Consider the following 72089-nt stretch of genomic DNA (forward strand, 5'->3'; position numbering starts at 1 on the left):
TAATAATGGAAATCAATGAAACAGAAATAGTAGATAATGTCAACAAAAATCCAGCTTTCATCTGAGCTTTCATATCAACTTGCATAGATATGGGGCAGAAAGCAAAGTGAGAGGGTTGAGTTTTATAAGCTATTAGACGAAATTAGTGTTAGCCTCTCTATTACAAATGGACAACTTCCTTGAAAGAAAGAAATTACCCAAAGTGACTCAAGAAGAAATAGGAAGTCTGATTACCATTATGGCCCTAATATAATTTAATTCCTAATTAAATCTTTCCCACAATGAAAACTCTTGGCCAGATGGTTTACCTTGTCCACATAAACATCTGTTTTCCACACACTGATTTATTGAGAAAAGCAAAGGATTTTATGATTTCCTTTAAGTAATACCAAAAAGAAAACAATAGGAAAGCAGCCATTTAACTGATCTCCTATGTCTCAAGTACTGTTCAGAATAATTTGCTCTCCAATCCTTTTAAACTATACAGATTTGCCAAAATTGAAACCCAGCAGTCTAGATATTGTAAATGAAATTTCTGCTGAGATCAGTGTAAGCCTTTGGTCTGATTAAAAGCACTGTGGTTTTAGTCCACTTTATTTGCTATCAACAGACATAGTTATCAATTATGGACTGCATCTGCTTGCTTCTTTATCAGTCACTACATGGTGAAAACCTTGGCTTCTTATACTCCACAGTAACTGAGGTGGGTTCTAGGCCTCACCATATCAAACTTTGACCTCTTTTGATCAAGAAAATATAAATCAAGACAACAGAAATAGTGCAATAATCAAAATATTGATATCAGATTGCATCTTGGATACCATTAACTCCAAAGCTTTCAATGTTGGGCTTTCAGTTAAACTTAGGTCCAGATGTTTTTGCTCTGATAATAACAAAAACAAAACAAAACTTGGAACAATTCTAGTTAAAGTAAGTTGAAGGGGTGTTTGTATTTCATTAAATTCTTCATGAAAAAAATGTGAAGTTTTAAATGCTAGTCTCAAGTTTTAAAAGTAACAGAAATAGTGAAAAAGATTTCCTGGAGGGTAAGACATTGATATGATATTTGATTTAGTCATGGATCTAGGAGAAGTTCTATGTTCTATTACCAAGAAGTGAAATTCACCTTTGTGAACTGGAAGCAAGAAAAACAGATAAAGAAGCCATCATTAGAGGATTTTCCAGGAATCCAAGATTCATAGTATAACCCCACTAAATACGTATCTCACAAGAGATTATTAAATCTGCAGCGATTTTCTTACATAGTAGTGGAGTAATAAGGAAAGACTAAATTAAGTTCCACACACTCTGTTTAAGAAACAGAGAAGTTATTCAACATAGTTTTGGAAGTTTTAACCACAGCAATCAGAGAAGAAAAAGAAATAAAAGGAATCCAAATCAGAAAAGAAGAAGTAAAGCTGTCACTGTTTGCAGATGACATGATACTATACATAGAGAATCCTAAAGATGCTACCAGAAAACTACTAGAGCTAATGAATGAATCTGGTAAAGTAGCAGGATACAAAATTAATACACAGAAATCTCTTGCATTCCTATACACTACTGATGAAAAATCTGAAAGTGAAATTAAGGAAACAATCCCATTTACGATTACAAGAAAAAGAATAAAATACCTAGGAATAAACCTACCTAAGGAGACAAAAGACCTGTATGCAGAAAATTATAAGACACTGATGAAAGAAATTAAAGATGATAGAAACAGATGGAGAGATATACCATGTCCTTGGATTGGAGGAATCAACATTGTGAAAATGACTAGACTACCCAAAGCAATCTACAAATTGAGTGCAATCCCTGTCAAACTACCAATGGCACTTTTCACAGAACTAGAAATAATTTTTTCACAATTTGTATGGAAACACAAAAGACCCCAAATAGCCAAAGCAATCTTGAAAAAGAAAAATGGAGCTGGAGGAATCAGGCTCCCTGACTTCAGACTATACTATAAAGCTACAGTAATCAAGAGAGTATGGTACTGGCACAAAAACAGAAATATAGATTAATGGAACAGGATAGAAAGCCCAGAGATAAACCCACGCACATATGGTCACCTTATCTTTGATAAAGGAGGCAAGAACATACAATGGAGAAAAGACAGCCTCCTCAATAAGTGGTGCTGGGAAAACTGGACAGTTACATGTAAAAGAATGAAATTAGAACACCCCTAATGCCATACACAAAAATAAACTCTAAATGGATTAAAGACCTAAATGTAAGGCCAGACACTATAAAACTCTTAGAGGAAAACATAGGCAGAACTCTTTATGGCATTAATCACAGCAAGATCCTTTTTGACCCACCTCCTAGAGAAATGGAAAAAAGAACAAAAATAACCAAATGGGACCTAATGAAACTTAAAAGCTTTTGCACAGCAAAAGAAACCATAAACAAGACGAATAGACAACCCTCAGAATGGGAGAAAATATTTGCAAATGAAGCAACTGACAAAGGATTAATCTCCAAAACTTACAAGCAGCTCATGCAGCTCAATATCAAAAAACAAACAACCCAATCCAAAAATGGCCAGAAGACCTAAATAGACATTTCTCCAAAGAAGATATACAGATCGCCAACAAACACATGAAAGGATGCTCAACATCACTAATCCTTAGAGACATGCAAATCAAAACTACAATGAGGTATCATCTCACACCAGTCAGAATAGCCATCATCAAAAAATCTAGAAACAATAAATGCTGGAGAGGGTGTGGGGAAAAGGGAACCCTCTTGCACTGTTGGTGGGAATGTAAATTGATACAGCCACTATGGAGAACAGCATGGAGCTTCCTTAAAAAACTAAAATTAGAACTACCATATGACCCAGCAATCCCACTACTGTGCATATACCCCGAGAAAACCATCATTCAAAAAGAGTCATGTACCACAATGTTCATTTCAGCTCTATTTACAATAGCCAGAACATGGAAGCAACCTAAATGTCCACTGACAGATGAATGGATAAAGAAGATGTGGCACATATATACAATGGAATATTACTCAGCCATAAAAAGAAACGAAATTGAGCTATTTGTAATGAGGTTGATGGACCTAGAGTCTGTCATACAGAATAAAGTAAGTCAGAAAGAGAAAAACAAATATTGTATACTAACACATATATATGGAATCTAAAACGAAAAAAAAAAAAGGTTCTGAAGAACCTAGGGGCAGAACAGGAATAAAGACGCAGACATAGAGAATGGACTTGAGGATACGGGGATGGGGAAGGGTAAGCTGGGACAAAGTGAGAGAGTGGCATGGACATATATACACGACCAAATGTAAAATAGATAGCTAGTGGGAAGCATCCGCCTAACACAGGGAGATCAGATTGGTGCTTTGTGACCACCTAGAGGGGTGGGGTAGGGAGGGTGGGAGGGAGATGCAAGAAGGAGGAGCTATGGGGATATATGTATAGCTTATTCACTTTGTTATAAAGCAGAAACTAACACACCATTGTAAAGCATAATTGTAAAGCAATTATACTCCAATAAAGATATTAAAAAAAAATGAAAATGAACACAGAATCCAAAAAAAAAAAGAACCAGAGAAATCTAATAATTTAAATATATTTCCCTTAAAATGTTTATATTTAAGAAGTGGCGTTTAAACAGTTAAACTTTAGTTGTCAAGCAATGAAGTTTTCTTAGAGACCCAGGCCATGACAAAAATAGTAATAAAAAAAAACACTAGTGAATGATTATGTGCATAGAGTATTTATAATTTATATGTGATATATACCCCAAATAAAGTAGGTTCCAGAGATGGCAAGGCAGAGTTAAGAGTGAGAAAGGTCAGAAATGTGTTTCTCAATTGGCATGCCCTATAGGAATGAATATGGAGCCTCTGTCTAGGAGAAGCTGTAGTTTTTCCTTTCTGTCATTGAACAAAGCACACTCTGCATAAAGCCTATAGGACTCCTCTGCTGCTAATTGTGCTCCTCTTATTTGCAGTATGACTGGTTATTGGCTTCTGCGGAAATGGCTGAAGTCTCTACTTTTAATGAAAGCAATCTTATTATTTCTCTAGAGTTTTATTAACGTTCAGACATAGATAAATGTAAAGATTTAATCACACAGTGTATCATGTTTAGTACATGCTTTTGATTTCAACAATTTCTCAGGGAGGATAAATTATTTTAAGAAAGGCAGCCTATAAGAAATGATTATCAAAAACCTATCTTTAATCATTTGTTACATGATATTTAATATAGTAATAATTCATGTCAAATTGTATATGACCCCAATTGACAGTTAATGATAATGTGATATATAAATATATTAAATAATATTGAAACAAATACCTGAGACTGGATTTTTTTCTTATCAATTAAAAATTCCACGAGGACACATGAATTATGCAGCTTTGAATCTAGTACATTCGAGTGTTTCCTGGGGCTAGATCAGCCTTTAGTATGACCCTGATTTAATAACCATATTGACAAAAAGCTAAATTATTTTACAGAACTGTTGAAAGTAGAAGCAAAGATGACTATGATAGAGCTTTTAACTCAGGTGTGTGCTCAAAATTTGAAATGTAGCAGGAAGAGTTGAAGGAGCAGTTTAAACGTAACGTTAGGCAACTGTATCTAATTAGGGCATTACTAAAATGTAAGTTCAAATTTGGACAGAAATAATTTTCTAAATGCTTCTTTCAAAAATATAATTTTTTTTTCTGTGAAAGAAATATTTGTGGCAACATGTTTTTGAGTACTGATTTTAATTGCTTTGTAGAAACAGCAGTATTTGTTCTTGCTAGAAAGTGTGCTATGCTGATGTATTTAAAACATTATTAAAATGTCAAGATTTTGAAAGTGAATGTACCAACACTAATGTAGCACACTAAATAATGTTTTTTCCCAAAGAAGGGATATTTAGAATTGATTTACTAGAAGTTGTTAAAACCAGTGTGAAAATTAAAATATGATAAATACGCAACAATGATTATTATGATTATTAGTGCAGAGGATGGCAATGCTTTAAATGGATAGATAATGTACAGGCAACAACCTGCAAAAATGATGATGCTTACTTCTTTTTATTTATGAAAAAAATTGATTAGGTGAAAAGAACAGATTCCATATTAGGTAATGATTTATGTAAAATGGATATAAGTATGTTATACAATCTTGTATTATATAATGGATTCCATTAATATTTCACATTCACTTAACACATACTATATATGTCAGACATTTTACTAAGTACTAAAACAAGATGAATAGGAGAGTTTTTTCCCTTAAGATGATTACTTTTTGATAGGAAAGGTAAACCTAAATCATATAAATAAATATGTATCTATTCACTCATGATAAGTGTAGAATTAAATATTTGGATTATTATAAATATTTACATCATGGAAAAGTATACCAAAATAAAGGACCTCTGAATCAACAAAATTCAAAATTTTCTGTACATTCATAAAGAATAATATAGACCTACATTTAATCAAATTGCTACATATATAGCCATTATAACTACAATTGTTTTTTAGTGTTGATTATCAGTCTCTTTTTTACTCCTCCTAGACAGAGGTTACTGCGGACTGTTTGGGATGATGTTGGTGTTTTGCTCCTTCTTTTCTCATGTCTGTTCATGTGTTTTAAGTCTGTGCACTGCCAATATTGATTTCTGAATATCCGTTGGTGTGTAAATGACTTGAATCATAGCAGATATAATTCTTAATTATGTTTAGAGTTGCTTAACTTTCAATCTTTGCAGTGCAAAGTTTGTATCACACACTCACACACAGACACACTCATATTTCTTTCCTTCTATTTTGCTGATTTTAGGATGGAAAACTGGCCCATCCTCTTTTGGCCATAATGGCTGGATTGAAAGTAGATATTACAGTGTTGTGCTTTGCTTTGTTCTGTTTTTTGTTTTTTTAAAATTGAATTATTAGATGTTGCTCTTGAGGATTTATATACTGGGTATATGGTTCTGAGGAGATCTCTGTAGGAAACAGATTTCTGCTAGGATTAATTTTAAGCCCACCAAATTTCATCATAGAATAAAAGGCTTTCAACTAATACTGCTTTTCCATGAACAATTCAACCAAATTTTTTTTTTCTACTTAACATCCCTTACATGTATCTCTTTACTACCTGACTTTAGGTTTACTAATTGAATTAGCTGTAATGATAGAATCAAGAACATTCAATTTAGAAAAAGAGGAATAAACTTGAAATAATACATCAGAATCAAATGGAGCCAAACTTCATTTTAAATTATTGCTTAATATTTAATTTTTAGTATAGGCCTCCCAGAGGGCTTCAATTTGGTTCAAGATCATCGCCTACTTGTGGAGTGCCTTTTATTTTTCTCTATTTTCTTACTTGTTTTAGGTGTTTCAGTAGCCTATGTGGATTTGGAGTCTCATGGGAATATGTTGTGATCTCCTGTAAAACTTGCTTTCTATTTTATTTTATGTTCATTTTAAAGATGACATAGTAAAGTGCTATTGAAAGTGAAGAAATTCACATCAGGGTAGAACGTTATTAAAGTACCAGACTTACGTATTTGCCATATATTTCAGATGTAATAACAAAAGAACAGTTTCCCTTCCTTCTTTTTAAAAACTAATCATTGTTGATTTCTTTTGTACCACTTAACTAAATAATTGTCTTTTAAACTTAATATGAATTTATCAAAGCCAAATTCAAAATAAGTATACCAATGTCAGACCAAGTCTAAAATATTTGAACACTTTTAACACTTTAAGAAGTTTTATTGACTTTGTTGACTCTTGGAAGATTGGCATGTATGTCAGGGTCCAGCATCATGACCATAGCAATTTAGGATCAGGATCATTTCCTTATTTTTAGCATTAAAATGAGGGGATTGGAGGATGTAGGCTATATGTTCTTCTGAAAATCTAAGCTTTCTCTCTCTTAGTCTTCAAAGTTGATTCTGACTCTGCTTCTGGTTTTCCAAAATATGTCATAAAATACTGCAGCAGGAGTGCTCTATAATTCTTTTTTGTTTCCAGTTAGTGCTTTATTTTTTCATTCTCCATAGAATGCTGATTTTGTAACATTGATTACAGTCTGATATGTACCATTACAACAAAAGTTTCACTTTATGAAAGATCAGATACGGATACACACATCCCGTCCCATTGGCAGGACCGCCTAGGTCCGGGGAAGGAATTTGCCGACGTACTCGGAACTGTTTCCAAGGTTTTCTCGGGCTCGGGTTTGTGTCGCGGCTGCTGGTCCTGGGAGTCAAGGCAACGGAGATCCTCCCAGCTCGCGAGAGCGCCCCCTTCTCCCACAGCTTCGGGGACCCAGCAACAGCTATGGATCCGGTGTCTGGCTCCCGCAGCCCGGAGTGGGAGGTCTCGGGCTCCGGGGGGAAGCGTCGCAGTTCGTCGAAGAGCCCTAAGCCCAGCAAAACCTCTCGCTCCCCGCGGGGCCGCCGCTCTCGCTCGCACTCTTGCTTTCGGTCCGGGGACCGGAATGGCCTTAGCCATCAACTGAGTGGCCCCAGCCAAGGCTCCCAAAACCAGTCCTACCGCTCCCGCTCGCGGTCACGCTCTCGAGAGCGGCCCTCCGCGCCGCGGGGCGCCCCTTTCGCTTCTGCCTTCTCGTCCGCCTATTATGGTGGCTACTCACGCCCCTGCGGGAGCGACAAGCCATGGCCTAGCCTCCTGGACAAGGAGAGGGAAGAGAGCCTGCGGCAGAAGAGATTAAGTGAGAGAGAGAGGATTGGAGAATTAGGAGCTCCTGAAGTATGGGGACTTTCTCCAAAGAATCCAGAATCAGACTCTGATGAACATACACCAGCAGAGGACGAAGAGCCAAAGAAAAGCACCACTTCAGCTTCTACTTCAGAAGAAGAAAAGAAGTCTAGTCATTCAAAAGAAAGGTCTAAGAAAAGGAGGAAGAAAAAGTCATCTAAAAGAAAACACACGAAGTATTCTGATGATAGTGACAGTGACTCTGATTCTGAAACAGCCTCCAGTGATGAAGATACAAAAAGGAGAGCAAAGAAAGCCAAGAAAAAGGAAAAGAAGAAGAAACGCAGATCGAAGAAATATAAGAAAAATAAGTCTAAGAAGAGCAGAAAAGATTCCAGTGATTCATGTTCTAAAGAGTCCCAAGAAGAGTTTCTGGAAAATCCCTGGAAGGATCGATCAAAGCCTGAAGAACCCTCAGATTTGATTGGTCCAGAGGCTCCCAAAACACTTGCCTCTCAAGATGATAAACCTTTGAACTATGGCCATGCTCTGTTACCTGGTGAAGGTGCAGCTATGGCTGAATATGTAAAAGCTGGAAAACGTATCCCACGAAGAGGTGAAATTGGCTTGACAAGTGAAGAAATTGCATCATTTGAATGCTCGGGTTACGTAATGAGTGGTAGCAGGCATCGCCGAATGGAGGCTGTGCGACTGCGAAAAGAAAACCAGATCTATAGTGCTGATGAGAAGAGAGCCCTTGCATCCTTTAACCAAGAAGAGAGACGAAAGAGAGAAAACAAGATTCTGGCCAGTTTTCGAGAGATGGTATACAGAAAAACCAAAGGGAAAGAGGACAAATAAGGATTTTCTGATTGTTCATCAGACATTTTTAACAACAAAAAAGAAAGTTTGGGTTCCATATATACACACAAAAAGATTACCATGATCTGAAAAAGCTTTACAGTGCTACTGTGCCTTCTATTTAATTCTTTCAGTCCTTCTATAAAAAGCTGCTTATTGATGCCTCCACCCCAAAACCAACAAACAAACCAAAAAGCAAACTAACCCACAGACTTGTTGAATTGAAAATGTGAACATTAGTTTTAAAATTCTTAATAAGCTTATTAAAAATGGTTATTTCAAATATAAAATATTGGGACGTCTCCTGTTGTGCCAATGTAAGTACATTATTTCTATCTGAGCTGTGTTTAGATCATTATTTGAATACTAGAAATGGATGGGAGTCAACAATGATCAGGAGTTTAATAAGGAAAAATATAATGTCATTGTTTTCATTGTTTTAACTTGGTTGCTTCATAAGGATGAAGCTAAAATGATGATAAACGTTTTTAAAGTCTGTCCTTTGTAATAAGCAGATTTCATTTTAAGCATTGTTAAACTTTTCAGTTTATTTTTTACATCTGTCATTCAGTTTAATCTGTAACTTCATATAGAACCCCTCACTTTCTCACTTTTTTATGGCTACTGTTGGCTTTTAAGTTTGGGGGAAATGGAAAATTCTGGGACTGTGAGATCGTGATCTTTTTCCTTCCCTCCTTTTGTTAAAGTTTAGTTGTTAGGACATACGAGTGAAGGGGGAGGGGATAGTAGAAGTTTTGGCTGTTTTTGTTAAGGTTGTTTTGAGCTGCATTATTATGTGCCTAGGATAAATTTAAATTATCTGAGTGATGGGGAATTTCTGACTTTGCTGTTATAAAATGCCCTCTCTCCTTATAATAGTTTTAAAGTTTTTTTTTAACTGTTTTTTTGAAGAGTACACTGCATTTATTTAACCCTATAAATTATAACATCTTAACACATGTAAAATTTTTGTATTTTTAAAGTACTTTGAAAGATATATTTTTTTTAACAAGTGGAAAATAATGTTCTTTAAAAGACATCAAACTTTTAGTGGAAAATGATATTACCAGAGGCATGTAAGGATTTGTTCATCCTCTTCAAGAAATGGGATTTTTATGTAAAATATATATGTAGCACTGAATGCCAAAATGATGGGTATGTGTGATTGGAATTAAAAATGAGATTTGCTAATAAAAAAAAAAGAAAGATCAGCAAAAATACATCAGCAAGGATATAACTAGTGCATTTACTAAAACACATCATAATCATAAAACCAAGTGGTCACACACAATAATCTTTACATTTGACATACCAGTTACATCCTAGCAGAGCCAGTGTGTTTGGCAGGTGATTAAAATATGTAAGTAATGACACTGATCAATCTTAACACTTCTGAAGTGTTAATTTTTTATCAGTTAAACTTAAAATAAATCAATAAGAGTATTGAGACATAACAAGGAGGAAATCCAAAATTTGTTGAACAGAGACAGTAGTAAACAGTAGGAAGAGCACTGAATTGGGAGCTAGTACATTTGGATCCTTGTCTTATCTTTGGCCCTGGATGGATGACCTTGGGCAAGTATTCTGGGCTATATGAATCATTCACTCTTAAAATGAGAGAGTTGGCTGGATGGTTCTCTAAACTCTTTATAGATTTAGCTTTCCATAATTCTAAAATCTTTGACACCGATTCATTTTTGTGTTGTAAAGTGAAATGTCTAACAATACTAACTTGGCAGTTGGGTTGAGTCCAGCTCTACCACACAAATACAACTTGTTGCTTGTGTTCAAGTCTCTTCCTTCTGAGCCCCATGACAGCCCTATCCTCAAATTAACAAACAGTAATGACAAGCTTCAGGAGGTAAACAAGCTTGTCCTCCACTAGACACAAACTCAAGACCCCCAAAGTCATGGTTATTAAGAAAAGCTATAATGGAAGAACTATGTGGGAAACCCACAACATCCTCTTTGGTAAATGGTACAATAACACAATTCACTAATAGAAGAAGGCAGGTACAGATATTAACTACAATACATAGTTTTCAACTGTTATTTGTGAACCTGCACAAAAAATATACACACAATTAGAGCTGTATCAATATGAACTATAAATTCACAGTCTAGATGTACACGGGAGCCTCTCTCATGCTGCTAATCTGAAGGAGGCTTATTGTAGTTTCACGTGTTTGTAACTCTACAGGAGGAAGCTGGGATTCTTTTTACTAACATTGGCTTCTATTCCATTATCTGAAAAGCCCAGCTCTCTCATATAATCACAGAAATTAAAGATGTCCAAGCCCCCCTTTAGGGCATTTCCTCCATCTCCTACTTTCCTTATCAGATCACTGTCTTTTTATTCTAAAACACTGAATGACTGGCTTCCATCAGCTCCCTATCTGAAAATCAAGTAGACTTTATCTTTTTTAATCTAAGGAATAAATTTGTCCATATTTCTTCCTAATATTTTAATGTAATTCCTATCTCAATTGTATTTACACAGTTCTGAATATTTAACTACAGTATCCATTATAGAAATTAATCCAATTCGATGAACATGAGTGTGCAAAGCAAAATTACTTTGAAAATGTCGTTTTCTTAATAAACATTATTCTTTCATTAAAGTGCTTCCCCTTTGACAGCAGTGATTACTTTAAGCAACTCTATGAGCCTTGAAACATTTTCCAACATCTCTAACCCGTGCCCCCTTCCAGAAAATATAAAACACCCTTCAGTGTCCTCCTCCCTCCTGAGGGGACTGAGGATTTTTACCCTACAAGGTCTCTTCTCCTGATTGAGAATCCCTGATACTGAAGAAATGGCATCACCAGCCGTATATTTGCTGAACTTTGCCTTTCCATAATTTGACTGTAAAACAACAGATTTATTTTTGCCTTCCCAGAAACGTCATTTTTTATATTACCAAATATGCTTTTTGAACTCTACAGCTCCCTTCTATTCCTCATTCCTTACGAGATTTTAATACACTCCTTTATGGGGAAAAGACATCCCCTCCTGAGAATCACTGAACCAAAATATTATTTCTGAATTACTATTCATGATAAGGCTCAATAACTAAGTTTGAGAAAACAGTATTCAATTTAAAGACGGAAAAATACTGTATCATTGATGAAATGAATATTATAATATTGAGTATATTCTAATTATTAAACCAAATTATTTAAACTTCATTCTTGAAAACTAACGTAGAGACTTGTTTTTAAAATGATCTACTGAAATCATAATGAAATGCACCTTTCATACTGGTAAATTATAGTAACAAATTATATGGCTTTCCTTTGTTGAAATGTTTTCTTCGATTATATAATCCACTCATTTTCAGATATTCAGAACTAAAACTTTTAGATTTTTCTAAATAAATTTTTATCAGTTTCACCTAGTTTAGTAACTTAGAATTGAATCTGTTTCTTCTATAGAATTGCCAACTAGCACAAACATCTCTCTGACTGATGCACAATGACAAGAATATAAAATAGCCATGTCTGCAAGAAACACTTATATTGTCTTTACTTTTCCAAATTCTAACAGAGTGAAATTCTGTATACCCTGAAGCTAGAATGATAATGCATATAGAGTTTTAAAAGTAGTTTTGGAGAAAATATGGATGCATTTCTTTCCAAATTTTAAAAATGATCTTCTGCGTCTAAGTTAAGCAGATTGGAAAGAGGAAAGAGGAAAGGTCTACCTCCAGATCCAAGGTGAAGGGCCTAAATAAAATCATTCAACACAGCCCCCAACAAGGCACAATAGTTTAAAATTTTACACCAGTGACACCAGGGAGGGGTCCCACTCCCATGGCTGTCAGTATTCTGAATCAATGCGCTTTGGGATGGTGTTCGGCTAGATGTTTGAAGTTCCTTCATATATTGTACCAATCTTCACATCTCGGAAGTATTTTTCCACAGGGTAATTTTTGGTGTAGCCTACTCCTCCCATCCACTTGATACATTTGCCAGTTATTAGGCCCTCAATCTCTGATGCATAGTACTTGGCCATAGATTCTTTAATGAATGGCCTTCCAGCTTCTAAAAGCCTTGCAGCGTTGTATGTGAGTAATCTTGCAGCTTCTAGCTGGGTGGCCATGTGAGCCACTTGGTGTTGGCATCCCTGAAAATCAAATATTCTTTTGCCAAACTGTTCCCTTTCTTTAATATATGGAATAGTGTAGTCAAAACATCCTTGAGCCAGTCCCAGCATCTGTGCAGCCATTCCTATTCTACTTTCATTAAGACCCCCAATGGTTTACTTATAGCCCTGTCCAATTTGTCCCAGGATACTGGCTTCTGGAACCTTGACATTTTCAAATGTTAATGGGCAAGTAAAAGAAGCTCTGCTTCCCATTTTGTTCTATGGTTTTCCTATATGAAGGCCCTCAGTATGACAATCTACCAAGAAGCAGGTAATTCCTGTATACCCAAGAGTAAGGTCTACATTTTCCATCACCATGAAGAGCTTGGCATCCTTGCCATTGCTAATCCACATCTTTGACCCATTGATGACATAATAATTTCCCTTTTTATCAGGTTTGGTCTTCAAAGCAAATGAATTGCTACCTGCTCCAGCCTCTGAAAGGCAGAAACTTCCCATTTGTTCCGTAGCTAGCTTGGGCAAATAGCCTTCTGTTCTTCTGTTCCATATTTTCCTAATTACTGTGTTCTGAATGTCACATACCAGACCACAGATGCATCAACTTTGGCTAATTACTGTGTTCTGGATGTCACATACCAGAGCCAAAGACGCATCAACTTTGGCTAATTCCTCTATCACTAGGATAGAGGAAAAAATGAAGCTCCTGTTCCTCCATATTTTGTGTCAATTTCAATACCCATCAACCCTTGTTGAAATAATCCTCGTATTACTGATTTTTCCATTTTTGAATTTTCATCCATTTTTGAAACCAAAGGAGCAATTTGTTCCTGGACAATTTTTTAACCGTGCTCTTTATCATCCTCTCTTCATCTGTAAATGTTTGCAGAGGGGCATAGGGTAGGCCATTATTTGTTGCTTTGAGTCCAGCTTCTCAAAGCTGGGAAGATTTTAAGACATCAGGAGGATTTTTCCAGGAAGACAGGCAAATTGGGAAGTTTCTTCTTAACAGTGGGCTGCCACACAGCAGCCGAACCGTGGCTCCCTCCATCTGTGCCCCAGGACAATCGCCCTATAACTCTTTTCGTTTTAAGCATATTTATGTTTTTAAGGTTCTGCAATTTCTTTAGCATAAGATATATTTTTAAAGATATATACTATTTTAAAATCTAAAAATCACACACATTTTCAATAGTGACAAAACATATTTTCCTATTATATCTCCTGTTAAGGTTTTGTGACGCAGAATTAAGTTGGGACCAGGGTAATATTGCTACTTGATACACAAATTATTCCTTTGACTTACTGAATGCAAACCCACAGTCAACACATTTATCAGGAGAGGAATAGTTAAGAGCATTTGTTAGGTTTGTATATGTACACAGTAAATAGAAAAATATTAGGTTTATGGGACAGAACAAGATAAGCGAAATGAAAATTAAATGTCTGATAGTGTATTTCTAGTCTGTTTCAGCTGCTCTAACAAAAATATCATAGATTGGGTAACTTTTAAACAAAATAAATTTATTTCTTATACTTCTGGAGACTGGCAAGTCCAAGATCAAGGTACCAGCAAATATGCCTGGTGAGAGCCAGCTTCTTGGTTCATACACAGTCTTTTCATTGTGTCCTCACATGGTAACAGGGGAGTGGGAACTCTCTGGAATCTCTTTTGTAAGAGTCTCTTCAGAGTGTCTTTTGATCTCATTCAATGTGATGGTATTTTGACATGGGACCTAATGACCTAATCAAAGGTCCCATCTCTAAATACCATCACATTGGGTATCAGGTTTCAACATATGAACTTGGGCAGTGGGGAGGGGGCATACATATTCAGTCTTTAGCATAGTGACTAAAGAATAACATAATATATCTTCCATACCATTCCACAGAAAAGGATGTAATGCAGAGGAAAAGAAATAGTGGAAAGTTTGAAAGTCTGGGTTCTAGTCTTTGGCCTGCACATGCCGCTTTCCTTTTGTTGTAGACAAGCTGTGTAGCCTCTATTAACCACAAAGTCCTCATCTAGGAAATATACTTGTTAGCCCCTATTAAAATCCTTAAGGTCTCTTCAAGCCTTAAGATTTTTTTTGTTAAATTAACAATAGATCAAAGTAACAAGAACCATGAATAGTTAAAATAACATGAAAAGTTATGATGTATATAAAGATCTGTGGATTGTTCTCATCATAAATAAATTGTAAATTTTGCATTTTAATTATCCTTCCTAGACCCCCATCTAAAAATATATCTATACTGTTATTTATTTTGTAGTGTTGGGAGAAATGAACAAAGCTTGAGTGCTACACATGGTGATAAATTTAAAATATGTTAAAAAAACCACGTTCTGATTTGGCAATCATTCTTTTGTGTATATAATGAACCTGTAGTATTTTTCTTTCAAATTTTACTTCTGAGCTATAGTTATCTACAAATACATGTGCATACATGCCTAATCTTTGGGTTTCCAAGAATGATTGTAAAGAAATATAAAAATAAATCACTTTACAATCTCTCATGCAGTAAGTATGTGCTAGAGCAACTTATTATGGTGAGCGAAAGGATGTATCACATTGAGGTTTCATTAATTCCATATTGTGCTAAAGCACTGATACAAAAGAAGGACGTGAATTAACAAACAGCACATCTTACTATTGAGGTATGTTAGATAATACAGTCAGATATTATAACCTAATTTCCAACTTAGAAAAGTTTTAATGAAAACTGTGGATAGTTGCTCAGATAAGCCAGAGGAGGAATGAAGAGCACAATTGTCCACCATTAATCCATTTCATTAAATTCAAGAATTTGAGCATATTAAGATAAATCAGAATAAAGATGAACGCTGAAAGCCATATACCTTTCAATCAAAAACAGGATTAGGAGCTGACATTGAACTGAGAGAGAGCCTAATTTAAACATGCTAGCCTCTGAACTTTTGGAGCCCCCCTGAGAATGAAGTTTTATTCATATGAAGCACTTGTTCTGAATAATAGCCATGTTCCTTTGGCACTTATACCTAAAGAGTTTAACTTAGTCAATCATCACTTCTTTCCATTGTCTTCTTACAGATAATTGTGTCTTGGGGCTGCAAATAATATCATTATTAACTCTTTGAGATAGCCACTGTGTCTTCTGAATAGTGGCAAAATCCATAAAGCAGTTGAGTGGATTTTTACATCACTGGAAACTCATCAGTCAAGAGATGGTAGTCCTGTTAAGCAGGTGACAGACATTAAAGAGATTCATTACATCTGAAAATGCCAACTCCTTGTAACAGCTTACTGAATATCCCTGCCACTACAAAGGTCAGTGTGTAAGATGTGACTAATGCTGTTGTCAGAAAGCTCATACACTTCAATGCCAGTTTTCATTGCACCTTTTGTTTGGCACATATTGGGTGAAAGTTGTATTAGTTTTCACCCACTTGAAGAGGTAGATAATAGCTAGAGTTTATGATCACAGTGCTTCATTAGATGCATTCTGCATTGAATGAATCAAACTTATTGGCTTTATTTCTGTAACTTTCTGTTGAAGTGTTTAAGGTTACACTATGAGTGATCAAAAAATACTTCTTGAGTAAGATGCTATGTTGACAGCTTTGACAGAACTAAGAATGACTTTTAATGAGTCTGTATCTAGGTAAGTGTCGATGCTTCAAATATGAAGGTTCCAATACCCTGTTTGGATTAGAAGGGGAAAAATGGTATTTTGCCTATAGCTAGCATTTCCTAAAGATCCTTTCATAGGCAATTGTATTAACACAAGAACAGTTCTCTATATAAATGTCTGTGGTATTGGCACAATTCCTGGAATATTATGGTTGTATATATACATACATATATATATATATATATATATATACGTGTGTGTATGTGTGTGCATGTGTGTATAAAATACTGACCAAAAGTAGCACCAAATAAAAGTTATGGGCTCCATTCTTCCTCTAAATTCTGGGGAATATAGGCTCAAAAATACTAAATCAATATACCCTATTTAATTTTCTCAGCTTCAAAGTCTCCAATTCACATTAACCAAAGAGTGTGATTATTGATGCTATATGATCCCGACATCACTTACAGTGCCTGGAAGTGTTGCCTTGGTAGGGAATAGACAATGATCTTATAATGTTTCTCTGAAGTTGGGTTATATATTTGATTCATATTTAAGTATGCTTATTCTTGAGAGAAAGTATAACATTCTCTGAAGAAAATTTTTTCTAACATTCGTACCTGAAATGTCTTTCCTATACTCTACGCTGGCCGTTTTCCTATCTGAATGTAACTTTAAAACTTTTAGAAATATGAATGGATCACCCTACCTTAAAGTCCAGTACACTGGCTTCCTATGAATAAATTGTTCCCATCCACTTTAAGGAAGTCATCTGACCCAGAAATCTGACAGATTAAAGTATGCCAGAATATGGCATTGTTTTTTTCTTTAGAAGAGGTAAATCATATATCCTAGGAATAAAGTGTCTGCTACATTAATGCAGTTGACTTCTGGTCATAGTCTGTCCTTACATAGTGACTACTATATCATTTATATCAAACAAAGAAACATTTTAAAGGAGGTAAGGGAGGTGAGTGGCATTTGTCACACAGCTGTGCAGAGATATCTCAGGTAATTTCTTGAGCCTCTGATGTATTGTGCTATCAGTCTTAATTTTCTCCTGCCATTTCTTCATGAACCAAAGAAAAGGAAAAATTATTTTCTTAAGATCTCAAGGGAATGTGAAAATAAGATCAAATAACCTATATTTAGCAAAGGAAGTTTTAAAAATAAAGGAAAAATGAAGTGGCTTAAATTTTAGAAGATAGGCCTGACATATTATGTCCCCTTTAAATGTTTCCTCATCAGGTTACATGTTCTGCTAATTTTTAAAGAAATCTGAGCTAGAGATTTTATATTACTTAGGTTAAAATAAACTATTTTATGTGAAGTAAAATGTACATAATATGGAGCTTTAAGTAATGTTTTATTATGTCACTGTATCCCTGCCGGTGAGAGGCAGTATTATTTAATTCTGAAAGGATGGTATGGTAAACTCTGTACATATTATTAGCTCTTCTAATGCACACAATATGAAGAAAGAACTGAGATTTAAAGCATGAGACTTTAGTTCTAGACCAATCTGCCACTATCCAGTTATGAAATATTAGGGAGTGAACAAGTGTCTCTGGACATTGATAAATCTTCTTTTAACTGAATACATGCAATGAACAATATCTGAAATTCTATAATCAGTAATGTCTTTAACTTTAATCTCTTGAGAATAAGACCAAAATATAGGCTAAAATCACATTTGGGAATGATTTTTCATTATATGTATACATGTATATATGTTTTATATGTATACGTATATATGTTTTTCCTATTTCTAATCTCACGTCCCCACTAATATAAACATATATTTTGGGGAAGAAATTTAGAAAGGCATACGTGCACAGATTTTATTGGTTAGTGAGGTACCTGAACCTGCCAAAATAAGAATTTTATTAAAATATTTGGTTGAAATCAAGTAAACACAGGTTTCTTCTTTCAACCTAATAGATTGTCATCATATGTTTTGGTATTGAAATGATGCTAGCATGCCTCCAGATTACTTTAAATGAGGAACATAAAAGGTACAATAAATGGCAAAGTAAATGGTAGAATAAAGCACTGATCTAGATTCCCTCTCCGGTAAGCTCTAGGGATAATAAGTTCAATTTTTTTAAGGCAAGGTGTTCAGTGATAAAAGATTGGGCCCGCTATCATTTATAGTCTCTCCGCTCCAAACCCAACCTTCTTTTTCCCAGTTTTGTGGACCCTGTACGTATTTCTATTTCTCTAGCTGGTACATTGTTGGGCTTTTGTTCCAATAACGAGTGCTGGAGTAACATAGTGAGGTGATAGTGACAAGAAGCCCTCAGGTTGGGTGCTGCCTCCATATTTTATCCAGTACAGGAGGTGAGGCTTGGTGGCTCTCACTTCATGAGACTTTAGAGACAGTTTCTAGCCTCACTGTCTTTCACAGGAGCTGTGCCCCTACTTTTAAGCCATGCTCTTCCTACCTGGCTGGCTGCTTTTACAGATGAACTTCATCCATCATCAAGCAACTGACTATCCTTTATGAGGTTGCTTCTAAAGAAGGTCCAGCTGAGACCTCAGGCAACTGCCTCACCAACACGTAACTTACTTCTACAGACCAGCTCACATCTGCCCACTTCCTCTGGCAATGGCAGACCGTTTCTGTAGATCAGCACTGGCCTGCATCCCCTCTAGAAAGCTTTGTTGCCACTGGAAGACTGCTTGTCTCTCTCTAGCCATGCCTTCTGCAAAGAGTTTGAAATCTCAGCCTTGGGTGGAGGAACCTCTCCTAAGTCCTTTCACTTTCTAAGTTTCTTTCACTGTCCAGTATCCTTCAACTTAGTAATAGTATAACGTGTTTATTTGCACTTGCAAATTCTGGACTCCATAGAGTTCCTTATATCTCTTTTAGTAGTTAAAGGCTTTGTATAAGTTAATGATTCTTTATACTAAAGATTCCTTGTTTAAATTACTAGTGTATTTTTTGTCTCCTAACTGGACCCTCATTGATATAAAAGTATAATGGAACTCATTGCTTTTGTTTAGCAATTCAACTTTCATATTTTTTGGAAGTAAAACAAAAAAAAATGCAGTGAGTATATGAATGTTAGGAAAATAATTTGAACTAAAGTTCACAACATTATTGTCAGAGGAAATATTTGTCAGAGGAAGAAAATTAATATTCCTAGGCACTAGACACTCTTATGGCTTCCTGAGATATAAACACCCCTTTCACCTGCCAAGATCCAGGATGCCTATATAGGGCTTAGGTATTGGACAAATGAATTATCTGTAATTCATGTCATCTGTATCAACAACTAATTTCATCTTTCTTAAAATGTCCAGGTAATTTTAAATTTTTTGACCATTCCACTTAGCAACATTTTAATCTTTTCTTCTGTCAGTATAGTTTGCTTCCTTTTAGAGAGGGGAAGAAAAGAGGGTGGAATATTAGATTGAGCTATGGTATATAAAAGAGAGACAGAGAGACTTGAGAGAAAAGAGGGGGAAAACTATTAAAATAAAGCTTGGTCTTTATGTTTCATTAACGGCCATATTTGCCAGCAAAATACAACAGAAAAGAAATTGAACTGAAACAAACTACCATGTGATTATTCTGGAAGTTTTAATTGCCCTTACCTTTTCTTGTTCTCAGCTTGCTTTTGTTAACACGCCTACCCACTTTTCCTTTTCCTTTACCTCTGCTCCGTGTTAAAAGCTAGAATGTCCCCAGTAGATGTTTAAGCTGAACCTCTGAGCCAACTGAGGCAACAAGTTGTGGTTAATAAAGTATAAGAGTTTAGAACTAGAAGCGGCCTTAAAGATTGTCTACTCAAACCCTTAATTTCACAGAAAAGGGGGATAAAGCTAAGGGAGTTAAGAACTCAAAAATAAAAAAGGATGGTCTGACATAAGAATGGGTAGTTTGGGTTCCTGGGTTCAAACTTGGTTCCATGAACTTGGTTCTCTATCTATCATATACTCTTGAGGTTAACATCAGGCCTAACTTTCAAAGTACATCAAGATTTTGCTCAGAAAACAAAACATTATCCAGATAAAATAAATTTTTGTTGATATTAGTAATTATATTCTTAACTCTGGCATTCCTGGAAGATGCTAGTATAATGTTTTTAGGTCAAAAGGATACTCTCACAGTTTTCTAGGCAATTCTCAAATATTCATTCTTTCTTTCATTTAACAAGCAATTATTGAAAGTCCTTAATGTGTTCTTGGTGTTGGCTAGGCATTCGGGGGGAAGAAAGGAAATTAACAGAAAAAAGCAGAAATGTTGATCCTTGATTTCAAAAATCCTAAAACCTATATTTTAAACAACATAAGCACATTTGATTGGCATTAGTACATTTAAAATACTATAATTCTAAGTAATAAATTATATGGGTCATACATTCTAAACAGAAAGAAAAAAAAGGCATAATCATGGTAAGGCACATTTAATCTAGAAGTTTTTTGAGAAGGCTCAATAATGTAATGAATACAAAGGTGAAGAGGAGAAAAAGTAGGGAAAGGCTTTTTAAATGGTAAAACTCGCACAAAGTCAGGAAAGTAGCAGATGAACTAATGTGGATGAAATAGTAACTAGTTTGAGAAAGTAATTTTAAATGGTAATATTTATCTGCAGTATAAGAAAAGAAACTTGATTAAAAGTAGATATTCATAACATGGACAGCAATTCTATTAGATAGGTAGGTAGATAGATAGATAGATAGGGAAACAGAACTACATCAGAAATATAAAATCATTAATATAGAAAACAGTACAATGATGACATACTTGTATTAAAACGAGGAAAAAAAGAAGTGTTTACCTGTGTCTGTGTTTCTGGAAACTCTTTATTAAATGGTTAATATGTATTCTTGTTCACTTTTACTAGTTGTGTTCAAAGAAAGAATAAATTATATGAAGATTTGACCAAAAGCAAAGAAAAACCCAGCAGGCTTCATTGAGATTAACTGTTTCTCAGAAGCTCATAAGTGAACAAGTCAGATCATTGTGGTCATTTATCTGTAGTTGATTGCATCCATTTATCAAACCTCTTTTGTTTCCCCCACTTTTTTTTTTTTTAGTAGAAGTCCACTTCAGTGATAAAGTAACTTTACATGATGCTACTTTTCTTTAAATAATTTTCTTCTCTGACCATTATTGCTTTCTTCATTTCTTATATCATTGCTTCTGATCATTCATTAAGCAGTTAGCAGTTTTAATGATAAAAAAAAAAAAGAAAACTAAAACTAGAGAAGATGGAAGAAAGGAAGGAAAGATATACATTGTAGTAAACTCATCATCTTTATACCACGTTTGTCATACTAAGAAAGGAGAATTTCTTAAAACATGTTTGGATGTCACCAATAAGATTACTTGTAGGTTTTTCTAGGAATGATGATAGTCTTACCTGTATATTCATATACAGAGTTGAACTATGACTATATGAAGATTCATCACTCAATTTTTATTGTAAGAAGGGATTTAGAATTTATATTTAAGTCAATATAGATATTTGAGATTATAGATGAATTTTCTATTATAATTATTGTATATTGACGAAAACTGACTACAGATTGAATGTGAAATTATAGGGATTATTATAGTGTAGTTATGGAAAAATATGAACCATTTATGGGATAGTCTTCATTTAAAAATAAAATTTCATATCTGAGAGTTTAGACACTGGAGATAGGCTTACTCATACCATAGAATATCAAACTATGCACTTTCATAATAGTAAATGCTACCAAGAATAAGCCTTTACTGAATTAAGAAGACATAATATTTCTAAGTTGCTAAGTAATATAAAAGAAATTAAAGCACATGCAATAATTGATACTGGTTTTATAATTCTGTTTAACTGTTTGTAAAATGTCTAATGTATACAGTGAGTTAACTATAAAAATAAAAATATGTGCCGTAATTGAGTAAAAGTCAGTACATATCATAAAAATAATTTGAAATATGGTGACTCGAATGTAAATTTTTGCTGAAGATGTCTAGCCTTAAATCTGATACAATTTTTCAATATACCTATACTCTTTTCCAGAGTTTTCACAGCATAGTCATAACATTAGCCTGATGTACATGTTAAAAGCATATTTGAGTAAACATTTCAACTTGTACAATAAGTCAAAATAAACACAGAAATTGATACTTTATAAACAGATCAGGATTGAACATGAGATAATTCTATGTATCTAATAGATTGAATGATTTTACATTTTCATGTACAAAATTACAAATATGCTACAAAAAATACTGAATTTGAAGTCAGAATTTTGGGGTTTCCATTTTCATATGTCCAATCATTAGATTTTTACCTACTTAAGCTCTCTGAGAAACTTTCTACGCTGTGACTGCTTTCCCTACTGGTCCATTTCTCTCATTCTAAACATGTCATTATATTTCCCATCCTTAGGAAAACAAAACAAAACAGTAACAATTATATCTACACTCCAAAAATAAAACCGTTCTCAGATTCACCATCTACACTTTGGAATAGACTATCCTATTGTTCTCTTCCTCTTCCTCCCTAAATTTATTTTTAGACCACAGGAATAAAAGATTGAGTAACCATTTTCATTAGTGTAAAGCACTTTATCACCATCAGTAGAATGCCCCTCTTGTTATGATATTTAATATTAATTGTATTCCTTTTATATCCATGGATACTCTGATCCCCATTGGCATTTACTTAAACACATATGTATATATTTGAAAAACGATGTGCCCTTGCAAAATGCATACTGCTGTTTTATGTGTATACTACACATGTTAAGTATATGTGAATGGCATTTTGCTATTCAGCCCTTGTTATTCATTCAACACTATGTTGTTAATGTGTTTTTTTTTCCTTTTAATGACATCTTGGGAAGATTCCAGAGCTTTCCAGTTGAGAAACTAAAATAGCTTATCTGAATGTCATTCATTCTGTTAAACAGGGGGAGCACCTCCAGAGGAAAAAATACATAAAACAGGTCAACCAGACTAGTTTCCTTGTACATGTATTCTCAAGTAAATAGAAAAAAAAAAAAAAAAGATATCTGCTGAGGGGAAGAGAACTTATCATTAAAATGCACTTCATAGGATGACTCTGCCTAAGAATAACCTGTACTAAGTAGAACTTAGGTTCTCTGAGACTTGATACCCTGGAGAATTCTGTGTAAGCTATGCAATCTCTGATATAAAATGGAGATGTGTCATAATTGAAATTCTTGCTGTGTGAAGCAAGCAAGCACTCTATAAACTCATTAGGAACCTCATCTCTCCTGTGCCAGAGATGCATATCTGACATGGAAAGGTGAGGGCCTGGGGAACTGCCTCATTTTCCCTGACCTCTTTTTGCTTCACTGCACCTCTTGCTTGCCTATGTCCTTGAATTTATTTAGTAAAGCTTGACACCCAGTGAGATCTCTGATTTTAGCTGACTGAACAGTCTGATCCTGTATTTAGCCCATTAGTCACTTTCTGTTATTAAATGTCTCATTTGATAATTTAAGTACATTCTCAAGCATTAAAGCTTTCAGTCTAGTTCAATTTAAGATATCAATCTCACATCCAATTCAAAGCTTCCAAATCCAGTTTGAAACTTGATCTTAAGCTCAAGAACCTGCAGCAGGAAGAGAAGCACAAGCTGCTTTCTGGTTATTCCTTCTCTCTCACCGCCTCCATCCATTCCCGCACTAGTGGCTCTTCTATAAGTTGGGATGAAAGGTTAAGGGATGATGTTAACAGGTAAAGTCCTTATAAGACTGCCGCTACTTTAATTTAGACTTCAATGAGAGCTCTATCACAGGCATTTAAATGTTGCTGTTTCTAGGATCCCCTTCTTCAATTTACATTTTTGGGAGGCCTTATTAAGGCATAGAAAGACAGATTCCTTATATGGGAAGTGCATTTTCATGAAAGTTGACTTCTTGTGATCCTACCCCTCAGGGTTCTTGCTACTGGCAACTCAAGCAAGCCTCGCACAGGGTCTGCGAGACAGATCCTTGGTGAAGTCTGCCATGACTATGAAGAGAGGAGACTTAGCTGATTATCTGCTGAACCTTATAGGCTTATCTGAATGAGCCCTCAAATTGTATCACACAGGAAATTGTATTTCCTGTTCACAAAGAGCATCAATATCCACAGAAAGAACTACTACTTACACCACGTAAATGAAATGCTTTTTCCCATTTTCTATTAACTACACCCATCATACAACTCTGTAAGAAACACAAGCTTCAGGGTAGGGAAGGGAAGATGACTGAAAGAGTATAAAGAAGAAGAATAAATCATGCTTCCATACTTTCTCTTGGGAAGGATGCTAAGCCACAGTTCTACTGTGAGCCCAGAATAAAGTAAGTTGTTGTATTTGCTGTGAGATTAAAGTTTGACAGAGTATTGGACAGGACTTTATAATATCTTAAGATAAATAGCAATCACCAAAATTAGACCAATTGCAAAACAAAAATAAAAGGAAATCTCCGGGATTCACTGAGATCATCAAAGAGTAGATGTGACAGAACTGGCAGAGCCTAACTGAACACAGGAGTAGAATAAAAATAAAGCCATTGCTTATTTGTGCCCCATTAAAGTCAACTCATTCAGTGCATCCATTACATACATGAGTCATTTGGGGTTCTTGTCTAAATTGTCTCTTTATAGCCTCCCTACATTTTTCTTTTAGGTTTTCTGAGATTTTTGACTTCTCTCTCAGCCAAGTATTATAAAAATTATCCAGTCACTCATTGCTTTACTATACATTTCCCACCCTCAAATATATTAACACAGCTTCTATTTCTTCCACTCTATTAAAGCTGTTTTTCTAACATGGATCCCTGCATGCATATTTTACTGAGACTCTCTAATGCTGTTTAATGGTCAGTTTTTAAACTCTTTGTTCCTTCTAGTTTAATGACACTATTTTGTCTGATTTTTCATCCCCAGTCCTTTGTATCCACTTTTATACTTGACCCTTAAACACTGAATCTCCGAAGGAGTTGTAAACTAGTCCACTGTACTTCTTTTTCTTTCTCTTTGTTTGTTTTAATTTACTCTCCTGACTGAATATTCCATCAATATGCTAATGATTCCCAATGCCTCTCTTTAGCCCTCAACCTGCATTTCTGACTCATCCATTTACCTGCTTATAAGTCAGGTTTGTATGTCTCAAAGATGTCTTAAGCTTATACAGTTCAAATTATAACTGAATACTTATTATGATGTCACTTAAACTTCATATATATATTTAATGGCATATATCTGTTAATTTAATGGCAAAAATTTATCCCAGGTACATGAATCTGTAACCCAGGGTCTATCCTGTAATTCTTCATCTCCTCCCACTTCCATTCAATTATCGACACCTCTAGAAAATTTCTCTAAAATGCCCTTCCCCTCTTTGTCATCATATCACACTATACATGCTTTTATTTTAATGCCTATATTGGAGTGGACCCATTTATTCATTTGTCTCTCTCATTAAAGTATATGCTTATCCCGGACAGGAATTCTTAGGCACCTCTGTAGTATATTACCTAGCATAGAGTCTGCAATCAAAAAGTATATGTTCCATATGTATTTTCTGCCCTGAACTGACTTCCAGTTTGCAAAATAGTTTTCTTTTACTTGCTTCTAACATTGATAACCTTTCACTAGAAATATCATTCATGTAAAATATTTTATAAAGAGAAATATGATGTGTCCTTATTAGCTGTGGCTGACCATCTGAATTGCTTTGTGAAATGATGCATAATAAACAAACAACAAAAAAATTGATCACTAAATTTAATTTATAAATGTTTTTTCCTTCCTTTTTAAACATATGCAGTGCCAATTTTTATAAAATTATTGATTCAATTAGGAGAATGCCACTTTATAAAGAACATAATTAAAGTATAAGAATACTTCACAGAATTGCCATAAAATTAAATTTAACAAGTTCTTTCTATTTATTTCCATGCTGACTGCATATGTACTATTTCCTTCCTTTTGCATTAAACTAAGTCCCTCTCTCACAAACAAACTTATTTGCCCTTGCTGTGCACTGTATCTATAACCAGTGTTTTACTTCTATTTTCGACAAGATATATTATTTTGCTTTTTACGCCTACTACTGCTCTCTCTTTACCTTGCTTTCACACTCTTTCTCATTATAATCTGGCAGCTATATCCTCTTGGTCTTTGTTCTCCTTAATCATTTTTGTAGGATTTAGCAATGTTGACCATTTCCTTTTGGACACCTTCTTATCCAAATACTGTCTACTCAATTGCTCATTCTGTCTCATTTTCTCTTCATAATAGAGAAGGTAATAAATTTCCATTGATTTATTCAGTCAGCCAACAAGCATGTATTAAATGTCTCCTGTGTGTCAGCACTTTCCAAATGATAATAAAACACTTATTCCCAAAGAACTTACTATTTGGATGGGAAGACAGATATATAATGAATTCAAACATAGAGAGGAAGGCATTCTAAATAACATATAAACATCTAGAGGGTTAAATTTAATTTTGACCCAAAAAGCATTAAAGGAAAAATTAGATACCATATACCAAGAAATATGGTGATAATTTCCTATCTAATATTTATTCCTTTGTAAGGAATACATTCAACTATGAATCACTGATAGAAAAATCGGAAAATATAAGTCAAGAAAGACTAGCTTTGCATTCTCAAAAGATATTGCTTTAGAAATTCCTATGCTAATTTTCCACTTTTGTAATGAATTTATGTTTTAAAAATAATCTATTTAGTCAAGAATTATATAATATTTAAATAATATTTCCCCCTCTGATACACTGTGTACGTAATTCAAGTGCAGTAGTCTGCTGTAGCACAAAGTTATTATCATAGCTTTTGTGATATTTCGTACTGATAGGATGTCTGATAGGATGTCTCCTGTCACTCAGAATGATCTTGCACAGCCTTTTGAGGACTCATGCATGTGAAAAATAATCCTTCATGACAGTTTCCTCCAATTTAAGACAGCAATTTCTTCCACATCTGCCTGTTTTATTGATAAGCATCATTGGTGAAAGGGAATTGTCTGCAACCCAGTATAGATGAAAATGAATAGTACTGGAGATTATAAATGTAACCTTGCTAGAGAAATTATATCAATTTGAGACATATTGTCTCTTGAAGGCAGACAGATACTAAAGAGCTGAACCATACAGTTTATGAAACAATTTATTTTTGTCATCTCTTTCAGCAAAATCAAAACCAACTTTTTCTTCCTTCCTTCCTTTCTCTTTTCTTTCTTTCTTTCTTTTTTCTTTCTTTCTTTCTTTTTTCTTTTTATTTCTTTCTCTTTCTCTCTTTTTCTCCCTTCCTCCCTCCCTTCCTTTCTTTCTCCCTTCCTTTCTTCCTTCTTTCCTTCCTTCCTTCCTTCTCTCTCTTTCTTCCTTTTTTGTGCTGTATATGTTAACACTCTGTGCCTCAGTTTACTCATGTATAAAACTGGGACAACAATCATACTTCACACAATTATAATTTTTAAAAATGAAATGTTTTCAACAGTGTATTTCACAGTAGTGTTATTTAAGTGTTGTAATATTATTTTTTCATATCCTTATCAACTTCTTATGAAACATTCAAGTATAAACTTCTGTACCTTATATTGTGAGTCAAGAGCTATGATTCCCTCTCTTATGCTATGTGCAGTGGGCAGAATTCCCCTTAGAACTGTCAATGCCCTAATCACTGGAAGCTGTGAATATGTTACCTTACATGGCAAAAAAAAATTTGCAGTTGAGATTAAGGTTAAGGCTCTTAAAATAGGTAGAAGATCATAGATTATCAAGATGAGTCCAATGTAATTACATGAGCTCTTAAAACACAGTAAACTCTCTTGGTGTGGAGTCGAGTGAGGTGAAGTAGGAAGAAAAAAAGAGAGATCCCAATCACAAGAATATTGCCACCAAGACAATTTGCCCACCATCACTACACTATTGAATCTCAGAGGCAATAAGGTGAGAGAAAGACAGAGGGGGAGAGAGATAGTGCAAGGATAAGAAGGAAGAAAAGGATGGGAGAAGGAAGTAGTAATACAAGAAAAACAATAATAACTTATTCCAAAATAAAGTAAGACTGTAGAGACATCACTTAAAATAGCAACAAAATTAAAAGATATTTAAGAATGAATCTAACAAAAATTACACGAAACACAATTGAAAGAAAATTGAAAAGCATGATTGAAAGACATAGTAGATTTTCATTTGAAGCAAAACAAAACACAATAGTGTTATAACAAATGGTATTCAAAGCTAAGTCTCTTATGAGAAACACAGAATGGAAGGCAGTTTTTCACATTGTCTAGAAATCAAGACATATTATAAAATATACTAATTAAAATCTAGTAGTTTTATACAAAATAATGGAAATAGATTAGTGGACAAGACTACAGAGTCGGAGGACAAAATATACATATATTTTGCTCTAATTTGAGAGAGGAAGCCTTATAAATAATCAAGAAAAGATTACTTAGTAAATTTTCCAAAAGTTAGAAAAACCAAATATATGAAAAGAACACATTAGATTTCAAATCACTCAAAATTATATAAACATGATAACAGTTAAAACTTAGAGAAAAATTTCTTATCTTGGTATATGGATATATATCTTAAAAAGCAAAAAGCAAGTATATTAAAGAACTGATAAATTTTACCATATTAAAAATAAATATTTTGTGAAACAAAAGACATTCTAAATGTTCAAATAAGCAAAAGATGTATGAGTATAAAAATGGGTATAAAATTAATCAGTGTAAAATTATGACAAGCAATTTATAAAAAAAAAAACAATGATCAAAGGAAGAGTTCCTCATAATCATATAATGAGATTCTGTGGAGCAAAAAGAGAAAAATTCCTTGATCTACAAGTATCAACATCGATGTGTTTTCATTATGTTAAATGAAAACAGCAAATTTCTATGAGGCAGGATAATAGGACAGAACTCATGTGAATTACAAATGTTCATAAAAAGTATCATCATAAAGTTTATGGCTATACATATATTCAATATATAGAAATATGCACTGGAACAATACATACTTTTTTTTTTCCTGGAACTATCTGATGGGGGCTGGAGCAGTGGAAAAATACACATTAATTTTGAGTGCTGTGTACAACTTGTGTCTATAATATTAGTTTCTGTGCTTTTAATGTTTTGAAAAAAAACAAAGTAAAACACGTGGGGAATAATCAATCAGGCTTTTTGGCTATTTTTGCAACATTATATTTGTTACCAAACTCAAAGCTTCCATCACTTTCTGTATCCATATTATTTTGTCCCAAAAGCTCTTATCTCATTTTCATTCAATTTACTTATAAGAATTTCATCATACCAAATTATTTTTCTTGCTGACAAATTTGTAACAGAAATAAAAAGATCTTATTTGACTTCTACTAAACCTAAGTACAATAAAAGCATTATATTTAATAGTGATGTCTCTAAAGACATGTCTGTATTAATTAGATCAAGAAACTAACTTTAATACCAGGTATTAACTTAATATTGAATATTTCCCAGTTCACATAAACCTGAAACTCATTCTGTCTAGTTCCCCCTATATTTTTTAGAGTTTAATTTGTAAGTGCTTATTTTTAAGTCAATTAAATAGGGCTCTTTTATAAGTTCAATTTTGATAATGTTTTCCAGGGGTAGAGACATGGCATATGTATAATGTGTACACTGACATATAAACAGACAAAACTAGAGGTCTCATAGCTTCACTTTAAAAACTTAGTCACAACACAGAACACAAAGTACACATGCACAGCCATCACAGGTTGACCAGTAGAGGCCCTAATCAGACACTCCCTTAAATACAAGTGTCTCTCAATGGCATATGCACGTCAGGACCAACTGGCCCAAAAGAGCACCCCTTACCCAAATGGTGCCTGGTGCCCACAAATGATTCTCAATGGCAGATGCACATCAGAATCAACTGGCCATAGAAGGAGGCTGCCTGGGCATGCTCCAATGGGAAAACCTGGTCTTGGAGCTTGTCAGTTCATCCAAATGCACGTTCCCATCTCCACCAACTGAAAGTGAAAATGGGCAGCTGGTGCTGAGCAGGGGAGAGACAGGGAGCATCCCAGGAACGAATAGTTTCAGCAGCTGCTGGGACTTCCCTGATAATACCCCACTCTGCCCCAACTAGCCATAAGCAGCTCTCAACCACTGCGCCACCAGGGAAGCCCCCTGCTCAAATTTTTTTGATTGATCTTAACAATGAAGCCCTAATGCATAATTTAGTTATTTAAAATGTGTCAATTTTAAAAGCTGAATTGAACAGAAACGTTATTTAGAAATCAAACAAATCTCTCTCACTTAAAGTTGATGCAAAATAAATTTCTCTTAAAAATGCCCTTGGGCTTCCCTGGTGGCGCAGTGGTTGAGAGTCTGCCTGCCAATGCAGGGGACATGGGTTCGAGCCCTGGTCTGGGAGGATCCCACATGCTGCGGAGCAACTGGGCCCACCGTGAGCCACAACTACTGAGCCTGCGCGTCTGGAGCTTGTGCTCCGCAACAAGAGAGGCCGCAATAGTGAAAGGCCCGCGCGCCATGATGAAGAGTGGCCCCCACTCGCCGTAGCTAGAGAAAGCCCTCGCACAGAAACGAAGACCCAACACAGCCAAAAATAAATAAATTAATTAATAAAAAAAATGCCCTTATATTTTTTACTATATGTTAATGCATGTAGTTTTATTTGCTATGATTTTTTCTTTTATAGAATTATATTTCTAATAAACATAAAAGTATTAATTATAGGCTTAATTAAATTATCTAGTGATATTGATTAATTACATATTTTAATATCCCGGTAAACTTTAATTGTCAATTAAGCTTTCTAAAAAATTTGAATTTTTTATTGGCTAAGAAAGGGAGATCTTTTATGGGCAGTGGACAACGAGGGGACCATTGAATTACTATAATGCTTTTAAGCTATATAATTGTAAAATTTTGTCTATGTTCTGAATAATCTTACAGATATTTGTTTTGCTATTTTTCATATGTAGAGCTAGCTGTGATTAATCAGTTTTTTCAAAGTAAATTCTTATTGTTTCCATTAAATTAAGTACATTCTAAATCAATGAATACTTAGAGCATAAACGGTATCATGCGGTTGTCTGAAAATACTTAGACATAAAAAGTGTTCCTCACATTGGATCATTTAGAAAATAGTTCTGCCATTGTTTGCTCATTTTAAGAATTATTAATGTTAATTTTTTCAATGCATTCTATTTTTTAATGAGATATTTTATTGTGATGTCTCCATTAAAATTATTCTCCTGCTAAAGAACTAGAAAAATGATTATTGTAATATTCTCTCAAGACAGCAAACATCTAATGAGAAAAATTTATTTTTACTGGCAATGATAAATTACATTTTAAAAAGAGTTTCTGAGGGAGATAGGATATGTAGATTGACTTAATTATATATTTAGTCAATCTAAACAACTGTTGTTTTCATGTATAGCAAATATATCTCACATTTAGAGCAGACAGAAATGAGTATTAAATTACTGTTATCTACTACTGCCATTATCGTATTTTGCCAGATTACATTATGAACAATATATGATGTTAAGACTTAGCTGAGCAGAGTTCTGAAGTCTAGCAGTGTGATTCATTCTGTTACATGCCTTGCTCTGTATATACATCTGAAGTTCATGAATAGAATTAAAAAGAAACAAAATTCTAAAATAAAATATGTTCTTAATATTTAGTCAACTTTATAACAATTAACATGTGGCTGTTCCTTCACAGGGTGCATTCCTATGTCAGGTGTAATAAACATTGTGTGGTGAGGCAAGATAGTAGTCACTGATGTATTTTTTAGTGTTCTAAATTTGGTAAGAATGGCTTTCCTGATTTAATACTTCCAGATTTTTTCCATTATATCCATGACATATGATAGTCGGGTCTGATAATCTGATATTTTGCTAGCATTCTTCTTGTTTTTAACGATTAAGCCTCTTATAGTATTTTATCATTAATACAATCTATAACCAATCATGATGTCTCAATATAATTATCTCCCTGCTATTAGGCTAAAATCTATTTAACTGGGAAAACCTTTCCTAATTAATAGGGCAATACTTATTCTTATACAAATGAGGAACTGCTTCTCATGAAAAGAAATTCACATAATATGTGTGTGTGTGTGTGTGTGTGTGTGTGTGTGTGTGTGTGTGTGTATGCCGTGGTATACTTTGTAAATTTGCAATCTTTTCAATCGTGTGACATACAGCTACCCCATAAACGATTCACATGGTGCCCAGAGGTACACTTAAAAAGGGCAAACTGATGTCATGAATGCTTGTTTGTATAAAGCTCTATTAATAATAAATTAGTTCTCTCTTCTAGAGTCAGGATATAGTGCCTGTGTCTAGTAAATGGTAAGCATAAAATCGGGCAATTCTTTACAAAGAAAATGTAAACTTCCAGAAATATATATGTATCCTTTGGCTCTTTGTAATGACTGTCTCAGAATAATAACAGTGAAAATATAACAACACATTTAAAATAAGTTTTCTACTGTATATTGTTGGAAAATAAATAGGGAACCTCCATTTTATATTTCAGCACATTGTTCTTTTTTTTTTTTTTTTTTTGCAGTACGCGGGCCTCTCACTGCTGTGGCCTCTCCCGCTGTGGAGCACAGGCTCCAGACGCGCAGGCCCAGCCGCTCCGCAGTATGTGGGATCTTCCCGGACCGGGGCACGAACCCGTGTCCCCTGCATCGGCAGGCGGACTCTAAACCACTGCACCACCAGGGAAGCCCTGCACATTGTTCTTTTTATTTTTAAATCTATGCTGGTAAGATACTACTACAAATTGACCCACTGTGCTAAAAATATGCTATGAAAAGAATAACAAAAAAAATTTATATTTAACCTTCCATTTAGCGGACTTCTTATAGCTGGATGAGCTTATAGTGTGTCTGAGAGTCATTTTCATAATGTATTCCTTTATATGCATATGTGTAGTAGTTATGCTATAGCTATAAAGTGTTACACTTCTCTTTTTTTAACCACATTTGAATTATTTTTACTTAGTGTAACATGAAAATCAAAAGTACTTAAGAAAAGTAAAACTTCTGATTAAAATCAGTGAATTGAACATTAAGTTCCACTATGTCTGCAAATCCCCAAATGACCATAATGGAGTTTTTAAAGGTATTTCCCACAAGGACATAACAAAGGAAAGAACAGCAGTATATATCTTGAGATCTGGTTTGACGTTAGATGAATGGAAACTGGGCTTACCTGAACCAAAATCTCTAATCTAAACAAAACAAACGAACAAAAAAAGAAAACCAATTCATATCATAAATACGTCAGAAGATTGAAGAATATATGAGTGGGGAGATGTGATGGAGGAATAAGCATGATAGGGTTATGTGGCAGTCTTTTAAGAAAAAGACCAATGTATCTACCAGGTTAATTCTACAGCCCTGTGTTGAACCCTAATGTTCCTCTACCCTTTGGGAGAAGTCTGGAGATTTAATCTCTGCAGAAGGTGAGAGAAAATATTTCTGGACATCAGGCACAATGAAGGACCCAGACTGGACATTAAAGGAATATTTACAGAATGTATAGACCACTACTTACTTTCCCCATGTGCTAAGCACAAAATTGGTAACCAGGTGGTTTACAATCCATATATGATATTGGAATAGTCTCCTCTCTGAAATGTGATGAACCCAAAAGAAAATTCACAAAGATATTCTAATGGAGTGGTTGAATTGATGGGGAATGGTCTTTTTCAATCAGATTCTTAGTTTTCTATCACAAATACAAAGTGACCCGTAAGGATCACCACACATTTACGAAAAAAATAATCTAAGGAAAATATCTTAAGAAAATTATCTAAAATGAAATGCAGAAACAAAAGAAAAACAAGAAACAAATGTAAATTGAAGGAAACAGCTTAGATAAAGCTGGAGTAATCAAACTTAAAAGATCACCAGTAATATTTTTAGCCTTTTGAGTATCCCTAATAAAAGAAAAAAATGCTGTAATAATTATTTACCAAAAAAAAAGGAAGTTAAAAGTATGATGGCAGTAACTAATACTTAGTAGAAATATTAGAAGAAAGATGTGAAACAACCTCCCAGAAGGAGAAAAAACAAAAGAAAATTAGAACACTGGTCTGGAGAGCCAATAAATGTTGTTTGTCAGAAGAGGAAATTCAGAGGCAATGCAGTCTATTTTCACTAATTTTTGAACGATTCCTGCATGTTTCAGAGAGAGACAAGGCCCACGACTCTTGTGAATTGCTGATCCCTGGAAGGTGATAGTGAAGCCCTTGATTTACTCTTTATTTAGAGCAAGTGAAATCACTGATTCCTTAGAAGCTGAAACGTGTATCTTAAACACATCCCCAGTGTCTCTGATGTTTGGCGTTCAATTCTGTGATAATCCATAGAAACTAAGGGAGTCTTCCAGAGCTTTCACTTCAAGATGCTGAAGGAACAAAAGGCATCCCTGCCTGGGTAGTCAGGACTTTCCAAACAGCTCAGAAACAAAGGTAAAAGGGGAACCTTCCAGGCTACCTGGGGAGGCACTATTCATTCCATCTATTTCCAGTGGTAGATGAATATGTTATAAACTTTTTTCTGACTTTTTCCCTTCTAATCTATTTCACTTTGAGGGCTGAGAAAATATGTTAAAATTTAGGTATCCCCTAGGCATCAAGAATATCACTGGACTCATTTTTGGCAGGTTATTATATATATAGTTTTGTAATTTAACCTGACAGTCTTCCATCCAATGGTCCCAGTTTCATATATGCTTGTACTCTGTAAATTCTTGTCCATAACCTCAGCAAGGTCATTTGGAAGGGAATTAGAGATAAATTTTCATGCTACACAATAACCACTTGTTGATTTGTTTGGCTCCAGTAAAAAGAATATAAAAGTGTTACTTAGGAAATGATCCCAAACTAGTTTCCAAAAAGTAAAAAGTTCATTATTTTAACAAAACTCTGAAATAAAAGAATAAAAAGAATCACTTTACTTTTGATCTTGTAAAAGTATGCATCTTCTTTGCTTACATGATATAAACTCTCCTGGTATGTGTATAATATGTTGAATGTAGTTTTAAAATAACCTATAACATAGGTGGAGAATATTATGAAATTTACTCAAAAACTTCCTAAAACTCTTTCTTACGCAATGTTAAAGGCATAATGTGGAGGACTGCCACTTCCAGCCACAATGAAGTAACAATTCTTGCCTGAAATAACTAAAAATCCAGGAAAAATATATGGAAAAATTGTTTTTAGAAACAAGGTAACAAGCAGCACAAGGCAGTGATCACTGAGAGAGCGAAAATAAGCAAGTGGAGCCCAGTGTCTGTCTCAGTTTATTGCCTGGAAGAATCCCAGATCAAAGCACAGGGAGTGGGACCTCAGCTGTTCTACCCTGGGCTCACTGGAGTATCCTGTGCACATGCACATCCAGCCAAGGATGTGAGGGGGTTTATACTCAGAGCTTTTGTATTCACATTATATGACACCTTCCTTTCCAGGTTTCTCCCCCTGGTGACAGCTCTGAATCCCTCTGACACCTTAAGCCAGTGACAGTGAAGATTTCCCAGAGAGCTCTTACCACCCCTTGCTAATCAACTGGAGAGTGGTGTTAGGGGCCAAGCCACATAAATGTGGACTTCACCCTCTGTAGTTCACTTCTTTCAAGGACTGAACTCTTCCAGATTCTGTGTGATTTAGGTCATTCCAATTCCATCAAATAACCATTTTATTTTTTGGTCCAGTATGTAATGGTCATCAAAGTTAGAGTCGAATCCAAAACCAGTCATGTGAAATTATTATTCTCATAACTGTTTACACACGTTTCTCAACTTGAATTGGAGCATATATATAAAAATATAGGTATCTACTTATATTCATTATAAAACATGGCAATGCTTAGCAGTCTACCATCTAGTACTCATACTGGAAACATACAAACTCATTTAGTATACTGGAATCTCAAATATTTCATTTTCTGATCATATTTTTTCACCCAGGTACATTATTGATGAATAAGTTCATAGTTATGGTCTCATTTTATAATCTTTCATAATTTTAGGCATAAAAGGTAGCAAGCAGAATAGGTGACATTTCCTTCTGTAAACAATCTTTGACCAAGCTATTCCCTATCTTGTTCATTTATTTGAATCTAAACATATTATTACCAGTCAACAGTTAGTATTCCAGTTTGAGACACAGACAAATAAATACAAAAGACATGAACGTATAAAGTAAGCGCTATATTTATTTTGGGACTCATCCATGTTGCTGTGTGAATCCCTAGCTCTGGCTCTTTGTTGCTGAGCCAGACTGGAAAAAAATATATATATACTATAAAATTCCAGTTGCACAAAATTCTATAAAACACAAACTGATGGAGTCACAGACAGCAGGCCATAGTTGCCCGGAGGTGGCGGATGCAGGAGGGAGGGATTGCAAGGGGGTGTGGTGGAACTCTTGAGGGAGATGTGCATGTTTACTGTCTTGACTGTGGTAATGGTTTCACTGGCATGTACATATGTCAAACATTTATCAAATTGTGCACTTTAAATATACATGGTTTATTGCATGCCAACTATAACTCAATTGAAAAATTTAAATTAGAGTCATTAAAACATTAACGATCCCCTAAAAAAGAAAGTTAAGTACATATTGAGATGAATGCCATTGGGGAAATACACAAATATTATGAAAGGTATGCCCCTCCTTCATGCAATGTTCAGAGACAGCCTCCAGGAGAGCGTAACATTTAAGTACAGATGTGACGATGAGACAAAGTCACTTTGCTACACTTTGATGGAATGTTTTCCATGCAGAATGAACAAACTATGCAAAGACGGACTATAGAGACCAGTGTGACCAGATTATGATGAGAAACTAGCATGAGATGAAGGGGAAAGCTCAACAGGGATCAGATCATAAATATCCTTATCTCTATGGTATGGAATTTAGACTTTTAAGTATGAGAAAGAAAAATCTACTGGATTTTTTGTAAGGAAATATGATTTAAAATTTTAAAAATAAAGTCATTCTGTGCTAAATGGAGAAGGGAGTATGAAACTAGCAGAAGATAAGCAGGGAAAAGTTGCTTTCATGGGTGGTTGATTGGAATTTTGCTGATTGGGGAGGTGAAGAGAAAGTGAATTAGATTAAAAACATAGATTAAAAATACAATCTGAGAGTACAACAGAGAGATTTAAAATGATAGATTGAATGTATGTGGCTGATGAACAAGGTAATTCTTTGATCCCTTTGCAATTCATGATTATTACTATAATGATGGGGGGGTTTGATTAGGAAATTGGTTATTTCATAATCCATCTGATTATAAGAAGTCATATTTGTCATGCATCTTAAAATAACTTGATGAGTTTCTATACGTTTTAGCAAATTCCTCCTGTGCATTTTAGATATGGCACCAAAACCACAGTCAGGGCTGGTATATAGCTATTGTCTTGTACATCTAAACCACTTGTGTAAATGTTGAATTTCAATACTTCTATACTGGTTGGTCACTACTCCAAGTCCTGATATGCTCCCTTTTCCTCTCTCAGGACCTCTAGATTTTCTTGTGATCCAAAAATTAGAGGACTGAAACTTAGCATGGTAGGAAGTGTCCAGAACTCTGCTCTAGTTTTATGGTTTAGTTCCTGTGTCTACTCAGAACACTAAAGCCCAAGCCATGTATTTTGGATAGTACACGAGACCAATTCTTTACAATTATTCAATTTTTCTCTAGATAAAATTTCCTACCTATATTCATTACACCTTTTAGAGCATTTTTCCATCTCTAAAAAATATTGTTCTAATATTTGTATTGTGATTACACTACATATATGGATACATTTAGAGACATTAAAATTCTTCACAAAATTGAAAATAAACCAATTTTATCCGAGGTCTTAAAATAGAATTTTATAATTTTATTTATATAAGTTCTATACATTTCTAAAGAAGTTTATATTTCTAGATTTTATGTTTTAAAAATGTAAGTGGGAATTTAAAAATAATTATACTTGCTATGTGCTATTAAAATTTAAGAAAAATATTTCTTCTCTCACATTTATTGGTGCAACTGACCACCTTACTAAATCTCAGAATTTTCCAGTGGTTTTCATCTTCTTATGCTTTGTGCTTAGTAAATCAAATAATTTTTTTGATGAGTAATGATCATTTTTTTCCTTCTTACCTATATTTATATTTCTTGTGTATATGTTATATACATCAGAGTTTCAATTAAATAATTATGGCTTCTTTCTCTGCAATTGTAGAATTACACTCCTTTACTCCCCTCAAATCAGATATGACTATGAGGCTTGCTTTGAACAATATTTATGCATGTCAGAATGGTTAGAAATATTTCATTATGCCCCACCTAAAGAAGACTATACAATCCTGCATCCTGCATGTATTCAATATGCATTATGTCTAGAAGAAATTCTACAAAAATATGCTAAATGATTAGTATCAATCCCTATTTTCAGCTCAAAGGGATTTTCCTTCTTATAATTTTTCTATGAAGAAATGTACTTAAATTATCTGATTCAGAAAATAAAATTCGATGCCATTTTTGCATATATAATTGTGTGTATACATACATATATATTTCTATTTAAGAAAATAATAGTGCTTAAAATTAAGCAGAGTTGAATCTAACAAGTATATCATCATATACATATGCTTTATGTATGATATACACCCCCACACACACACTTTCTGTTGTATAATAAACTCCTTGAGAGAAAAGGATTACTTATTTTAAAATTTTTCTTTATATATCACATGCCTAGTATAATATCTAGTTTAAGAAATATTTCTTGACTGAAGCTCTAACTGTAAATGCTACTGTATATCTTATAGTTTCTGCACTATTGATGTGGTCAAATAATTTGTGCACTTAAAATATGAAAGGCTGTAAAACTTGCCACGTTTAAAAATTAAAAAAAAAAAATTTAGTTTTCTCTCCAGCCATAATAAAACAACGATATAAGCAAAGCTTTAAATGACTATATAAATGTGTGTAATTCTCTGTTTATAGTTTAATAAGTACTATTATTATTTCATGAGGCACCGTTAACTTTTATGGTGGTTTTTCTATACATATAAAGTCACTGCCCATTTGATGTACTGGGAATTCTTATTTTAAGATTAATAGAAATAATTGCATGCACAGGGCTCTGGTTATTTTTTTGTAAGAGCATATTTTAATTGAGTTTGAATGCCTAGGCAAGGAAATAATAATTAGAATACCAAACATAAAATCAATCATCCTTATCCAGGACTGTTCATTTGTGCTAATCTTTAGGATTGGAATCATTAACAAATAAAATATATATCCTGAGCATGAAAACCTGAAGGCAACGGATTTATCCCAAGTCCAGTGGTCTTACCTCCTTTTATTTAAATTTTCTTGTATAAAGCATTGCATAAAACCTGGGAACTTGCCTGCTGTGTAACTATTCTAACTCCAAAGCTAACTTTGCTCTATCTCTAGATATTTAGAAACAAAATGTTCTTTACAAAAGTTGTCAGCTTAAGGTACAAAATTAATTTCTTCTTACTCTACGAAATAAGTTTAAGGAGTGTAGCTAATGATTTTTAAAAATGTGATGTGATACAAGAATGATGTAAAAGAAATGAGATGAGTTATAAGGTAATAATAGATGAAAAGTAGTGATAAATATAATTTGTATGGCAAAATAGCCAATACCTGAATCATAAGCACTCTAAAAATTATAGTTAAATTATAAGAAGAGTAAAAGTAATGCTATTAATTTACATAAATATATCATATCTAGAAGACATCCATTCCATATGTCTGGAAGTTACCAGAAAAGAATCTTAAGGGGGATAATATACTTATTCTCAGATGCCTTATGGATTATTATAATCTCATTTAAAAATATAACTGGAAACTATCTTGATATTTTCAGTGTGAGGGCTTTGGGAGGGAAATTAATTATCATGTTATTTCCTCCTAACTTCCTTTTAATGCCTAAAATCCAAAAATCATACTTCCACCTGTTCCAGGGTTCTCAGCTGAAGAGGCTCATGGAATGGATGCCATTGATGATATGGCTCAGCTCTCTGTGATGCCCAGATGTTGTGCACTGTATTTTTAATCTTAATCCCTAGAAAGGTAAATATGAATGTTCAAGGTGAACCCATCAATTGGTTCTGGGAGACCAGGTCCAAAATCAGGAATATGAGAGGAAGCCATTATTGTGAATACGGCAGACTTTTCCAGCAATTACATACTGGTTTCTTCTAATACATATCCTTGAGTCTTTTTCTGACTACTATCTCACCTTGTATCATAGTTTCCAAGTCGCACCATTCTGCAGATATTCTGGTCTCCCAGTTTCTTAACCATATGCAACTATTTTCTCAGCTGTGGGCTTTTCACTTGTTTCTTCTAACTGGTATATGTCCCTCTATGCTTATTGCCACACTTAACCTAGGGGATCAGGGGGGATCTTTTTCTGCATGCTGAAATTTCACAGGTAAATTACTCTGTTGAAATTAGCATCCTCCCCCTGTGTGGTCTTTCATATCACCCTTTAATCATCCTGCAAAGACTCTACTAAAATCTGTAGTTTTCTTCTTTGTAGAAGAAACATGTAGGTTTACATATTTTATTCTGATTTTGCCATCAGAATTTAAGATTCATAAAGGCAACATTTTTTAATCCTCATTACTGTTGTATCTCCAGTGACTAGCACAATCAATACATTTGCAAATGAATAAATTTAAATAATTCAATAGTGAAAAGTGAGCTTGAATGTATGATTCCTGAATGTCCTCCTCCCATTTCACAATTTTAAAACAGAATTATCAACTACATTAAACAATTAAATATAATTGGTGAATACATGTAAGTTGTTGATATTAAAAATGAAAAATCATATACATTATTAGCATTAACAAGAGTTAATGTTGTTGTGAAGACATCTTCATGCTCATATTACAATTAATTTTCAAAATTCTTGTATACTAAAGCAGAGAGGCCTGAGAGTGTAGGGTCTGGAAACAAGCTGAGTTTAAATCCTAGCTTGACACCTTCTCTTTATGTCACTTAATTTCTCTGTGACTCAGTATTTGTATCATGAAGGTATGATAATAATAAATATGAAATAGATTTTTATGGACTTTAAATAAATACATAAAATGATTATAATATAAAAATTATAATTATGTTCTGTCTTTAACACTGGAATATTCACTAATCATTTGTTTACATATCTAAAAATGAACTACACAGAGAACTAACTGATTTCTTAGTAAATTGCTCAGAAAAGTTGCGATCCAATGACAGAATTTATTATATCTTCATGATATCAAGTCCCATGGCAAATATAAACACAATATTTTTATTTAAATTTGAGCCACATTTATTAACCTAAATCAGTCATTACATTGATGTCTTTACTTTATAAATCATGGATTTTTTCCCCACGATATAATTCTAACTCCCTTTTCATCTATTTTACAATAAACTGTCCTTCAATTTGAACACAGGAAAAATTTACTGCTTTTTAATAGTGTGTGATTATCTTGTTTATTTATGCCTATAGCCAAAAGGATGAATTTGCTGTTTAAACTACATGACTCATCCTAGACAATAATTGTCATTCTACAGCAAAAGCTTCACTTTCATTTTTACTCTAGGCAAAATATGTCTTTATTTGTTTCGAATAGAGAGAATGGAAAGAGATGGTAAGCCTAACTATTTGAATCCTGGGGTAAATATTAAGAACTATGTTTAGGAATCCAATGTCTCATTTTTTTAAATGTAAGTTTTATCCTTATTTCATTTTTAAAGCAAAGAAAAAAAGTTTATCATAATTGTGGAAGTATGATTGAAAAGATTTGCTCACATAGAGAAAATCATTTATGGTTATCCATAGTTTAAAAAGTTTATTTTAAAAGAGAAATGTAGCCAATTTCACAATTTAAATAGATAATAAGGATCAGAAGGAATGTTAAAATGAATCCAGATGACAACAATAAGCATAAAGATTCATGAGAAAAGATCTGCATAAATAATGGCTATAAGTTTCTCAAATCTGAGAAAAAACATTAACTTATACCTCCAAGAAGTCCATTCAACTCCAAATAAAATCAAACCAAAGGAAATCACATGGAGACACATTATAACAACACTGCATAAAGCCAAAGCTAAAGAGAAAAGATTGAATGCTGCAAGAGAAAAATGATACATCACATACACAAAACAATGAATCAAATAATGGTTGAGCTTTCATCAGAAACAACAGAAGCCAGAAAACAATGGAATGACATATTCAAATGTTGAAAGACAAAATCTGTCAAGCAAAAATTCTTCATACATTGTAACTATTCTTCAAAAATTAAGTGAAATAAAGACATTTCTAGACAAACCAACAGTGAAAGAGAATTTGCAAGCAGACCTACATACAAGAAATTCTTAAGGAAAAATTGTTGAAATGATGTCAGATGGTAACTTGAATCCACAGAAAGGAAAGAAAAACACCAGAAGTTATGTTATCTAAATTTATTTTATAGTCTTAGAACCATTTAAAGTAAATAGGAGAAATAAATACACCTAATGATATTGTAATATATAAAGTAAAATAGTTTTCAAAATGTAAGAGAAATAAATGTGCCTAATAGCATTGTATTAATATATAATTTTATATGAAAATATAGTGCTCTCTGCTTAAATCAAGTTATTTATAATTTCAATATCTTTCATTTAGACAAGTGGTCTCCAACCTTTTTGGCACCAGGGACCGGTTTCATGGAAGACAATTTTTCCATGGACCGGAGGTGACTGATGATTCACCTCCTGCTGTGCGGCCTGGTTCCTAACAGGCTGCAGACTGGTACTGGTCCACAGCCCGGAGGCTGGGGACCCCTGATTTAGATTATGCTTTTTATATGCATTCATTGAAAACTCATTTCTTTTAAAAGACAAAACAGGGATAAATTTAAGTATACACTAATAAGGAAATCAGCTATGTTTCTTCATTTTATCTAACAGCTTTAACTTTTTTCTAAAGTCCATTTGTTTCAAGTATTTGAGTTAATTTTAACTTAATAAACAAGCACAGTTCCTTTCATAAACACAATTTTATTAACCTTTGTGGGAAAGCAGAAGAATTCTAGAAATTGCGTTTTTGAGAAAAACACCTATTTACATCATGGACTGAACAGTGTTCCCCCCAAATTCATATGAAGAAGTTCTAACCCCCAGTACCTCAGAATGTGACTGTATTTGGAGATGGGGCCTTTAAAGAGATAATTAAGGTAAAATGAGGTCATTTGGGTGGGCCCTAATCCAATAGGACTGGTGTCCTTATCAGAAAAAGTATATCAGGACACAAATAACAGAGACCGACCATATGAAGACACAGCAAGAAGTCAGCCATCTGTAAGTCAAGGAAAGAGGGCTCAGAAGAAACCAAACACCTTGACTACTAGCCTCTACAACTGTGAGAAAAATTTTTTTTCTATTCACCACCCAGTCTGTGGTATTTGTTAGGGCATCCATTTCAAACTAATAGAACTCAATACCTCAATATTCTTACAATAATAACATAGAAACACAATATGATCTCAATCCTACTGATTATTTTCTGACTTAGTATTACTTTCTCAGTTAACTATGTCTGTTTTTAAGTTATTATAAGTTTATAGGTACTGTACACATTGTACACACATGTATACATACACATATAGACACATATATATATAATTTTGCTTTTTAATATTTTGATTTTTAGAGATAAAACTAAAAAATATCTAAAGACAACTGAAGATTTATTAATTACTATTCTTATATAATCCAAACAGTAACCAAAAATCATGTAATACAGAGATACCATGAAGCCAGTTGATATTGTATCAATAAGAATAAAATATGACATTTTACCCTCCTTTTCCTTTATATGTTATTTTTCAAAGATTATTTTAATTGAAACAGTTTTTATAATGTTTTTTGTTTCATTTGGTTTTATTGTTCATTCATCTGTCATTATGAGTTATATGTCTTTCCAAAAGTATATACTTTTTGAAGAGAATGTAATTAATAATGTGGTTAATAATTAACTAATATTTAATTTAGATAAGAACATAATGTCAGAACCTGAATAGCCCATGACTCTTATTAAAGTTCCTTAAAAATTCATAAAGTGTCTAGGGGTTTATATTTGCTCAAAATCATGACTCACCAAGATGTATGTCACAGTTAATAGAGTTTACATATATTATTTTCTATTTTTGTAATATATTCCATATTATTTATGCTTAGTAATGTATATAAGTAGGAAGGTAGGCAGGTAGATAAATAGGTAGATAAATGGATATTGCCAAATTCCTCTTTCTAGAGTTTGTATCATTCTGTCTCTTCACAAGCAAGATATAAGAGTTCTAGTTTCTCCAAACTTACTAACAGAATATGTTTTAAATTTTAATCAATCTGATAGGTGAGAAATGGTATCTCAGTATATGCTGATTTTTTATTTATTTTATTAGCAGCAAGGGGTTGAGCATCTTTTATACATTTAAGGCTATTGGTATTTCTTTTAATCAAACTGTGCATTCATATTTTGACCATTATTCTATTCAAATTTGGGGTTTCACCTCTCAATTTATAAGAGGGAGGAAACAGAGAGAAGTAGACAGGTTCTATTTCTATATTTAGAGAATCTAGATTTCTCTGAATGTAAATTATTATAAACTTGAAACTATATGGTAAATAAATAAAACTAAACTTAGTAAAGGGGGAAAGCATTCCCTAATTTGGAATACAAACTCTAAATGTCTTTGGAAAACAACTGTAGAGGAAAAATAATTTTCCCCCTACCCTTCTAGGTTCTTGGATAAGACTCTCCTGTAATAAAAGAGAGATTAACAGGAGAAAAACAAATAGAAGTTTAATAACTTGTATACCTCCTGGTTATATGGAAAATACCCAGGAAAACTGAGTAACTCCCCCAAATGGCCCAAGCCTCCACCTTAATTCCATCTCCAGGTAAAGATAATAAGAGGATGTTGGGAGGGGGGAAGGATTTCAGGAGGTTACAGGAAAAACACAGTAAACAAGGATATATTTGCTATGCAGATTTAAGTCAGTACCATCTTCTTTGATAAGAGTTTCTAGAGATTTGGTCATCCTCCTCTTCCTGGTACAGAGATGGAGACACCCTCACAAATGGAGATTTTCCTTGTAAATGTAAATGTCTCTTAGAAAAGAGTAATTTCTACTCTGTTTTCAAAGCTTCTCCTATGTCTGCTGTTTCTCGAAATAATCTTTATGCCAAAGAAGCATATTTTGTGGTGGCATATTCTGCTACCCTTCAGCTGCTTTGTGCTTCTGCCACGATCATAAAAAGACATACCTAGACTAGTCCAGTGTTCTCAAAAGAGGATAATAAATAGTCAGAGCAGAGCCCTTATGCCCAGGTGCCCCCGAAGAGTAGCCCACTCCTAGCCTAAAGCATGAGCAAATTTAGCTATGATCATCACAATCCACAGATGTCCCAATCCTGGATCAGCTGACTTTCAGTCCATCCATGGTAACAAGAGCCAAATAAATACTTATATTGGGTTGGCCAAAAGGTTCGTTTGGTTTTTTCCATAAGATGGCTCTAGTAGCGCTCATTTGTTTTAACTTCATTCAAAACAATTTTGTTAGATTGTATTGTGACAGCTGTCATATCAGCGTGCATTAAAAAAAAAAAACTTATCAAAATTGGTGAATATTTGTGTAGCCATTTTAATATTGAAGATGAAAAAAAGCAACATTTTTGGCATACTATACTTACATATTTCAAGAAAGGTAAAAACACAACTGAAACGCAAAAGAAGATTTGTGCAGTGTATGGAGATGGTGCTTTGACTGATTGAACATGTCCAAAATGATTTGTGAAGTTTCGTGCTGGAGATTTCTCGCTGGATAATGCTCCACTGTTGGGTAGACCAGTTGAAGTTGACAGTGATCTTAATTGAGAACAATCAACATTATACCACGCGGGAGATACTCAAAATATCCAAATCAAGCACTGAAAATCATTTGCACCAGCTTGGTTATGTTCATTGCTTTGATGTTTGGGTTCCACATAAGTTAGCAAAAAAAATCTTCTTGACTGTATCTCCTCATGTGATTTTCTACTTAAACGTAATAAAAACGTTCCGTTTTTAAAACAAATTGTGACAGGCGATGAAACATGGATACTGTACAATAATGTGGAACGGAAGAGATTGTGGGGCAAGCAAAACGAACTACCACCAACCACACCAAAGGCTGGTCTTTATCCAAAGAAGGTGATGTTGTGTATATGGTGAGATTGGAAGGAAGTCCTCTATTACGAGCTCCTCCTGGAAAACGAAACGATTAATTACAACAAGTACTGCTCCCAATTAGACCAACTGAAAGCAGCACTCTATAAAAAGTGTCCGGAATTAGTCAACAGAAAACACATAAACTTCCATTAGGAGGATGCAAGGCCGCATGTTTCTTTGATGACCAGGCACAAACTGTTACAGCTTGGCTGGGAAGTTCTGATTCATCTGCCATATTCACCAAACATTGCACCTTTGATTTCCATTTATTTAGGTCTTTACAAAATTCTCTTAGTGGAAAAAATTTCAATTCCCTAGAAGACTGTAAAATGCAGTTCTTTGTTCAAAAAGACTAAAAGTTTTGGGAAGATGGAATTATGAAGTTGCCTGAAAGATGGCAGAAGGCAGTGGAACAAAACGGTGAATAAGTTCTTCAATAAAGTTCGTGAAAATGAAAAATGTGTCTTTTATTTTTACTTAAAAGCTGAAGGAACTTTTTGGCCAATCCAATATTTGTATAACCACGAGTTTTGTTCTTGTTGTTTCTTTCACATTGTGGCAATAAATAACTGACAGAAATAATAGGAGACTCAGAAAATATGTATAAGCTAAAAACCAAAACACCCCAAATTTCATGTGCACAGAGACAGTCCAAATTAAGCATTTGGTGTACATTCTTCCAAATCTGCAGATGTAATTGTGATCTTTTAAATAGAATTTGTTCATATCATACACTTTTCTAACCTTTTTTCACTATATATTGTGACTATCTTTTCATGTCAGTCAGCACATTTCAGTGATTGCATATGAAGTCAGTCCTCCATTTTTGGTCATTGAGAGATTTTCTAATTATTTGCCAGTAGTTATTTCCTTTGGCTAGGTTCCCATAGTGGAAGAGCTGAATCAAGGGTATGCTTATATTGAGAGTTTATTAGTAAAACTATCAGATATGAGGTCCAGCTGAACCAAGTCTACCAAGCTGACAGATCTGAAAGCAAGCTAAAGGTACACAGCAGGAGCAGTGTTCACATATGGCCCCCCTGGGTGGACAAGCCAGCATCCAGATAATGTACGGTGCCCCTGAGGTTAGTGTTCACCCTGTGGTGGCACAAGCTTTGTCTGTGTTCAAATGCCATCTTTCTTTCACATATTGGCTATTTAATGTTCTGGAAGGTTCTTAAACTCTGAGTTTCCTCATACATGTGATGTGGATAATACTACTTAATTCAAGAGCATTAAATGACAGGGGCATGTGATTGTTTCATAGTAGGGACATATTTCGTGTCAAATACAGCAGTAATAAAAGTATTAAAATATTTCAGGTATTACTCATTTTTCAAAGAATCTTTCTTACAATTTTTAATTAATCATATGTTTTTGATTACCTACTATGTATCAGGCTCTGTGCTAAGCACTGGGAATAAAATGATAAGGATGATAAAACCAGTGTCTGTTCTCATGTAGCTCAAAGTTTAGAAAAAGAAATAAACAACAGACAAATAATATAAACATGCATATACAATTGCAGCAAGCATTACGAAAGTGCTATGTGATGATATCAAATTTAAAGCAGTGAGAACTGCTCTGACATCGAGGTTTAGAGAAGATATTCCTAAGGAACACCGTTTGAACTGAACTATGAGTAGATAATTTCAAATAGATCTCTTCATAACCCAGATGAGTGTTGTGTATGTGTTCGTGTGTGTATGTGTTGTACCTTACTATTTGGAAAAGTTTGGACTATCTGAATCTTTTAATAGGTATCATTGATTAATTCTGGAAATGTATTTGTTATTATTTTGTGAATGATTACATTTTCTTTGTTCTTCAAAGTATTTTTCCTGGAACTCTAATTAGGCCAATGTTGGGCTTTACACTCTTCTCCATTTTTCCTAAAGTTACTTCTATATTTTCTAGTTCTATGATATTCTTTGTTGAATTTAGGATAATATCTTCAGCTCTATCCTCCAATTTACTAAGTCTTTCCTCACTGTTCATTGAGGTGCTAATTTTTATTGTCATATATCATATTTCAAGTTCCAATTGATTATTTTCCAACATTGCTTTATTTGTTAGTTTCTTTTACCTGTGTTATACTTCACTCATTTCCTTTTATTCCGTAGAACATATGAAATGTGTCATTTATATTTTTATTTAATAATTTCAATATGTAGATACAATATAGAGGTTATATTTCAAATAATTTTAAACCATCAATGTTTCTGTTTGTGTTTAGTAATATTTTTAAATTATTTGCTCATACTATTTCTAATATTACATGTGGCAGATTTTCGAGTACTAACTTTAAACTGTTTTCTCCAGAGAGATTTGCTTTCTGTTTCTGCCAGGCACTAAGGCTTCACATTAAACTTTAAGTCAAATTTCTAGGTTCCTTGGTTGTTGACAATTTTATTATTGTTTTTATGGTTGTTGATATTTTTTATTATTGTTTTTATTTTAACTGCAAAGATATCATTAAATATAGCTTAAACTCATGAAAAAGTGTCCTTTATTTAGGAATGGCCAGAGGGAAATTTTGTTTTTTGTTGAACTTATACTTCTTGCCTTCTACCTAGAGCCAAGTTTAAAACAGTCAATTAAGTATACCCTGTTAATTCTGAAAAACAAATGTTTTCTAGTTCACTCACTGAAGAGAATCTGTATTATCTGGGTAAATCTGAGTTATCTCCTGTATTATGAAAGTATAGTTCTTGCCTCCTCTGCTGTAGATTAATTGACGATAAGTGTGTGGGTTTATTTCTGGGCTCTCTATTCTGTTCCATTGATTTATGTGTCTGTTTTTGTGCCAATACCATACTGCTTTGATTACTGTAGTTTTGTAATATAGTCTGAAGTCAAGGAGTGTGATTCCTCTAGTCTGTTCTTATTACTCAAGATTGTTTTTGTTCCTTGGGGAGTTTTGTGTTTCCATACAAATTTTATTTTATTTATTTATATATTTATTTATTACATCTTTATTGGAGTATAATTGCTTTACAATGGTATGTTAGTTTCTGCTTTATAGCAAAGTGAATCAATTATACATATACATATGTTCCCATCTCTCTTTCCTCTTGCGTCTCCCTCCCTCACACCCTCCCTATCTCACCTCTCTAGGTGGTCACAAAACACCAAGCTGATCTCCCTGTGCTATGCGGCTGCTTCCCACTAGCTATCTATTTTACGTTTGGTAGTGTATATATGTCCATGCCACTCTCTCGCTTTGTCACAGCTTACCCTTCTCCCTCCCCATATCCTCAAGTCCATTCTCTAGTAGGTCTGTGTCTTTATTCCTGTCTTACCCCTAGGTTCTTCATGACATTTTTTTTTCTTAAATTTCATATATATGTGTTAGCATACGGCATTTGTCTTTCTCTTTCTGACTTATTTCACTCTGTATGACAGACTCTAGGTCCATCCACCTCATTACAAATAGCTCAATTTCGTTTCATTTTATGGCTGAGTAATATTCCATTGTATATATGTGCCACATATTCTTTATCCATTCATCTGATGATGGACACTTAGGTTGTTTCCATCTCTGGGCTATTGTAAATAGAGCTGCAATGAACATTTTGGTACATGACTCTTTTTGAATTATGGTTTTCTCAGGGTATATGCCCAGTAGTAGGATTGCTGGATCATATGCTAGTTCTATTTGTAGTTTTTTAAGGAACCTCCATACTGTTCTCCATAGTGGCTGTACCAATTCACATTCCCACCAGCAGTGCAAGAGTGTTCCCTTTTCTCCACACCCTCTCCAGCATTTATTGTTTCTAGATTTTTTGATGATGGCCATTCTGACTGGTGTGAGATGATATCTCATTGTAGTTTTGATTTGCATTTCTCTAATGATTAATGATGTTGAGCATTCTTTCATGTGTTTGTTGGCAGTCTGTATATCTTCTTTGGAGAAATGTCTATGTAGGTCTTCTGCCCATTTTTAGATTGGGTTGTTTGTTTTATTGTTATTGAGCTGCATGAGCTGCTTGTAAATTTTGGAGATTAATCCTTTGTCAGTTGCTTCATTTGCAAATATTTTCTCCCATTCTGAGGGTTGTCTTTTGGTCTTGTTTATGGTTTCCTTTGCTGTGCAAAAGTCTTTAAGTTTCATTAGGTCCCATTTGTTTATTTTTGTTTTTATTTCCATTTCTCTAGGATGTGGGTCAAAAAGGATCTTGCTGTGATTTATGTCATACAGTGTTCTGCCTATGTTTTTCTCTAAGACTTTGATAGTTTCTGGCCTTACATTTAGGTCTTTAATCCATTTTGAGCTTATTTCTGTGTATGGTGTTAGGGAGTGATCTAATCTCATACTTTACATGTACCAGTCCTGTTTTTCCAGCACCACTTATTGAAGAGGCTGCCTTTTCTCCACTGTACATTCCTGCATCCTTTATCAAAGATAAGGTGAACATATGTGCATGGGTTTATCTCTGGGCTTTCTATCCTGCTCCATTGATCTATATTTCTGTTTTTGTGCCAGTACCATACTGTCTTGATTACTGTAGCTTTGTAGTATAGTCTGAAGTCATGGAGCCTGATTCCTCCAGCTCTGTTTTTCGTTCTCAAGATTGCTTTGGCTATTCGGGGTCTTTTGTGTTTCCATACAAATTGTAAAATTTTTTGTTCTGCTTCTGTGAAAAATGCCAGTGGTAGTTTGATAGGGGTTGCATTGAATCTGTAGATTGCTTTGGGTAGTAGAGTCATTTTCACAATGTTGATTATTCCAATCCAAGAACACAGTATATTTTTCATCTATTTGTATCATCTTTAATTTCCTTCATCAGTGTTTTATAATTTTCTGCATACAGGTCTTGTGTCTCCTTAGGTAGGTTTATTCCTAGATATTTTATTCTTTTTGTTTCTATGGTAAATGGGAGAGTTTTCTTGATTTCATTTTCAGATTTTTCATCATTAGTGTATAGGAATGCAAGAGAGTTCTGTGCATTAATTTTGTATCCTGCTACTTTACCAAATTCATTGATTAGCTCTAGTAGTTTTCTGGTAGCCTCCTTAGGATTCTCTATGTATAGTAGCATGTCATCTGCAAACAGTGACAGCTTTACTTCTTCTTTTCTGATTTGGATTCCTTTCATTTCCTTTTCTTCTCTGATTGCTGTGGCTAAAACTTCCAAAACTATGTTGAATAAGAGTGGTGAGAGTGGGCAACCTTGTCTTGTTCCTGATCTTAGTGGAAATGCTTTCAGTTTTTCACCACTGAGGATGATGTTGGCTGTGGGTTTGTCATATATGGCCTTTATTATGTTGAGGAAAGTTCCCTCTATGCCTACTTTTGTGATTTTATCATAAATGGGTGTTGATTTTTGTCGAAAGCTTTCTCTGCCTCTATTGAGATGACCATATGGTTTTCTCCTTCAATTTGTTAATATGGTGTATCACATTGATTGATTTGCGTATATTGAAGAAATCTTGTAACCTGGAATAAAACCCACTTGATCATGGTGTATGATTCTTTTAATGTGCTGTTGGATTCTGTTTGCTAGTATTTTGTTGAGGATTTTTGCATCTATGTTCATCAGTGATACTGGCCTGTAGTTTTCTTTCTTTGTGACATCATTGTCTGGTTTTGGTATCAGGGTGATGGTGGCCTTGTAGAATGAGTTTGGGAGTGTTCTTCCCTCTGCTATATTTTGGAAGAGTTTGAGAAGGATAAGTGTTAGCTCTTCTCTAAATGTCTGAAAAAATTCGCCTGTGAAGCCATAAGGTCCTGGGCTTTTGTTTGTTGGAAGATTTTTAATCACAGTTTCAATTTCAGGGCTTGTGATTGGTCTGTTCATATTTTCTATTTCTTCCTGATTCAGTCTTGGCAGGTTGTGCATTTCTAAGAATTTGTCCATTTCTTCCAGGTTGTCCATTTTATCTTGTAGTAATCTCTCATGATCTTTTGTAGTTCTGAAGTGTCAGTTGTTATTTCTCCTTTTTCATTTTTAATTCTATTGATTTGAGTCTTCTCCTTTTTTTTCTTGATGTGTCTGGCTAATGGTTTATCAATTTTTTTTATCTTCTGAAAGAACCAGCTTTTAGTTTTACTGATCTTTGCTATCGTTTCCTTCATTTCTTTTTCATTTATTTCTGATCTGATTTTTATGATTTCTTTCCTTCTGCTAACTATGGGTTTTTTTTGTTGTTCTTTCTCTAATTGCTTGAGGTGCAAGGTTAGGTTGTTTATTCGAGATGTTTCCTGTTTCTGAAGGTAGGATTGTATTGCTATAAACTTCCCTCTTAGAACTGCTTTTGCTGCATCCCATAGGTTTTGGGTCGTCGTGTCTCCATTGTCATTTGTTTCAGGTATTTTTTTGATTTCCTCTCTGATTTCTTCAGTGATCACTTCGTTATTAAGTAGTGTAGTGTTTAGCCTCCATGTGTTTTTATTTTTTACAGATCTTTCCCTGTAATTGATATCCAATCTCATAGCATTGTGGTCGGTAAAGATACTTGACACAATTTCAATTTTCTTAAATTTACCAAGGCTTGACTTGTGACCCATGATATGATCTATCCTGGAGAATGTTCCATGAGCATTTGAGAAAAATGTGTATTCTGTTGTTTTTGGATGGAATGTCCTATAAATATCAATTAAATCCATCTTGTTTAATGTATCATTGAAAGCTTGTATTTCCTTATTTATTTTCATTTTGGATGATCTGTCCATTGGTGAAAGTGGGGTGTTAAAGTCCCCTACTATGAATGTGTTACTGCTGATTTCCCCTTTTATGGCTGTTAGTATTTGCCTTATGTATTGATGTGCTCCTATGTTGGGTGCATAAATATTTACAATTGTTATATCTTCTTCTTGGATCGATCCCTTGATTGTTATGTAGTGTCCTTCTTTGTCTCTTCTAATAGTCTTTATTTTAAAGTCTATTTTGTCTGATATGAGAATTGCTACTCCAGCTTTCTTTTGGTTTACATTTGCATGGAATATCTTTTTCCATGATTGAGTGGGTGCTGGTGATGTTGTATTTCTTAATATGTCTAGCAAATATTTTCTCCAGTCATTTTTAGCTTTATATTTTAATCATATGAAAAATTTTAATTTGTATATAGTGAAATTTATAAATATTTGATTTTTTAGTGGGGGATTTTAGCTTTGTATCACTCTTGTATTCTTCTAAAACATTTCAGGTTTAAATTTTTATAACTGAATATAAATCTATGCTCCATTTGAAATAGATGTTGAATACAGGTGGGAAATAACATCATTTTTAATTTTTTAATAATATCCTTTAAAAGTTTTTTGTCAATATACAGCTCGTTGATCCAACACCATTTTTTCTCAAGGATTCAAAATACCACATTTTCTTTTTCAATTTTATCTAAAATTTACCATTAAGTATCACTACAGAAACGAATAAATATTAATTTTGATTGAAGATGTATAAGAAATAAAACTATATAAAAAATCATTGGCCAAGGTTCCAGGTACAAACAACGGTGCAGAGAGGTAAGCATTTGCAGGGGGAGCTCAGTAGAACCTGACACCCTGGTTGGAATTCTGAAGTGCTTCACCCTCAAGGTAAGTAAAATCCATAAACAAACATAGAATTCTTTCTGGACGAAGAGAAACTTACCCTAGCCATCAAATTATTTACTACAAAGAATTGTGCAAACCCAGTATCTAGCACACAATAAAAAATTCCAGGCATATAAGAAGATTATATAGCATGAATGACAAGTAAGGGAAGAAACTGACCACAGAAACAGAAAACCAGGGGTCCAGTTATTGGAATTCTTTAAATAAACTGTAGTATATCTGCTTGCTATGTTCAAAGAGTTAAAAGGCAAGATAGAGAAACAGATGCTATAAAGAAATGGGTGCTATAAAAGAGAAACGTGATAAAAGAGAATCAAGTGAAATTCTAATCCTGAAATATATAATAAGCAAAATTAACTCAAAAAATGACTGTAATGGAGAGATACAGATAGAAAAATAATTAATTATTGGGAATATTGTCCAGAGGAAAATATAAAGAATGAATAATTAATAGAAAAATTATAGAGAATTAACTAAATAAATGTAGTAATACAATATACTAATGGTTTGGTAAATTAAATACCATCATGATGTCCATTATTTTCAAGCAGATCCTTAGATTCAAAGTTATCCCGATAAAAATCTTATGGAAAAAATTTTAATATGTATGTGTATACAATTGAAAAGGTCAATTCTAATTTTTGTACACAATTTCACAAGACCAAGAATAGCCAATGTTATTGAGAGCAAATGAGAATAAGTAGGTCCACCTGATATAAAGATGTATTGTGAGACTTCAGTAATTTTAAAAGTGTCATTAGCACAAGAATAATCATGTAAATAAAGGAAATATAAAGATTCCAAAAATATATTTACTTTTTTGTTTGTTATTATTTATTTTTCCAGCTTTATTGAAATATGATTGACAAAAAAGTTTGTATATATACATAGATTGTACATGTGATTTTTTAAGGTGTAAAAATGTGATGACTTAATAGACATATACATTATGAAATGATTACAATTATCATTTAATAAGTTACTAATATATCTATCACCGCATATAATTACCTTTTTTGTGTGGTGAGAACACTTAAGAGCCACTTTCTTAGCAAATTTCAAAAGCTTTTAGGGCTTTTAGGGCTTTTAGGGCTGAACCATAGCACTTCTAATTTTTTCAATCAGGCTTTGGGCTCTAAGAATGGAATTCCTGGGTTAAGAACCTGGCTCTGCTGCTTATTGGCTATGCCTGGCTTACAGTATTGGTATTCTGATCAGATCTTCCTAGATCCCTATTACCATTTTCTGTCTCTGCCTCTCCCCCTCGAGCACACACTTCAGTACGCTTTCTTGTTCTAACAGTCAGACTGCAGCTCTTAAGCAACTTGAGCCTGCATTGCCCTTATCCAGAGAGACCCAGACATTACTGGGAATTTGTAGCCCCCAGGGTCCCAAATTAATGACTAGAGAGAATGGAGGAATCAAGCTGAAATGTCTTTCTGTGGGAATTTGCCTGAGATCTCACCCTTACCTCGGTGCTCTCCCTTTCCTGTCCTGTTTCTTCTGCAAATTTTCTGATTGATTCTCCCTGTAACCACTTAGAAACCCTGGCACAGGAATCTTCATCCCGGAGCCTGTTTCTGGAGAGCACAACTGAAGACTTGGTGCAATATGAAACTAGTTGTGTAAATTCCTCAGTTTCTTCCACTGCAAAAATGTATTAAAAAAACACCCTAGTTGCTATGGCAATTAAAACGATTAGCACAGAGCTGGGTGTGTGCATACACATATGTATATATATTCTGATTTACCTTCCTCTCATGAAATGTTTTACCTTTTGTTTCATTAAGTAGTTATATTAACTTTTTGTTTATTTTATTGTATTGGGTGACTGCTTTCAGGGAAGAAAGTATACTATTGTGCTATTTTTTACAAAGATATCTAATCAGTTGCAATAGGAATTGATTTTACAACACTGTTATCTTTATTGAGTATAAAGACATACACTTATAAAAAAGGGACATAATTAATTGTTTTGTATTTTCCTTCATTTAAAAATTTTCTAAAGATGTAAATCCAGGAAATGAATACATAAAAATACAAAAAATCCAAGTATATTTTTGAAAGTACAATATGGCTCCTTTTTTTTTAATCAAACGGCCCTAATTCAAATTTTGTGAAGTGTTGCATGAGCCTCTCACTACATGATTCCCGTTAAAGTCAATGATCCCCACAGACTGTAATGGGGATCATACAGTTCCACCCCCAGAAAGCCCTTTGCACATCTACTTATGTCTATAAAACTGCTTAGGCAACTTAGGTATTATTTTGTTTCAATAAGAAAAAAAAATGGTATTTTAAAAAGTCTTAATTTTCACCAAAAAAGCATAGTCTAAAACAGTTGAATAACCTTTTAAAGAAAGAATGCCCCACATAATTGGATGTTGTGACTAAGTTTTGGCACCACTTAATTTCATCTCATGAAGTAAAATAAAGAAGTGTAGTTTAATGACATGAACATTTAAATAAGAATACAGCATCTAATACCAAGACCTGGTCAGGTGATTCCTGATTGACAGTACTGGAAATTTTATTATTTCCACCACTTCTCTATTTCCTTTGCAAATAAGAGGGGTCATAGAACAATGACCTTTTTTTTTTCTGGAAAATTTAAAGGAGCAAAAAAGTACTAAATCATGTGTTTAAAATTTATGAAACACAAATTTGGTAATTTTCAACCTTATTTATCATCTCTCTCTTACAAACAAACACACATTTGCAAACACAGATACACACACACACTGAGCATGAAGATGCATGAACACTTTTCATTTCTAAGTGGAAACAGTATATCCTGAATGTAAGCTCTACCTTCTGTAGAGCTAGACTGCTCAAATGGAAACCTATCCCTTAATAGCAAAGTCAACTTCGATAATATCAAACCTCACAATTTTCCTAGTCTATAAAATGGGGATAACAGTAGGATTTATATTGTAGGGTTATTATATGAAAATATATGTGTTAATATACGAAAAGCACTTAGAACAGTGCCTAGTATGTTAAAAGATCTCTACATATAAGCTAATAATTTGAATTACCCATATCCATATTTCAACTAGGTGATTTACATTATGTACACTTTGCCTAAGAAGAATGGGAAGGAAATGAAAATATGTGTGTTAATCCTAGGTATAAGACACTGTGCTTGGTACTATATTGTGCATTCTGTAAGTAAGCAGCAAAGCTGTATTAATACCTTTATTTTGACAGATAAGGAAACAAGTTCACAGTGCTTAAGTAACCTTAAAAGGTCATGAACCTACCGATTGGTGGATCTGTGAGTCGAACTTAGATTTTCTGGAAATGTATCAATTCATTCCTAAGTAAGTGATTTTCATATGCTAGATATGTGCTATATAATATCCCTGAACAAAACAGACAAGGTCCCTTCTCTGATGCTTCACATATTCTAGTAAGGAGAGAGAGAAAATAAACATGGTAATAAACACAAGATAATTTCAACAATGATAATTATCTAAAGAAAACAAAATGAGATCATTTAAGAAATTGTAACGAGAAAGGAGGCTTACAGTAAATAGAGTTAACAGGAGAAACACTCAACAGAGTTAACATATGAGTTAAGAAATTAGGGTTGTTCGAGGTGGTTAGATTTCAAAGCAGAGTGTACTACAAGAGTAAAGGGCTTGATAAGAGAGAGAGAGATTAAAGATGCTAGCTTGAACAGTTGATTAATAGTGGTAAGGATTACTGGGAAGAGAGAGGAACCAGTTGGGAATCAAGTACAATAATTTGATCTTGGACAAGTTAAGTGTATAATATCTTAACAGATATTCCAGTGGAAATAAATCAGCAATTGAAATATAGGTGTAGAGCTTAGGAGCAAAATCATCTTTGTATGTATGATGTGAATTTCGTTGATGGCACTGAATGAAAAGGATCTGGAGAAGAAAGCGCAGAAAAGAAGGAGGCACAGGCACAAGGCTTGGGGTGCTCAAAAGTATAAGATTAAACAGAAAATATATTCAGTAAAAGAAATAAAAAAGGGGCAGCCTGGTCTAGACAGAAAACAGATTGTATTGTCACAGAAGTCAAATGAAACAAGTTTTTCAAAGACATGTGAAAGATTACTTCAATGAGAAGCTATTAAACAGGAAAGCATCAAGAGCATAGAGGATAGTTTGCAACACAGATTTCAGGGATTGATGTGGAGTGATGTGGTAAGAGGTCTGGTTGCTCCGGATTAAGGGGAGACTTCGGGGTAGGGGATTAGAGGGAGCTGCTTGGGACAACTCTTTCAGTGGGTCGTCTGGAACAAGAGCAGGAACCTGGTTAGTAGCAAATGAAGAGGTCATATAGAAAATGTAAGAACAGCTTAAGAAAATAATAGACCACATTGTTAGGTAATGAAAATGAACAAGTAGAAAGAGTTAATTTGATGATGTAGAAAACTTGTCAGAGCAAAATGCTAAAGTGATTAGAATATATTGACTCTAGGGCACAAAGAGGAGTTAGGCTTAGACAAATGCAGAAATGTGTTCTTCATTTTAGGAAGAGGAAAAGGAGAAGGTTTAATTGCTGCTGCAGGTGGGTTGGTAAATTTGAATATGGAGGATTATGGAATTCTCACTTGATTACATCCCTGTTCTGAAACTAGTGTAGAGTAAAGCCTTAAGCTTCTTTTGGTGGGTTAGACGTTTAAAGAGGGAAGAGAGGACGCAAAATGGTTGTTTTGGAAAGTACAGAAGTAAACATACTAACGTGAAGGAAGATTCCTGTAAAACATTAAGTGTATGAGCCAAATCAGAGGACACATAACCAGAATTACATGAATCAGAGATCAAGATTTGCTAATAATTTCAAGTAATTAGTCATTTAAGAGGGGCTGAAGAATTAGTGAGAGAGCTAGGATGTTGAGGACAGCTATGTTGGTCCTATATTCCTGTACCAGACATGCACTCTCTGGCCCAGAGTAATAAATGAAGTCTCTAATGAGGTCTGCATGTCACCTCACATAGCAGACAGAATTTACGTAATGGAACATATCTGTTTTATATTATAGACAATTGCATAGCTTACATGACTTTATCCAGTGAGCCATGTCTCAGGTTTATTTAGTATAAGATATACTTTAGGCAGGGAACATCCTATAGATATGTCCTTCCTTCTAATAAATACCCTCAATTTACTTTCCTGGAAGTGCAGTTGACAAGGATATTAGCCTAGATGCATGTTCTCTTTTCTTCCCTTGCCTCAAAGGAGTTTCCCCACCTTCCCAAGGAAGCAACAAAATACACGCCAACAGTTTTAACCCCTTGCTCCTCAGTGCTCATTTGCAGTTTGTGCATTTATAGATTTTAAATGAGAGAAGTCATCATGCTATTTGTTGCCATTATTTGTTTGTTTTATAAAAGTAGTAATGTTAATAGATTAGAAGTCTTGAAAAGATTTAAAAAATATTGGAACGAGGGATTCTAGAGTAAAAATACTTAAGAGTAGTGGCCTAGTGGTGCAGTGATTAAAGTTAAATCTTTAGAGATGGTGTAGTTATTAGTGATAGTAAATTTAAGATAACCATGGGAGTGGAATGTGGAAGGAGAATAAAGAAAAATACTATAGGAGGTAAGGAAACCAAAGAATTGAGAATCTGGGTTGAAATCATACACATATGAATATACATATCCATTCATATATATATAGATATATGGATATATATACATATATATTCAGTTGAAACTTAATCTAAAAGCTATCATATAGAAGTTAAAATAAAATGTGTTTACATTGAACTTCTGTGAGATATTTTTTGAGTTAATTTTCTGGAAACTATCATAATCAATGTTATTATTCTAAAGCCATAGAGCTTTTAGGGCTGAACCATATTTTCTTTAATGAAATCTACCTTTCAATGTTTATTCACAATGTTCTAATTAATTGTCAAGTGCAATCCATCAAAACAAATTGGGATACAATTTGCACAACGTTGTGTAGAATTTGACCTTCACCAAATTTTACCTCACTAAATCTTCCTCATACTCCTTTGAAAATGCCCTCCTAAGTCAAATGTATTTCTCAGTTGTCTTGTACGTCAGGAGGAAATACAACTAGAGGAAATGAATGATAGGTTTACATTTTATATTAAATATTCAGTCAGCCCTCTTCCATTGAACAGCCAACTCACACAGTCCTAAAAGTATTAAGAAAAGAATGAACAGTGGAGGTAAAACTGTTTGCTCCTCGTAGGACTAGGTTTCCCTCCTTTCAATCCACTAAAAAAAAACCTGGATTGTGATATGTGTGTATTTCACATATGGCACACGTGTGTATTTCACACTTCTGACTCTAACCATACCATCAGAAAGAGAGGAGACAAGTGTAGGACTACATGGCATAATTGGCAAGATCTTCAAAAAGGAACGAAAGATTCAGCTGAGTTAACAAAAATATACGCATTAAGTTTCATAACAAATACCTATCAATTTTAAGAACAGCTCAGGTAATTCTAGGAATGCACAAATAAACTAACCAGAATCACGGAGGAGAAAATCCTAGAGTGTATAAGAAAATGTCTGGGGTGGGAATGTTGGAAAGGTGGGTTGAGCCCGGACTTTCAAGGATTATGAAATATAGAGCCATCAAATAGTTTTACACCAATTTTAACTAGAATCATTGAGCCATAAAGAGGTAAATGCCCACTGAAAGTTGCAGATTGTTGTAACTAGGCAAAACAATGCCCCCTTCTCCCAAATATTATACATACTGTTTCTATAAAACTAGAGAAAATAGAGTGTATAACATGTAAATTGAATATTCCAAAATGTTTTTTCCCTAATGAAACAATAATGATTGTGGTAAAACTAAGGAACCTGAGAAAAGAAAACAAAACAAAACAGAATTTCAGCATTTCTGTAGGCAGTATATTGGGTGAGGGGCGGAAGTGACTAGCAATTGCAGCAAGGCAAGGTATTAACCAGATGAGGTAAAGCAAGAGACGAATTTGCTCAAATGCAAAAATAATCCTTCATAGAAAATTGGACAAGTTACGCTTTTTCAATATCCAAAATGGATTACTCTAAAATGGAATGATTTCAGTCTTTGATTGAAATATCAGAAAGAGAAATAATAAAATCCTTAAGTTCAGAAATTGAAGGGGAAAAGTGAACCAGATAATTGATCATCATTTTGACACCAAAGGAAAGAGAATTTTAAGGAAATCTTAATTCATTAAAGGACTGAGAATCTGAAAAGTATTGATAAGTGCTCAGGAGAAAATGAATATCTATGAATCAATTCCAATGCTACGTTAGCAGTAACACGAAGAATTCAACAGGGAAAGATTTATGACCAGAGTGAGGAAGATCATCGACAGCAGGGCAACGGAAATATAATTTAGCTAGATGGTGTGATAATAAAAATGTAATAAAAAGGTCAAAGGCTTAGAGACTCATAAAACATTTTGAAAGGTGAACAATTCGTATTATATTAACCAGACAATAAAAATATGAATATGATGTAGCTATATTCTAAAGTTTAGGAAAATGCTCTTTGCTAACCCATGCAAAATTGAAGTGATATGCATGGCTAGGACATTACCCAGTAAACCTACTTGATGTCTCATAGAAATGAAGGCAACATTGTTTCCAAATGGCAGTTGATAAAAACATAGGAAGGTAGTGGCCTACTGTAATACGATATTAAAATTCCTCTAATTCTGAAGTATTATGTTGATCAAAAGAGTAGCGAGCAAATATTTTTTATTTTACTACTAGCAGTAAGTAATTTTAGACTGAGGATAAATTTTAAATTGAGACTCACCATAAGAACACGTTTACCTAAATGTTTAGATATTTGCGTTCAGTACTAATAGTTGCGGAGAAAGTGACGCAAATAGAATGATCTATTTAGCCTTAGCCTCCCAACTATCACACACACACACACACACGCACGCACACACACACACACAAATTCCATATTCCTCTTATATACTTTATTTCATATTGATATTTACATTTTATGTATTCAAACTGACAGAACATGTCAGTAATTGATATTAAGAATCACAAACTCTTATAAATCAATAATACAAAAGATAAATAATACAAATGAAAAATAGACAAAAATCCTAAAAAGTTAGTTCACAGAAGAGGAACCACCAGTTGCTAAAAAGATTTGAAGAGAAGCTAAACCTCATTAGTGATAAGGGACACGTGCATCGAAATTTCTTTTAAAATCGCATTTTTTATGCATTCTATTGGAAGCAATTAAGAACTCTGATAACACCAATGTTGGAGAATATATGGATCAATAGGGTTATTTATTCATTTTGAAGGGGTGGGGAGTATAGAATGCTTTAGAAAATGAATTAGCGTTACTTTTTTTTAAGTTGACCAGTCACATTCCCTACTACTCAACAATTGCACTTCTTGGAATAATCAAGATAAATTTTAGCATATTTGAACCAAAAGAAAAGGAAAATGATATTTATACTATTGTTCTGTTAGTAATGGTTACAGCAGAAATAGTAGTTATAATAATAATAATTATTATAATAGAAATAATAACCTGAAGATAATTCAAATGCCCATTGATAGGAAAATTGTACACATAATTTGTGGTCTATTCACATAATGGCATAAAGTTAGGGGTAGCTACACAACAATATGAATTCTAGTAACTTAAAACTGAGTTGCCAAAAAGGAAGTAGAGAAGAAAGAATGTAATATATTATAGAATGTTCAATCAAAACTAAATCATGTATCATCTGAACATACATATATGTGTAATAGAAGTTGAAAAAATTAAATAGGAGGGAAATGATGAAACTAACTAACAGAAAAACATCTGGGGAGGTACTAGGTTCAGGGTATAGGGAAGAGAATATGGGAAATATAAGAAACAAGTAATTTCATAGTTATTTGAGAAGTAGGTTCCTGAATGTGGATCATATATAATAAATTTTAAGTTAAGTCACTATCACTCTTTAAAATAGCAGAGGGCTGTATAGAGGAAAATAGGATTAACCTAATTCTGTGCATCTGAGGATAAACACAACCATTAGAAGAACTCTTTGATAGTAATTTATGTAATGTATATAATTAGGAGGTAAATATTACAGTGAATACAAGAGTTAAATTTATCACCAATATTTTTATGCTTCTTTAGTTTGTGATAGTTAAATGTATGAACAGGCTTCCTTTCTGTAAGTCAAGTTTCTCAAACTTTCTTAGCCTCACATTTCACATGTGGAAAATTAGCATAATAAAATCAGTTTGCTTAGTTATTTGGGGCATTAAATGTAACTGTGTGTGTGAAAAATAGGACAGAGTATTTTCTCAGTAAATACTATTATTGTATTACAATTCCTGGCAGTGGCCTACATTCCCCTCTACTAATATTATTTAGAGAAGACATTCCATATTAAATCAGATATTTTGGGTTTGGCAAACAAGCATTATCTATTCAGTTAGCTCCTCTTTCCAATGATGTCTTCAGATGAAAATCATAGACAGCTCAGTATTTTATAAAATGTGACTATATAGCATTCAGAGAGCTCCGGCAAATATCATCACTTCCTTTATATTATGCAATTTATAGGAGTTATTAATATAAAGTAATCTAGCTACAAGTAATTGATATAAAAGATACTCGAAAAATTATTTAAGAAGAAAAAGGAGAAGGAAACTCAGGAAAAATTACCTGATTAATGAGGTAAAATGTGAGATTTGCTTACAAGGTGCTTGAAGACTTGAGATGGTCTTGGAGGAGTTCCTAAAAAACATTAGCATAGGAAAGATATAGTAAGAAAGCTAATACAAGTTTTACACATTTTTTCTAGGAAAATATTGGGTTGAGTTAAAAAACAGCTCACTTGAGTTTCTTTTTCTTTCATTAAAAATATGAGACTTTACTAACTTCTGAAGATGAAAGTGTAATTTTTGAATTTGCAAAATTTATGAAAATGTTATGAAATTGCAAGATTTAATTAAAAAAAGGAAATGAAAATCAACCTAAGTCTGATCAGCAAGTTAGGAACTTCCAGTCATGACCAGTGTGGAAATCAATTATATATAGAGATGAAAATATTTCTTTTTTTTTTCTTTCACTTTGTAGGTTTTATTTCATTTAACTTTTTATTATGGACAATTTTAAACATGTGCATAAGCATATGGTGTAATAATCCACATACACCTAACCCAGCTTCAACAATTAACAACTCATAGTCAATTGTGCTTCACCTCTACCCCCACCCAACCCTCACCTACCCCATATCATTTTGGAGCAAGCATCAAGAGATCATATAATTTACTCCTTAAATTTTCCAATATGTATCTCTAAAAGATAAGGATTTCACAAAAAATAACCACTATAGCATTATCACACCCAAAATAAAATTAAGTCACTTGAGTTTCTTGAACTTCTGGTTCAAGCTTCTATCTACAAGATTTGGCTCATTAAGTGTTTTAATTATTTTAGGTACATATAGTAGTGTCCAATAACAATGAGTTAGTTAAATGAATAAAATAAATAAGAAAGAATTAAATATGTTCATAGCTGGAGATAGACTACATATGTTTTTAAAAACTTTTCTCATCTTATTTTTCTTGATTCTTGAAACCCCAGTTCATGTAATTTTAGTTTTAATTTTTTATATCTAATATCATCATAGCCCTCCAGGTTCTTTCCTGTTCATAATTCATATGATTAGTTTTGATCTCTGGCCTCATTACTGAACATTCTGGCATATTTAATCACATTAACAACTTTTTTTAGCCTGTAAACTTTACCTAGGAGATTTTGAAGGATAGCATGAATTGAAATTCATAGTTTCTCTTTGTAGTAATTTGTGTCTGCTACAAATTCAGGGCCTATATGCTATTTAATTTAGTTTATGTAATTATAACATCATCTTGCTCTGAGAAGTCTCTTTTAGTCCATTTAAATCGTAAGTTTTAATTACTTTTCTGCATAACAACTACCCTTAACTTTTGCTCTATTAAAAACTAACAGTAACTTGAAAGTTATCATAGGTAAGGTATTGGTTCTAAAAATTATATGGAAGAAGCTATAAAAATAAGGACTGGTTTGCATAATTAAACAGATTAAACTTTAAAAGCATATCAAAATTTGTTTAAAGTTAATATTTCCCATGTTTTCAGACTTTGCATTACTATCAATTGTTTATTAATAATTTCTTGATTATTTAATAACTCTCAGTCCACCTCTTCATTGTATTATATGTGTCCATTATTGGAAAATATATGCTTATGCCCATATCCTCTAAAATTAACTGGCAAATACCCCATTAATTCATTGTTAAAAATGATAATTTAAAGGATAATTTACAACCAAATTAATAAAATTATTAGGAATGTTTTCAATTACCAATGTAAACTAAACCAAATTGTATAATAATATCTGAAAGCCATTTGATAAAATTAATTCTCCTTAACCCACCTTTTAAATAATTATTTCCTAGCCATTTAGTTCACCTAATATTGCTACTTATGACTCAGTCTATACAGTATATTTATTTTACTTTTACAATGAAAAACTATAGGTTTTCTATTAAAAGAAGGAGCAAAGTGTCTGTTAACACAACTGGGGTCTGTTAACACAAAGCTGTGGGAGAATTAACAGTCAGGTATATTTGGAAAGCATAGAATAACTCAATTATATTTAGGACTTAAATAAATTTATAAAAAGTTTTGGTTTTCATATAACTCCTTTGGAAAGAAGTTTAATCTTAGTTATTATAGCACATGATGAGTATTAATTATTATTGAAAAATTGCTGGGATGATATAAAATGAGTTTAGAATGGAATGAAGTAACTATAACTTTAGTTAACCCTCTTACTCTTGGAGAAATATGTCTTTCCTATGGGGAAACTCAATCCTTGTAGTCCCTGTGATGTCACCACCCTTGATCCACACCAGGGAAAGATGTATGTCTTAGGTTCTGCTAGTCAGAGCTCTTCCTTCACTTTGGTACAAACATATAGTCAGGAAGAAAATTTTTAATTATATAATTCAAGAAATTTCTCCTTTCTTTTGCCCCAGGTGTTTTGAGATGGATTTCTATAAGAATCCTAGTTAATATATAGTTTAAAAATTACAATTAAAGTTGTATAATCAATGATTGCTGATTTGATAACATGAATTATTGACCTCATTTGTATATTTCAGTAATAGCTGAAAAGTCCAATTTTTAAAAGGGTTAAGTAATTGATAACATTACAAAATTCTGTGCTAAAGAAATTTCAAGAGATTCCTTAAAACTAATCTCAGAACTTTTGATATGCTAATAAGTGATAGAACTCAAAGAAAGGGTCTAGTTTGCTGAACTATCCAGGTTTCTTTGAAAACAGAAAAATTTCACCATCCAACCAATGTCTCTCAGGATACTCATGTTTACTAATAGGGACTGGCAAAACTGGGCCAAGCTGCTTGTTTTTGTAAATAAAGTTTTATTGGAACAGTTACACACATTTCCTTTTTTTGTTGTTTTAATGTATTTTCTGTGCATATTTTTGGGCTACAACAGCCAACTTGCTATGGAAACTGTATGCCCCATGAAACAGGACATATTTACCATCTGACCATTTACAGAAAAAGTAAATTGCCAAACCCTACTGATATGAAAAGTTTGGGGACAGCATATATGAACTTTTAAAAAAGAATTCAAATTATTGAGTGAATCATTTAATCTGAACAAGACTATTAGCATATGTGACTTTTTGGAAGGCTAGAGAGGTATCTGAAAACTATTGTTCATTAAATATAGGCCATTTCTATACATACTCCAGTATTTATTTAATCTCTATGAATATAAGATACGTTCTTATCTTTTTGGTATCGTTAAGACTAAATAACTGTAGTAAAACAAGAGGCATGGAGTAGTCCAGACTCTTTCTTTTAACTTGAATTCAGTGGGCCTGAAAATTGCTAGATTATTTGCATAAGATCATATGACATATGTGTGCAAAAGTGTATTTATTTATTTTCAGAAATAATTTAAATCTTGCATCTTATTCCATTAAGATGGGACAGATCTGACAGTTAACTCTTGTGTCTTTTTTTGTAAGATATATAGAAATTCTGAATGTGATGGGTTTTAATAACCAAATCTCTCAATCTCTCTCCAGACAAAACTGTAGACAGAATGGTGAAATTCAGCCTCCTTTAAATCTTACTTACTATTTTGATAAAATACTTATGTCTATGAACTACATTACATTTGACAGGAAAGGAGAAATATTATTAAAATATGTAAAGATTGAACACATCCAACCCAAACTCTGATTTCTCACACTGATAAAGTACCTTTCTCTGGCACCAATTTTTACACATAAGTTGATTTATAAAACATTTTATCCCAAATGCTTTTGAGATCATTTCCTTCAGGGGCTCAGAATAAAGTATTTATTTAGAAGTAAGCAATGATTTTAACATAGCAACTATTTGGAGTTATCCAAACTTTTAAATTCTGCCTACATCATTAATTTGAAAACATTTATCAGTGCCCTTCCTTTAGGCACTAAAGTATGTTTCCCTTTTGACCTGCCTTGCAACTCAGGAAAATTATTCTGAAATAATTATCCCAACAGAACTTAGTGATCAGTACATCAGCAGACTTGTATGTCTTGGGAGCAAAATCAGCAAATTAAAAGGGCATTTTATGAAGAACAGGTCATTTAGGCTAGTTCAATTCTTAAACCTGAAAGGAAAACCATGACAGAGAGCTATTTTCCTAATGTCCTTGAGTATACTGGAGCAAAATCTTCTCAAGTCTTTTACACAAAGAGCTCTGTTCAAAAGAAATTAGGTCAAACTATTAAACTCACCTCTGTTTGATGTAAAATAAAACTGCTTATTGCAGATCTAACAAAACACTCGGTGTCCTATTAGGTTGCCTTCAAAGAATGTCCTAGATAACCTTAAGGTAATTTAAAGCACAAGCTAACTTCAATCCTTCTTGTCTGCTATAGGACTCAAGCTCATTAGAATATATTTGAAAATGCAATGTTGCCAAAACATAGCCATTTCTTGCTGATTATATGTTTCTTTTCAACTGGTCACCTGTGTTTTAATTTCTCTATGTTTTGCATATGGTAGAGAATGTTAAGATAATTAAAGGTAAAATAAAAGAACTAGGTTAATTAATGTTAAATCGATGAAGTTTTGAAAGGCATATTGATATACAAAGCATCAGTGCCTTCTTGTGTGATATAACTTGACTCCTTCTGTTTCCCTTCTCTCTCTCCTTTCTTTATCTCTCAGTGTTTTATAACCATAGAAAACTTCATGCGAAACTATATTTTCCTCTTTCATTTCCTAAAATGATAGAGGGGGAATTTTAATCTCCATTTTATCCCAAAATATTTGTAAATAATATTTTAAAATACTCCTTTAATTATTAAGGGAAAAATTACTCATAACCCAGATGCACCATCAAACAAAATTACTTAAGAACACTTGTATATTGATTCAGTATACTGTACTCTATCTTTCTTTGTCTATAAGACAAAGAAAGATACATTAATCCATTTGGATGTTGCCTATGCTACTCCACAGCAAGGCAGCAAGAAGAGACTCTTACATATTTTTGAAAATTACATGAAAACTATTAATTGACTGACTTCTATTAAAATATCTTACAACATAGTGCCAGGTAAGTTTGCTGCATGACGAAAGATCCTCAAACGTATTGGCTTAAATGTTATTTTAGTTCATGATCTGTGTGGTGTTTCTCCTCTTGGTCAAGCTCAGCTGATTCCAGCTAGGTTCACTCATGGGCTCCCTACAGTAAGCAGGTTATCTAGAGACTGGCTTGCACTGGATGGCCTCATTCACATGTTTTGTATTTGCTGGATTTTGGTTGGGACAACAGAGACTTGGTTCTCATCATCTCGTAGGCTAGCCTGGACTCTTTCACATTGTAGATGGATTTGAAATATTATGTTTTCTATTTTAAAATTAAAACCAATTGTTATGAATTAAAAAGGAATTAAAAATGTAATTCAAATTTGATTCAGATTACAAATATCACACATTATAAATGCAAAATACATTATATATATATATATTTACAAAAACACCTGTTGTTTAATAAGGTACTGGGGTGATATTTACATTTGATTTGGCATTTATTTTACAGGTTTATGGGTACTTAGATTTTTTCTTTGAATTTTAAGGGCAAGTCTGCTTAATTAGAGATAAATAAAAATCAGACAAGATTTCAGATGGGATTTTAACTATATCGATGTTTATTCTATATGAATTTATTTTGGAGATAATATTTCTCCAAATATTGTCCAAATTGAAGATAGAAATGCTAGTTTTTTTCTCATATTTTTCTCTTGTTCTGGCTTGAAATTTTTTTCTACTAGAATTTATTATTGGGATTTTGGTAAGTTGTACCATGGTTCCCAAGTTTTTATTTTCCTTTTTTAGGAGCTTCATATTCACCTGCTCCATTGACATCTGACTTTACCATGTGACTTGTGGTGTCTCACCCAGAAGGAGGATTAAACTTTACTTTCCACTGCTGTCATGCTTGGTGATATGATTTGCTTTGATAAAATTTGAGCAAATGGTATTCATCACCTTTCAGCAGAAATTTTAAGAGATCCCTTCTATGATTCTACCATGGCTCATATGTTTCCCTCTGCAAAAAGTTTAGGCATGTCTCAGATAGCATATTCTTCCAGTAGGGTCCTATACTGAAGGACATGTGGAGCAGATTCAAAGAAATCATCAATGAACATGTAAAATAAGACAGAAATAAACATTTTTTGTGTTAGCCCACAAAGATTTTTTTAAAACTATCACATGTTGACTGATAGAGAAATAAGTAATTAGAAGTAGGGTGCTTCCAATGTGAGAAAATCTATGATATGTGACTTTGACCTGGGAAGAGGCAGCATCTCATGTTAGAGGCATTGTAATTGGATGTTAGAGATGGCATTCCATGCTGCTGTGCAGTGGCAGCACACTTGGTAAATGGTGCCTGTGATAACATATAAAGAAAAAGCGTGTATCTAATAAACTTGCGGTTTTAGGTGGAAATAAGGGAAAACAATGTTAGTAGTTGACATTGTTGCTCTTGGCTCTCCTAGACAAAATACTTAAAGAAACCAATGAATTTAGAAAATAATAGGCCAGATGCAAGAAGAAATGTAAAAAAATAAAGCCCGGAAATTCCAAGACTTGCAGAACTTGAAGATGAAATTATTATCATTGTTAACCCAAAACTGAAAGCCCCTAAGTGGCAAGGATAATTCAAGTGCAGCATCATGGCCAAAAACAAAATCAAGGATGTGGCCCAAAACCCCCAGAAAAAAATTCTGATTAAGATGGCATTTAAATACTTTTTTTTTTTACATCTTTATTGGACTATAATTGCTTTACAATGGTGTGTTAGTTTCTGTTTTATAACAAAGTGAATCAGCTATACATATACATATATCCCCATATCTCCTCCCTCTTGTGTCTCCCTCCCACCCTCCCTATCCCACACCTCTAGGTGGTCACAAAGCACCGAGCTGATCTCCCTGTGCTATGTGGCTGCTTCCCACTAGCTATCTATTTTACATTTGGTAGTATATATATGTCCATGACACTCGCTCATTTCATCCCAGCTTACCCTTCCCCCTCCCCATGTCCTCAAGTCCATACTCTATGTCTGCGTCTTTATTGGATTAAATGGCTCAAAGAAAACACAATAAATGCTGGCTCTCAAACAAAGTCTGATTAAACTCACTATAGATGTAATTAAGCTAAATTTAATAACAGTATGGTTATTGCTATAGGCATGTCAAATTTATTGAAAGCAAATAAATTTTTTTACAGGTTTTGAGAGAGGTGTATGGCCAAAAGGACTACCGACCTGGATTAAAAGAGATCGCAATTGTCTGAAATTCAATATAATTTTTGGTTTCCAGCCCCCCTCAAGTAGGAAGCCCTTTGGAATACCGAAATATTTCCCATTTAATTATTTATATATGGCCAAGGAGGATAATAGGAAATGAAAGATTTATTGGATAGCACAGCCAAAAGTCATGGCAAAGAACAGGCTAGGTGAAATTTCCCAGGAAGCAAAACTGGGGCCTGGCAAAGCTCCAGAGTTGAGACTCATATTTGCCCAGAGAAACTTCAGAATTGCAATTGACTGATTACTGCTCTAAGCTTTCCATTCTTTCCCTTTTTAATGGGAATGTTTATTGCATTTGTCTTGTCCCTGTTCCATCATTGTGTATTTCATGTTTTTTTAAGGAGCAGAGAGCAGATAATTTGTTTTCTTGTTGTACTTTTTTGTTGTATGTTGGTTGTTTGGATTGCTTCTTGCTATTGTTCATAGGTCTCAATATCAAAAGCAGCCAGGCATAACTAGATAGAAATAGGTACTATCATACAATTCTAGACTTTGGGACTGATGTTGCTATTGGATTAGACCGTTGGGTTTTCACCCTTAGGAGAGGGTAAGTATCTTTTCAAACTTAAGGAAGAGAATTGGATCATAGATACTGGTTGATTATATTTTCTTCTCAAGTTTCCTTACCATTTTCTGAAGTAGAATTATGCTACATGCCCCAGTGAAGTCTTACATTTCCACATTATATGCTTTGGCCAAGGATATATACGTGGAAGCAATTTATGTCACTCTTGAGAAATTTAAAAGTCATTGCTTGGTTCTACCATTTTTTTTCCTTTCTTTCCCAGCTCAAAATATGCCAAATAAAGGCAGCTCCTTTTTTAGCCTGGGCCCTGTGATAAAGAAAACATGAAATAAAACCGACCCAACATGCAATAAATGAAAAATAAATATAAGTATCAATTAATTTATATAAACTATTTGATATTAATTATTTTGATATTTTAAAAAATTAGATATCAAATATTTTTGATATTAAAAATATAAGGTGTTAGAGTTGTTTGTGTAGTTGAATAACTCATCTAAGCTGATTTATTCAGACTCCTT

General features: G+C 33.7%; 2 pseudogenes; one reads left to right on the forward strand and one right to left on the reverse strand.

Moving 5' to 3' along the window:
• Nucleotides 1-7317: 7317 nt before the first annotated feature.
• Nucleotides 7318-8559, forward strand: LOC114902899 (annotated as a pseudogene).
• Nucleotides 8560-12378: 3819 nt separating this feature from the next.
• Nucleotides 12379-13714, reverse strand: LOC114902248 (annotated as a pseudogene).
• Between the last annotated feature and the right edge of the window lie 58375 nt (nucleotides 13715-72089).

Source organism: Monodon monoceros, unplaced genomic scaffold (assembly GCF_005190385.1).
Source record: "Monodon monoceros isolate NGI ecotype Baffin Bay Population unplaced genomic scaffold, NGI_Narwhal_1 Super_Scaffold_20, whole genome shotgun sequence".
NCBI classification, from domain to species: Eukaryota; Metazoa; Chordata; class Mammalia; order Artiodactyla; family Monodontidae; genus Monodon; species Monodon monoceros.